Genomic DNA, 72,089 nt, shown 5'->3' with positions numbered 1-72,089 from the left:
TGCATGCAACACATGTGCGCTACCTCCAAACTATGGTCCTTTTTATAAGAATGTTTCTTATAATGTGGCTGTGAGAATAAATGACAGTGCAAAGCACTTCATGTGTTTTAAAGCAGGAGTGAGGTACCTGCAACTCTCCAGATATTGCTAGACTAGAACTATCATCCTTGACCATTGGCCATGCTACATCAAGCAGATGTAATTGGAGTCTAAGAACTCCCGGAGAACCATGAGTTTCTCATAGTTGCTTTACAGACACCCTGTAATGCTTCAAGAGTGCAGCTATGAACACAGTTATGCATGAAAGGTTCCTTTTCATGTTAATTGGATTTGCATACTGGTAAGCGATGGCAGGGTTCCTGCCTCTGGATGAGGTTCAAAGAGCTACTTCTAGGCATGTTCAGAGAGATTTTGGATATTGTTTTCTTAGAAATGCAGACAGCCCAATCATGTCATAATCTGTTTCTGGTCTTGGTTTCAGATTCTGGTTAGTAAGCAGAGATTAAACTCAGTTCCCTGGTTCAGATGTAATGGGAAATTGTGGTTTTAAACAAGCTAGAATCTCAGTGCCAAAACTGGGCACATGAGTAGTAGGCAACAAGAGAATGTTCAGACATTTGGCTCATTCTTGGTTTATCAGTCTGATATTATTATTTTTTATTTATCAAAAAACAAACACCGAATACAAATATATATACACACACAACACAAATGACCCCCCCCCAAAAAAGTATGTTTTATAGCTGAGCAAAGGAGATGTAAGGTTGAATATTGTCCTGGTTCTTATTCTAAAACTTCACAAGCAAAATTCATCTTTCAACAGACGTATTGGTCTGTAGCTCTTTACTCAGTCTTCAATAATAAGTTAACATAGATAATATTCCTTTGTTCCAAATTCTCATTAATCATTCTAAGGTGCCATTTGCACTATACATTTAAAGCAGCATTATACCACTTTAAAAAGTCACTGCTTCCCCCAAAGAATCCTAGGAACTGTAGTTTGTTAAGGGTGGTAAGAGCTGCTGGGAGATCCCTATTCCCATCACAAAACTACAATTCCTAGAGTTCCCTAGGAAGAGGGATTGATTGTTAAGCAACTCTGGGAATTGTAGCTTTGTGAGGGGACCGTGGAAGTTTTAATCCCACATCTGGATGGCTCTACATTTGCTACCCCTGATTTAAACCTATGCATTCGGATGTTTTTATCTGAATATATTTCTGCATATAGAAAGTAAATGTATGATTTATTTATAAGACATCTGTGGATGACTCAATGTTAATATCTTGTCATCAGTGTATAGTAGTATTTTTATATGATAAACCCTAATTATACCCCACAAATATTATGATTTCCCCTTACTGCTATAACCAGAGCTCTATTGATAAATCGAACAAAAGTGTAAGTAGCGGGTAACCTTGCTTGGTACCTCTTGACAATAAAATGGTATCTATATCTATATAGATATAGATATTTGTTGTAAACCACTTTATGAAATTGTGATACACAAGTATATTTATAAATAAGTTAATAAGGATCATTACTATAAATGACCATATACAAGACTTGTGAATTTGTGTGTGTGTATGTATCCATTTCTTAAACTGGCCACTCAAAATGAAATGTTATAAGAGCATCATTAGACTTCTAAAATCTGTTAAATGACTTTTCAGTGTCTAAAAACAACAGCACAATTCTGTTTTGAATACTTTACTATTGTGATTATATGTTTTATATTTATAGATATTTTTCTGTGCTTAATAAGTCCTATCTGATCTGTGCCTATACATTACTTACTTGTGCTTTTTTTCAGGTCTTGATTCCAATGTGAGATTGGCCTATAGGAGCTTGACAGAGATAAATCTTTACCGACTTTTGGTAGAATTATAATATTAGCCTTATTTCAAGAATTGGGGTGTGCTTTTAACTTTATTGATTCATTGACAGTTTACAATAAAGGTGGTTCTATTTCATTAAGAAAGAATTTATAAAATTCTGTGGTAAATCCATCTAGCCTACTTATTAAAAATGTAAATGTACTGCCTTCAAGTTGATTCTGACTTATGGCGACCCTATGACTAGGGTTTTCATGAGGCTGAGAGGCAGTGACTGGCCCAAGGTCACCCAGTGAGCTTCATGGCTATGTGGGGATTCAAACCCTGGTCTCCCAGGTCATAGTCCAACACCTTAACCACTACACCATTATTATTAAACATTTAAATTGTTATTCTTAATTTGTTTATTGTTATTGGAGCATCTAAGTTTTCCAAGTCCATTTCTGTACATTTAGGCATAATTGTTTACGCAGAAATTTCCTGATCAACCAGTTTTCCTGACATATACAAATGTTCATAAAAATATTAAATTAAATATCTATCTTCGGATGTTTTCTCACCAGTACTTTAGAAGATTAATTGCTAAATTTGAATTTCTTTATTTTAAGAACAACTGTGAAGATTCCAATTTGTAGACCTGTTCCAGTTCTAGTCATTTTTTAAATTCTTTCAATTATTCATGGATCTGAGAAGTCCTAGTTTGCATATGTTCTTGCTCCAATTCACTAATTTGATCTAGTAGTTGCTTTTCCTGTTGGTTTTCTCTTAACGTCTGCTATTTTTTTGAAAAATATAAAGATACTTTTAATATATGATTTCTCAACATCAGGCCAAGACATGACAGGTATAGTAGGAAGAGATTATTATATTATATTATAATCTCCACCATCTAGGTTTATATTTATCTACATTTGTCCAAATATCAATGGCTACTAGCCGTGATGGCTGTGCTGTGCCACCCTAGTCAGAGGCAGCATGCTTCTGAAAACCAGTTGCCGGAAGCCTCAGGAGGGGAGAGTGTTCTTGCACTCGGGTCCTGCTTGCGGGCTTCCCCCAGGCACCTGGTTGGCCACTGTGAGAACAGGATGCTGGACTAGATGGGCCACTTGCCTGATCCAGCAGGCTCTTCTTATGTTCTTATGTTCTTAAGTGATAGAGGAACATGGTCTACATAGATCATAGGCTCTATTTTTACCTCTTTTATGTGATGCATTACTGCTGGGACACCAGAAAAAAATTAATTCCTGAATAGGAGTTATGAATTAGAGAATAGAAAGCATAATCTTAATCTGCCCTATTCAAATATCTCCATGCTTCAATCAAATTATATTATCAGTCTTTTTAGTAATGCTTTCGGAGAATTATTCCCAGATTATCTGTTCAGTTGTGGATTTATCAGTCCATAAAAGTCCCCTCCTATTATTAATTTCCCTCAACAGAACTATCCAGCTGTTCAGCCAACATTTTTAAAAAACCCTACCCTTAGAATGTTGGGGTCCATATATACAGACCAATGTGATTTCTCTTTCAGACAAAGCTCCCTTAACAATGATATATCTTTGTGACTCATTTTGTCACACCCTGACATACAAATTAGCTTTTAAAAAAAAGTAATCATGGTGTGATTCCCCTGTACATAAAGCAGCATAATTTTGTCCAATTTAAGATCTAAATAATTTGTCCCTTTTCATCCTCTTTCTCCAAAAGCTTTGAGTATTAATACCTTTTCATAGGAGAATGCAAGCCTTTGACATTTAATGGGAACAACCTTTATTTTCTTATTCTAAACAGAAAGAAAATACACCAGCTACAGGCAAAAATTAATTCAGGTCATAAGAAGAGGAGGAGGAGGAGGGAAAAGAAAAAGAATAGATCCAGTGCTATTACCAGAATCCTAAAGCTACTTGATTCTCACTTTCTTCCTCCTTTCTTTATTCCTCAAAGTTAGCATTTCTTGCTCAGTTCTGTCTTGGTCACTTTAAATTTCTGAGTTCATAATTGCACTCTTTCACCAGCTTCTGTGAATGAGCTGATGACTTAAAGGAAATTCATTCTTTGGACAGCAAATTCTTCTCTACAGAGCCGATTATCTCTTCATGTAAAGAACATGTTTAGCATTTGACGGTTACCATGTTAAAACCAGTTTAATAAAACTGGCAGCAGCCTCACTATTGTATTTTTCTGTGCCATGGGTTTAGTAAATGTTGAGCAAATGTTTCAGATGAACTGAAAAGAGCAAAACTCACCCATTTCAAAATGATGTATTTTAAAAGGTTAAAATCTGCTGCTCCCAATACCTTGCATAACATGGTTCATGCAGGAAAATTTTAAATGGCTAATTCCTCAACCCTCTAATAAAGGTTTTAATGCTGTACATCCAAAAAAAAGGGGGGGGAGAGAAAAAGAAAACAGAAATGTAAATTTATTGTGTATTTTAATAGCTCTCAGAAAGGTCTTTGTTTTGGGTATGTATGCTGAAGAACTGAAGTCAATGAGCCAGGGTAAATACTGAAGTGTGTCTTACTACTCCCAGGCAATGCAGACACAATTCAGAGATGTGTCTCGCTCACAAGCAATTATTCTGCAACACTGTTTCTAAAATCCTTGTCTTGAGTCATCTTGCTGGACATGTCCAGTTGGCTGTTGCAATCCATATCACAGAACTTGTTCATCTGTGAAAGAGCTGTCCACAAAATGGAGGGGTTGGGTATGGAAATCTAGCCATAAAGATAGCTGACTGGGTGGCTGGTTGCCAGCCCTAGGATTGCTTCCCTGATCTTAGCTGGCTTTGCCTCCGTTCTTTTTCCCCTTCCCATTTTCAGCTCAGAATACAAATAGGTTACAGGGATGGGATTGGTCTGCTAGCTGCTGCTGATAGTTCCTTTACAGAAGGGCTAGTCAGTGCAGACAATACTGAGATACATTCCATTGACCAATGGTCTACCTCAGCATAAGGCAGCTTCCTACATTCCTACAGTAACCCTTAACAAAGCATGAGAAAGCCTTTTCCTTTCTGCTGTTCTCAAAGGGGATAGGGCATGGGGGTCATCTGCCAGGTGAAAGATTACAGGTTCCCTAAAAACACACTGCTTTCCCTTCTCAGCTTTCTAGCAGATGCTCACTTGCTCACATTTGTGGGGGGTACCTTCTCTCTGCTGTTTAAGCTACTAGCAGAATCTTGTGGCCAATGCCCATCCCTAATAGCAACCATGTCCATGAATGGTTTCTGTTTCCTCCTGTCAGAAAAACTAAACCACTGTGCTTGGGACACTGTGGTCCTTGATCTGTTTTCAGCAGCAGGCTCAGCAGAGATGAGGCTTCGGTGGTACAATGAACAGCTCCATGCAGGGGTCAGGCTGGAAACTCCAAGAGAGCAGCACTCAGATGTTGTTTCAGCAGTAGTCATCCTCAGAGTAAGCCTTAAACAGCAGCTGCTGCTCTATTTCAGTTGCTAGTTATGCTTTCAGTAAGAGGACCCTCTTCATTTAAAGGAGTCCAACTTGTTTTGGCAGTCATTGATTACAATGGAGTGAGGAAGACTGGGTTCCACTAGGGTTTCTGAGCTGAAGTCCTCAGAGTCAGATCAGGGCAACGTGATCTCCTCAGGTTAGAGAGAGCACTAGCACAACTGTCTCCTCTTGCATAAGTGCTTTTGATTGTACAACTGGGGCAGGCTATGAGGACAACGCCTTTTCCCACTCCAAATCCCCAGCATCATCTCCTGAAGGACAGTCTGATCTCAGGGTCATGAAAGTAGTGAGGCCAAAACCTGCCCTCCCCTCCTTGGAGCCCTTAATAGTTGGACACATAGAGTCACATTGCTTCCCTTTTCTTATTTAGGGGTTAAATTTCATTCTGTTATTTTCAGCCCACTGTTCCAGCCTACCAAGATGCCTTTGAATTTTGTTTCTGTCTCCCAAGGTATTAGCTACTCCTCCCAATTTTGTATCATCTGCAAATTTGATAAGCACTCCCTGTACTTCCTCATCCAAGTCATTAATAAAAATATTGAAGAGCACTGGACCCAGGACCGAGCCCTGCATTACCCTGCTCGTTACCTCCCCCCAGTTTGAGAAGGAACCATTGATAAGCACTCTTTGAGTGCTTATCAATGGCTGCTAGCCATTATGACTATGCTCTTCCTCCACAGTTGGAGGCAGTATATGCTTTTGAATACCAGTCGCTGGAAACCGCAGGAGGGGAGAGTGCTTTTGCTCTCAGGTCCTGCTTGTGGGCTTCCCATAGGCATCTGGTTGGCCACTGTGAGTACAGCATGCTGGACTAGATGGGCCACTGGCCTAATCCAGCAGGTTGCTCTTATATTCTCTTCTCCTTATTCTGCTGAGTGAGGCCCTGGACTTCTGCCCCCAAATCCTACATTGCCTCAGTACACACCACACTCAGTATAAAAACAGACATTTTACTAGTACATCATTCATTCATTCATTCATCATATCCATCCATTTAAAAACAATGTATTCAAAGCAAAAAAAGAGTTTTTAGCATCAGTTGTGAAAGTGCCCATGAGGCTGGCCCATAAACTGACTTTCATCCAAGCACTTCAGCTTGCTGTTTTGTGGGATTTGTTTCTGAACTAAACTGACCCTGAAATTTAAAATAAAGAGCATGGTCATCCATGGTGTTTGATCAGATGCCCTTTGTTTATTTAACTTGAGAATGGTTTTCAACTTCCTTCTAAATCAGTATGCAGGCAACTTGCATAAAATGCACTGATTTATACATTGCTTGTGGTGTACCAATTTATACAATTGCCTCTTTAGAAGAGTTACACACCAGACGTCCAGTACCCGGTTTGTTCCACAGCATTTCGATCCTTTGGCAGATTGGCTCATGTTTCTACTTACTTTCCCCAAACAAATTGCTCTTTAGTAATGCACTGATTGGATGACAAGGTTAGATGGCATGGCATGTTTATCTGCAGAAGATATAAACTTGACATACATTTTTATGCAAATTAAAGGGAACAAATTTGTCTAAGAGGATCAAAAAGCTTGTTTTACAACTCTAATAGCAGGATCAGGGGCATAATGAAAGCCAGATTTTATTTTATTTTTTCTGTTGTTTACTCAGATATCTAGCCCAACATGTCCTGAAGTGCTCAGCGTGACTCACAATGGTTTGAAATAAAAGGTAGATTATTTCATTTGGCATCTGTTAGCACTTTCCTTTAAGCAAGGAGTGAGGAACCTTTGGCCCACTAATGTTGCTGAACTACAGCTCCCGTCAGCCCCAGTAAGCATGACCAATGGCCAGGGATTATGGGAGTTGTAGTTCAGCAGAATTTGGAGGGCCAAATATTCCCCACACCTGTTAAGTGCTCAAAGTACTTCACAATGATGCAATCCTAAGAATATTTACTGAGAAGGAAGTTGCACTGTGTCCCAAAGGGACTTAGTCCCAAGTTAAATATGGTTAAGACTTAATGTCGTCTCTATTCTTGGGGGCCACTATGTTGCTCATCAGCATTACTGTCTATGACCATGGGCTGCTAGTCACCATCACTGATCTGAATGACCCTTAGTTATGACAAGCCTCTAATGTAAACTTGGATTAACAGACAGGAGTCTGGGGCTGGAAAATATTGACTTAGTCTGAACCTAGCTGAAATGTGAACCAGGAGCTGACAGCTCAAACCTATGCTCTTAAATACAAGTTAAACAGCTGTCTAAAATAAAAGAGGTAGGAATGACAAAAAAGGAAATAACTATTTTTTAAAAAAGTTGCTGAAAGACCCATTCTCACTCATGCCAATTCAAAAATGTTCAGCAAGGGCACATGACAAACACCTTAACACCTCAAGGGTTTGTGTGGGAGGAATTATATGTTTCAAGGGGTCTCCAATATCAAACTCCCATTGCAAGTGGAAAGTTAGCACATCATGGAAATGGCTAGCAGGATGGCCTTTATAGACATAAACCCTTTATTTGAATGATTGCCAGAGAACAATTCTCTGTTTGAATGTCTGTCTACTCCAAGTCTGGTTAAAGATAAATAACCCTAAGAAAGGAGAGCAGGGGCCCTGAAGTTGCCTAACAACAGTGGGTACTTGGATAGCAGGCTGAGCAGGTTCAGAGGTGACCTGTTGATAGTGTTACCCACAATGATGAGATATTGTTGTTATGTGCCTTCAAATCAATTACGACTTATGGCAACCGTATGAATCAGCGACCTCCAGTACCATCTGTTGTGAACCACCCTGTTCAGATCTTGTAAGTTCAGGTCTGTGGCTTCCTTTATGGAATCAATCCATCTCTATATTGGCCTTCCTCTATTTCTACTCCACTCTGTTTTCCCCAGCATTATTGTCTTTTCTAGTGAATCAGGTCTTCTCATTATGTGTCCAAAGTATGATAGCCTCAGTCATTTTAGCTTCTAGTGACAGTCCTGGTTTAATTTGTTCTAACACACAATTATTTGTCTTTTTCATGGTCCATGGTCCTCCAACACCACATTTCAAATCAGTTGATTTTTCTCTTATCTGCTTTTTTCACTGTCCAACTTTCACATCCATACATAGAGATTGGGAATACCATGGACTGAATGATCTTGACTTTAGTGTTCAGTGATACATCTTTACATTTGAGGACCTTTTCTAGTTCTCTCATAGATGCCCTTCCCAGTCTTAGCCTTCTTCTGATTTCTTGACTATTGTCTCCATTTTGGTTAATGACTGTGCTGAGGTATTGATAATCCTTGACAAGTTCAATGTCCTCGTTGTCAACTATAAAATTACATAACTCTTCTTTTGTCATTACTTTAATCTTCTTGACATTCAGCTGTAGTCCTGTTTTTATGCTTTCCTCTTTAACTTTCATCAGCATGTGTTTCAAATCTTCTGCTACTAGTATGGTATTGTCTACATGTCTTAAATTATTAATATTTCTCCCTCTAATTTTCACACCTCCTTCATCTTGATGTAATCCCGCTTTCCGTATGGTATGTTCAGCATATAGATTAAACAAGAAGGGTGATAAAATAACCCCTGTCACACCCTTTCCGATGGGGAACCAATCGGTTTCTCTTTTTCTTTTCATTAATTTTTTTATTCAAAGTTTCAAAAAACAAAACAAAACAAAACAAAAACAAATTAATAACTAATACAATAAAATAAAATGTTGACTTCCGATTTGTCGCAGATCAGTTATAGGTCTATAATATATAACAAACCTGTCTCTTAATATATTACAAAATCACTTTCCTCCAGTAGTTATCTTTTAATCATCAAATCTCATTAACATCACTTTATTCTTTCCGCAAAAAGTCAAAGAGAGGTTTCCAGTCCTTGAGAAATATATCCATCGATTTTTCTCCAAATAAACATGTCGATTAATCCATCTCATCAAGTCTGCTAGGTCCAGTAATTTCAATAGCCATTCTTCCATTATCAGTGTTAATTCCATCTTCCATCTTCCATCCTTGCATCCATAATAATCTTGCTGTCATAGTCATAGTCATATAATAAGAGTCTGATGGGAATTTCCTTCCTCACAAATATTTCCTTGACATCAATTCTGAATGTGTTACTGAAATGTTGTTGTAAAGTCATATCTCTGTTCCTCTTTTTTACGAAATGCACTAGCGCATCTCTTGAGAGTTTTTCCATTGTCACATATCTGTAATTAATTCTATAAATTTTCTCTATTTCAAGCTCCATCACATCATTCCAGTCCAGAAATTTTTTCAAAACATTGATAGCTTTATCTCTGATATCTTCATCAATTTCTTCAGGGACAACGCTGAATTCCAAACAGTAATTTTTATCTCTAAGGTCCATAAACTCCAAATCTTTTTCCAGTTCCACATTTGATATATCTGTTCCAATCTCCAGGACTTGCACCTTCCCTTTAATTTTTCTTTCTTCTTCTATTGCTTGTCTAGTTATATGTTTGATCTCATCAACCTCCTCTCTCATAAAATCCCCTATTTCTTTCAGCTCCTGCTTCATTTTGCCAAATTCAATTTTCATCTCTTGTTTGCCATGTCTTTCTTGTTTCATTATCTCAATCTCATCCATTATTTTCTGAAACATATTTACTTCCAGAGTCTCAGCCACTTTCTTAATTGTCATTTTTAAAACCAAGAAGAAAAAAAACCCCTTCAATTTCCAATATAGCACTATTCCCAAGCAAAGAGCAATTTATTTCTTTTTCCAGCAACAAAGGAGTTAATATTCCAAACCTGATGACATCATAATGTAGACAGCACAAACTGCCTTATCTCTTATGTGTCCAAGAATGCAAAACAAATTTAGTTCACAGCATCCAAATAGTTAGTTGCATAAAGAACAAGCAGATTCGTCAAAATGAAGTAGACCAGAAAAAATTGTCCCAGACATATAATACTCAAAAGTTCATATAAATCAAAACTTTTCTCCTCAGATTAGATATCTCTCATCCGTTTGTATCTTTATAATTCTCAATTCCAGGCCAGCTTTTTGCAATAAAAACAAAGATAAGCTATTTCGATTTCCTTCCGCCTTAATTCCGTGTATAAAAGAGAAAAGTTATAACTCACCCAGGGATTCTTTACTGCTGATTCTTTTAACAAATCTCTTTTACTGCAACAATTTAAGCCAAATGATAAGGATAGAAAGAAGAATGCTTGCCTGTTAAAATCTGTTTTTCTTTGAAGAAAAGAAAAACGTCTCGCTTAATCAGTTTGAGCTTGCTTGAAATTCCTTGGCTCCGTCCGACATTGCTGGCTGGTCCTTCGTTCATAGGCAATCCTAATGAATTCAAGTCCCACAACAAACACAACGAAGCTTGTGGATGATCTCTTCGTTTCTCCCTTGCCTGGGAGAAAGATTTTACCAGTCAAAAAAAACCCTTTTGACTGGTTTTAAAACTGAAAAATCTTCCTCTGAGACGAGAGCTCGTCTCAGAGGCAGGCACAAGCGAAGCAATCCTTCCCGGAAGTCCTCACCAATCGGTTTCTCCATATTCTGTCCTTACAGTAGCTTCTTGTGCAGAGTATAGGTTGCTCATGAGGACAATCAGATGCTGTGGCACCCCCATTTCTTTTAAAGCATTCCATACTTTTCATGATCTACACAAAGGCTTTGCTGTAATCTATAAGGCACAGGGTGATTTCCTTCTGAAATTCCTTGGTCCGTTCCATTATCCAACATATGTTTGTGATATGATCGCTGGTACGTCTTCCCTTTCTAAATCCAGCTTGGAACGTCTGGCATTTCTCACTCCATATGTAGTAAGAGCCTTTGTTGTAGAATCTTGAGCATTACTTTATTTGCATGGGATATTAAGGCAATAGTTCGATAACTACTGCATTTCCTGGGATCCCCTTTCTTTGGAATTGGGATGTATATTGAACGCTTCCAGTCTGTGGGCCATTGTTTTCTTTTCCATATTTCTTGACAAATGTTTGTCAAAATTTGGACAGATTCAGTCTCAGTAGCTTGTAGCAACTCTCTTGGTATGCCATCTGTTCCTGGTGATTTGTTTCTTGCAAGTATTTGAAGAGCAGTTTTCACCTCACATTCTAAATTTTCTGGTTCTTCATTATATGGTTCCTCCATGAATGAATCTGTCATCTTTGCATCTCTTTTATAGAGTTCTCCAGTGTATTGCTTCCATCTTCCTTTTATTTCATCTTGGTCAGTCAGTGTGTTCCCCTGTTGATTATTCAACATCCCTACCCTTGGTTTAAATTGATGATGAGATATACTGCATTTCTATTTACACGATAATAATTATTTCCAAATTTACATTATATATATATATAAATTAGCATATGCAAATTTTAGGCCAAACTTTGTCCTCTTGTGATATGATACATTTTATCTTTTTTGACAATAAATAGCCACTTTGTCTAGGCTGTAAACCTTCTCCATGACACTCTAGTTTTGTACATTCAAGAAGATCTAGATGTGTCAGAGTATTCAAACATATTAACTTCCTCTCACACACATACCCCTGCATGCATGCACGCACGCGCACACACACAGAGTGATATTGTTCCATGAACTTACTACAGACACTGATGAATATTTTAATTAACCTTTAGCACCCACCCGAGATGAAAGTCAAGTTATGGTGACTCTCTAAGGAAATGACTTACACAACAGCAAGTGGCCACCAAAGATGCCTCTCTGCAAAAGTCACAGTGTTGGAATTTGTGAGAAGATATTTTTGCATGTCATGATAGGACAGAAAGAAGGAACCTTCTCATAGGCCAACAAAGCTAAATGGTTAACTCAAATGAAGAGGATGTTACTTGTGTCACACTAAGGCATGCACAGTCTCCTAGCTGTGCATGGTGATCCACCAGGGCTTCCGTAAATCTCCTGGTTTCGCCTAGGACTACAAAAACAGGGGACTTGTCAACCAACTTGTCCACAGATATCAATGTATGGCTGACAGGCTGTACACACATTTTCAAGATCAAAGCTGTACAGTGAGTAGCCAGAGCAGATGCAAGTATGATATGCTCCCAGTGACCTTCTAGCTCACCTGATGTCACATAAGTCTAAGTGCACTCCTGATTCAAGCTGAGGCTGCTAAGGAAGAATCTTTGTGGTGCAGGGAGCTCCAGTAGGGATCTCCTGCATGGAGCCAAAATTAGCAAGGCTTGCACTCAGAGCTGAATGCAAATTCACCACCAACTGCAAGTCTTACTTTCAGCTGGGATTCATTCTACTTGGGAGTTCAAATAGGAAAGTTTCAAGTGGAACTGTCCCAGTGGGGCTTGCATTTGGCACCAAATTTAAAAGAGCTGAATGCAAGCCCCACTTGCTGTGGAAACAAGGGCTCACATTAAGGACCCCAATTGTTCCTTTGCAGCTGTGGCTCTACCTGTCCACTGTCGATGTCATATCACATTGGCTGAGGGGCAGGTGGGTGTGGCTTGGGTAAAATGGCCTCATGGACCTTATCTGGCCCACAGTCTGGAGGTTTCCAGTGGCTGTCCTATCTCATCTTATCCCACAAGAAGATTGACCATGGTATTCTGAGTGGAGCCACATTCTTGGATTTATTTTTTACTAATTGGGGGATCAGTGTAGACTGAGCCACAGTAGTCTAGGCTCAAAGTTACAAATGAGAATTGAATCAAATTTGCTCATTAAAACTTTTTCACAACGTGCTTTGTGAATTTACATGTTGAACATTTAATTAATACCCTCTGAATGTTCAAATACTATCTTGGTAAATGTATTCGATATCCAGTGTTTGATATCTTGCAGTATTTAATAGTCATTGCAATGGCATATATTTATTACTTGGAAAAGGTACTGATTAGGGCTGGGCACCAGATTCAGCAAAAGCCCAAACTGAATCAGGCCAGTTGGGGGTGGGGATTTGGCTTTTCACAAGTCAGATAGAGGGAGCCCCGGATCACTGTGGGTCAGGTTGGGTTGCCCTGAATTATCCAGGGCTGTCAGGGGGAAAGGACATTGGGCAGGAAGGAGAGGCAGGTATTGAGTGTGAAGAAGGAGAAGCACACAAAAGAAAAGTCCTAGGAGAAGAAGAGAGACCAAATGGGCCGGTTGCATCTTCCCAAGAGAAGACAGGGGTGGGGGTGCCTTTTGATGTAGGGTGCAGAGTGCTCCTTTGCAAATGGCTTTCCCTGGAGTTAGCTTCCACAATGTCTGGTATGTCCAAAAAGTATTTAATGGTTAACATGCATTATTATTTAACGTTAAATATGATTTGATCATCAACATGTAAGGGTGTGCTTTCTCCTACAGTATTTGATAGACAACATGCAAGGGTTTTGACGGCAGCTTATTTCATTTTTGAAGTTGTCCAAAAATCAGTGTAATCAAATGATTCCACCCTTTCCTGAGGGCCACATGCCCTCTTGAGCAAGATTCCAGGGGTCACTTTCCTGAGGGCCACATGCCCACTTGAGCAAGATTCCAGGGGCCACTTACCAGGGGTGGGTGGGATCAGAGATGAAAGTGTGTCAGACAATGATGAACTAGTGACCAGTGCTATCTTCTCACCCAGTCAGAAGGCTTAATGACCACCATTTTTTCTAGCTTGTCTGCTCTAATGGTTGAGCAAGGCATCTACCAGGGCTACCAAAGAACAGTTCCAAAGTAGTAGGGAGAAAGAGTAGTTGCAAGTGGGAAGGGTTGCTTAACCCTTTCCCTCCTTCTTCCATTGCAAGCCCTTCCCCTTCAGATTCTTACATCTCAGCCAAGTTTTTGAATGCACATTGTAGGAGGAAATGGTTGGGGAGGAGGTATAGAAGCTTCCAGCTCTTAGTCCTGTATAGCTGAATAGATTTGTCCCAGGGCTACCACAAGTTGCTTTGGTGCCCTAGATGCATCAAGATAATGTGTGGAATGTAGTACTGCCAGCCTAGGGCCAATTGATGAAAGGCCTGCAGTAACATAACTGGCTGACAGTTCTTGAAACTTGAGTTTTCTGCATAGTTTAGGGATGCCACTGTGGGAGAACAGGGCTCTTGTTCCTTTAACCACTGCGCAAGGGGCAAACATTCAACAGGTTAAGATTTTTCTAGCATGGGAATACAATTATGGGGAAAGCTTCCTCAGTTGACATTTTATTTATTTACTTATTTATTATTTGATTTATATCCCTCCCTTCCTCCCAGCAGGAGCCCAGGCTGGCAAACAGAAGCACTAAAAACACATCAAAACATCATAAAAACAGGCCCTAAATTGCACCAAAACAAAAATTTAAAAAGATTCTATCTGTCAAATGTATTTACTCATGTGAGGGCCTAGATTGACATCCCCCCCTCCGTGGGTCAAATTATAGGGAGGGAAATGGTTTCCCACCCTTTCTTTATACTTACCATAGCAAAAATCTCCAGACAGGGCTAAGAGGTGACAGTAATGCCACTCCACAGTTGGCAGCAAGCAGGAGGTCAATGGAGACCAACAGGGTTGAGTACCTCTGCCCAATCTACCCAACCCCAGCCCAGTAGAATGGGGACTTGGAATTCTTTGCTACAATGCATTCCTATACACATTTCTCTTCGTAGCAACACCGTGGAGCTTAATGGGACTTGCTTCTGAGTAGACATGTTTAGGATTACACTGAAAATTCACTAACAAAAATCGAACATACTGAAAACAGTATGAGAGAATGGACCTACAACAGCTGTCATGCCAAATCTGTATTGACCTAGCTTATGTGATCAGATCAGTCTCTAATTCACACATGTAGGTCAGTGAATGCCATGAAATTTGTACAATAGCATCAACTTTTTTGCAAAAATGGGTAGTCCTGTTTGGGCTTCAGTATGAAACATTTCAAATAAATGTTTGGTTTCCAAATAGGGGTTTATTTTTAAAGCATCATCTTAATTATAAACTGTGCCCTGTATTTACAGTGTCCTTAACTGATGGGCTGCAGACAAGGATGGGGGGTGGGGGGAAGTTGCATAAACGTTTCAGGTTGATTCCCACCATATCTTACTCTTTATCATGCCCAGTGACCCGTCTCACATTATCTGTATGAGCCTGCTAAGTTTAACACTTTTCAAACAACACCTAGTATTTGTGACAAATCAAAATAAACAGCAAGTTTTACCCATGAGAAAAAGGAGAGAGAAAAACTGGGGCTGGAGGAACTTTTAAAGAAACTTTCTTTGGGAAAAAGAAAAAAAAAACAGAAAGAAACAAGACTATATTTACATCATCTCCTTAAATATCCACACAACTTCAAAGGTGATGGAAGGTATTTGAGAAGTATTTCATTTTACATTAACTGTATACAGGAAAGCTCTGAACTGGAACTTGAGTGGATATAAAATATTTCATATCTTAAAAGAAAAGAAAATGGAAACATCAGGAATTCACAAGTCATGGCATAACAAAACCAGGATCTAACACTACACCAGATTCATGATTTCATATTAGTGAGAATAAATGCTTTAAATTGGTTGGGAACACTGAAGAGTCACACTGGGACTGAACTCTTGAAGGTTTAAACCCTAGTTTTGTTATGTAGCTAAATATTTTGGAAGGGAGAAGTTCACACAAAAAAATGAGTTGGGACAATTCATCCGAATTAAAGACTTTTCAGCTTTTGTTGATTTCAAAGGGAAATATATTTTATGTATTTAGTTTGAAGCTGTATTTTTTACAGAAATACATCAAGGCAAACTATATACATGGTTAACTCTCCCATTGAAACTGAGATTTTAAGAGCACAATTCTATATATGTCTACTTGAAGTCAATCCCATTAAGTTCAACAGGGCTTACTCTGAGGTAAGTAGGCTGAGGATTTCAACCTAAAAGTGCATAATTCAGGTTGGACTGTGCTCTCTGGATTTTTGCATGTGCAAAATATTTCATAAGGAAATTTTCTTCCTCTCCACTTCAATATATTCTTCTCAACACTGAATTGATATTTTTCCCCTTTTTCCTTTCTTTTTTTTAAAAGCAAAAATATCTAATAAATAGTTGTTCAGATCATGTAAGTAATAGTCCCTTTCTGGTATTTCAAAATGAGATTAATTTCTAAAATAAGACATACTAGAGGCAAGAACACAATCTACCCCTGTGTGGTGTGCAACACTCTTTCACTTCAATTGGGAGATTAATATGCAGGAGAATTTTCTACCGGGTTGTGTTTCCTCTCTGCCTAGATTCAGAAGCATAGAATTTTAGAGTTGAAAAGGCCTTTACAGCATATTTCTAACCGTATCTACCCAGCAGTAAATCCTATTGAATTCAGTGGGGCTTACTCCCAGTTATGTGGGATTAAGATTGCATCCCTAAAGGTCATCTAGTCCAACCCTGCTGCTCAATGCAGAACTAAAATGTAAGATACAACAACAGCAAGGGTGGTGAACCTCCAGGCCAGGGAATATGGCCCTCCAGGACTCTCTAGCCAGCCCTCAGACTCTCCCTAGGCCATGCCCCCTTCCTTGGTCATGCAGCCTTTCTCTCCAGGCCACACCCCTCACTGACCCCATTCTGTGCTCCCCTCAAGTGCTTTTGCCTGGCTGGAATTTAACTTATGAATCAATTAGTTATTTAAATACCTTTGCATGTTACATAAAACCTATTTTATGGGGAAAAACTGAAGTATGAATCATCTTCCAATCTAAATAACAAAAGGTACTGGTTAGAGAGAAATAACATCTTCAGTATTCTTTTCCTTAAGATTTCCTGTCATCATAACACACCAAAAACAAAATAGCTGGCAAGTAAACAGGTGTGCCTTCATTCTCAGACCTGCCAATTAAAATCAGGCCCCAACTAAAGATATTTTGATCTGCATATTAAAACAATTAGAAATTGAAGCCCTAGATTTAACTCATATGAACAGACAAGATTCTGGATGAAATAGTCATTTTTACCCAGCTCCTAGTTCAATTCAAGGTTGTGCTCCTTCTAAAGTGCTTGTGTGACTAGTCATCATTGCTCTTGCTGCCATTTGCTACTAGCATTTCAGTACAACCCACCCAGGATCTGTGCTGATTGTGTCTAGTTCAAATGAAGTAGCAGGTGGGTGGCACAGCAAACACGGTCAACATCTACTGTCCATCAGACATTTAAAGATTATTTAGATCCATTCTAATCTGGGTTCAGGCCTGGCCATGGGACTGAGTCAGCTTTAATTGCCCTGATGGATTACCTTTACAGAGAGCTGGACAGGAGGAGTGCAACCTTGCTCCTGCCTCTCAGTCTCTTTGCGGCTTTGACATGGTATCCTGTTACACCTGCTTTGTGGAATAAGAACTGGGGACACTGTGTTATGGTGGTTCCAGACCTACTGACAGGACCGAGTCCAAAGACTAGTGCTGGGTTATTGTTTTTGGCCCCCTGCTGTGGCGTTCCACAGGGTACAATCTCATTCCCAATGCTATTTAGTATCTACACTATATGAAACTGTTGGGAATGGTTATTAGGGCAGGGTGTCATCAGGATGCTGATGACACCCAGCTCTACTTCTCCATAACATCCAAAACAGGAGAGGCTGTGTGGGCCCTGGACCAGTGCTTGGACACAGTGGTGGGATGGATGAAGGAAAATAAGCTGACCTTGAATCCTGGCAAGATGGTGACACTGTGAGTGCGTGGTTCCCACATCCTAGAAAGTGGTCAATTGCCTGCTCCGGATGGAGTTGCAGTCCCCCTGGGGTGTCTCTGGATCCAGCTCTGTCACTGGTGGCTGAGGTAGTCTCAGTGGCTAGAAGTGTCTTTTATCATCTGCAATTGGTAAGACAACTACGACAATTCCTGGACCAGGAGAGGTTAGCCACAATAGTTCAGGCACTGATGACTTCAAGACTGGATTACTACAAAGCACTCTATGTGGCATTGCACTTGTCCCAGAAATTGCAATTAGAGTAGAATGCTGCAGCAAGACTGCTGATGGGAGTGAGACCTTATCAGTATATACTGTAACAAGTCTGCTCAGAGATCTGAACTGGTTGCAGATTTGTTACCAGTCCAAGTTCAAGATGTTACTACTGGGATATAAAGACCTTAACATCTTGGGACAGTAGAATCATAGAGTTGTAAGGGGCTTATAAGACTACTGAGTCCAACATTTTATTTGCAGGACTGCCTTACACCATATATGCCTACCTGAGCACTTCACTCTGCAGAACAGACACTGTTACAGTGCCACATAACACTTGTTCTGCATGTGCAAGAAATCATTGTTTTAGTGTGGCAGCACCTATTCTTTGGAACTCTCTGCCTGTTGACATCAGGTAGGCGCCTTCATTGAATTCCTTTTGGTGCCTGCTGAAATCTTTTTTTCTTTAGGCAAGCTAGTCCAGACACACAGATGTTACATAAGAACATAAGAAGAGCCTGCTGGATCAGGCCAGTGGCCCATCTAGTCTAGCATCCTGTTCTCACAGTGGCCAACCAGGTGCCTGGGGGAAGCCCACAAGCAGGACCCGAGTGCAAAAACACTCTCCCCTCCTGAGACTTCCGGCAACTGGTTTTCAGAAGCATGCTGCCTCTGACTAGGGTGGCAGAGCACAGCCATCATGGCTAGTAGCCATTGATAGCCCTGTCCTCCATGAATTTGTCTAATCTTCTTTTAAAGCCATCCAAGCTGGTGGCCATTACTGCATCTTGTGGGAGCAAATTCCATAGTTTAACTATGCGCTGAGTAAAGAAGTACTTCCTTTTGTCTGTCCTGAATCTTCCAACATTCAGCTTCTTTGAATGTCCACGAGTTCTAGTAATATGAGAGAGGGAGAAGAACTTTTCTCTATCCACTTTCTCAATGCCGTGCATAATTTTATACACTTCTATCATGTCTCCTCTGACCCGCCTTTTCTCTAAACTAAAAAGCCCCAAATGCTGCAACCTTTCCTCGTAAGGGAGTCGCTCCATCCCCTTGATCATTCTGGTTGCCCTCTTCTGAACCTTTTCCAACTCTATAATATCCTTTCTGAGATGAGGCGACCAGAACTGTACACAGTATTCCAAATGGGGCCGCACCATAGATTTATACAATGGCATTATGATATCGGCTGTTTTATTTTCAATACCTTTCCTAATTATTGCTAGCATGGAATTTGCCTTTTTCACAGCTGCCGCACACTGGGTCGACATTTTCATCGTGCTGTCCACCACAACCCCGAGGTCTCTCTCCTGGTCGGTCACCGCCAGTTCAGACCCCATGAGCGTATATGTGAAATTAAGATTTTTTGCTCCAATATGCATAATTTTACACTTGTTTATATTGAATTGCATTTGCCATTTTTCCGCCCATTCACTCAGTTTGGAGAGATCTTTTTGGAGCTCTTCGCAATCCCTTTTTGTTTTAACAACCCTGAACAATTTAGTGTCGTCAGCAAACTTGGCCACTTCACTGCTCACTCCTAATTCTAGGTCATTAATGAACAAGTTGAAAAGTACAGGTCCCAATACCGATCCTTGAGGGACTCCACTTTCTACAGCCCTCCATTGGGAGAACTGTCCGTTTATTCCTACTCTCTGCTTTCTGCTTCTTAACCAATTCCTTATCCACAAGAGGACCTCTCCTCTTATTCCATGACTGCTAAGCTTCCTCAGAAGTCTTTGGTGAGGTACCTTGTCAAATGCTTTTTGAAAGTCTAAGTACACTATATCCGCTGGATCACCTCTATCTATATGCTTGTTGACACTCTCAAAGAATTCTAATAGGTTACTGAGACAGGACTTTCCCTTGCAGAAGCCATGCTGGCTCTGCTTCAGCAAGGCTTATTCTTCTATGTGCTTAGTTAATCTAGCTTTAATAATACTTTCTACCAGTTTTCCAGGGACAGAAGTTAAGCTAACTGGCCTGTAATTTCCGGGATCCCCTCTGGATCCCTTTTTGAAGATTGGCGTTACATTTGCCACTTTCCAGTCCTCAGGCACGGAGGACGACCCGAGGGACAAGTTACATATTTTAGTTAGCAGATCAGCAATTTCACCTTTGAGTTCTTTGAGAACTCTCGGGTGGATGCCATCCGGGCCCGGTGATTTGTCAGTTTTTATATTGTCCATTAAGCTTAGAACTTCCTCTCTCATTACCACTATTTGTCTTAGTTCCTCAGAATCCCTTCCTGCAAATGTTAGTTCAGGTTCAGGGATCTGCCCTATATCTTCCACTGTGAAGACAGATGCAAAGAATTCATTTAGCTTCTCTGCAATCTCCTTATCGTTCTTTAGGACACCTTTGACTCCCTTATCATCCAAGGGTCCAATTGTCTGCCTAGATGGTCTCCTGCTTTGAATGTATTTATAGAATTTTTTGTTGTTGGTTTTTATGTTCTTAGCAATGTGCTCCTCAAATTCTTTTTTAGCATCCCTTATTGTCTTCTTGCATTTCTTTTGCCAGAGTGTGTGTTCTTTTTTATTTTCTTCATTTGGACAAGACTTCCATTTTCTGAAGGAAGACTTTTTGCCTCTAAGAGCTTCCTTGACTTTGCTCGTTAACCATGCTGGCATGGTTTCCTTTTGCTCTCTGCTATCTTTTTGGTGCCTTTTGAAGACTTGTTACCAAAGGCACATGTTACCAAATTCTTCCAAGCTACACAGCAAGTGGATTGGACTGTGAAAGACCAACCCAAATGGTGTTTGCATTCTGACAAATTTGTAGGGCAGTCCAATATCTCAGAGAGGAGTTCAGGTCGCCTTCTCCCCTGGTGCATACAGAACATTCATGTTGATGTGTTTTAATCTTTGTAGTTAATTGCTTTTTTTTAATGTTTTTAATTACTTGTTTTTAATTGTTTTATTGATAATCTTAATGTTTTTTATAAACCACTTAGAGGTTTTCTACAATCAAGTGATTATACAGCCATGAGAGTAGCTGTATACTATAGTCAGTGTGGATTTTTCACATTCCGCAATGTTAAATTGAAAATACCCCCATGCCATTCTGATGCTTCCCATAAGCTCATTTCAAAACAAAACCTTAAAAAATTTATAGTCCTGAACTCAGAAATGCTTGCTTAACAACCCTGTCAATTTTCATGGTGATACACAAAACATTCAGAGAGAATCGAGAGTTCAAAGTCTAAAAAGAGAGAAAAAAACCTCAGAGCCCTTTTGGACTTTTTTCTCTAAGAGTTCTCATGAAATTCATTAAAAATCAGCCATGTTCACAGAGTACCTGTAATCCTAATACTGACCTTGCCCCATACTCTGACCTTCATCATCTGCAGTTTAAAAGTTTAAAAAATGCCTGGCTGATTTTTAATTAATTTAAGAAAGTTTGGCTGGAAGCCTATGATAATGCGGGGCATGCTCAATAAGAACCAACTGTCAGTGTTCTAAAAGCCTCACAGCTGCTGGGCTTGTCTAATCAGGGGGCCACACCCACACCAGACTTTGATTTCACTTGAGACAGTCATAGCTTCCCTCAGAGAATCCTGGGAAATGTAGTTTGTGAAGGGTGCTGAGAGGAAACTGCTATTCCAGTTACAGAGCTTCAGTGGCCAGACTAGTTTAACAGTCAGACACTCTGATTGAAAGTCTGTGAGGGGAACAAGGCATCTCCTAGCAACTCTCAGCACCCTTCACTAACTACACTTCCCAGGATTCTTTGAGAAAAGCCATGACTGTCCAAAGTGAAATAAAGGCCTGGTATAGATGTGGCCAGGGACAGCTTTGGTTTAAATTTCAGTGGGAGGCTACATGTGCCTGCTGTAGAATAAAAAGGTGGGGGAAACGCTGAAAAGCAATGATACTGTTCACAATGTTTTCCTTTTGCTCTCTGCTATCTTTTTGGCGCCTTTTGAAGACTTGTTACCAAAGGCACATGTTACCAAATTCTTCCAAGCTACACAGCAAGTGGATTGGACTGTGAAAGACCAACCCAAATGGTGTTTGCATTCTGACAAATTTGTAGGGCAGTCCAATATCTCAGAGAGGAGGTCAGGTCGCCTTCTCCCCTGGTGCATTCAGTATAGCTGCCCAATTTCCCTGCTTTTTAAAGTTTGATAGAAATAGCTGTGGGCTATAGGTACATTCTTAAACCGCAAGGTTTTTTGCCTATTAGTGAATATATATATATATATATATATTTAAAAGCACTCTTATACCACTCTTATACCCTCCCTCCCAAGGAATCCTGGGAACCATAGTTTGTTAAGAGTACTGAGAGTTGTTAAGAGGCTCTTAACTACCGTTCCCAGGATTCTTTGGGAAGGAGCCCCAGAGTGAGTGAGTGAGTGAGTGAGTATGAGAGTGAGTGTGAGAGTGAGAGTGTGTGTGTGTTGAGAAATGCTCCAGAAGACATTTTGCCTAGCATTTCTGTAGCAAGAGACATATATCCTTGTAATCTCATAACCATAACTTCAGGTGATAGGTGGCCAACCTGCGACCCAGGAACCCCATACAGCCCCGGCCTCATTTTATATGGCCCTTAGTGCCTTTTAAAGCTGTTCCATTCTTCTGTCCCATCAGAATTCCTTTCTTCTTGTCTCCTCCTCATTTTTCCTGGCTTTTACAAAGAATACCTCCTCTTTTTATGTAGTTTTAGAATAAACTGAATAGTCAGTATTATATTTTAGAAAAATTAATTGATTTTGTTTGTTTCACTTTATTCCTAATTATATGGCTTTGTGAAAACAAGTTTTTGCCTCAGCTATATGAGAACAGATTGGTAGACTTTTGCCATACATGTGTGTGTGTTTGTGCATGTGCACACAATCACATGTAGCACACTAAAATAAAATAAAAAAGAATTACTTCCACTACCTTTCCAGAACAGTAGCACTATTGGGCAGCTGTATTTAAAATAAAATTTAAAAAGTGTGACTACTTATTTGGGAATAACTCCATCAAACGTAGTGAGCTTCACTTTGTTCTTTATTGATAATATGATTTTGTTGCTGAAGTTTTTGCTGCTGTTTTATTGGGTCTATGTTATGGGCTATTGTATGGCATTTATTGTAATGATTTTTTTCCCTTTTACATTTTGCTTTATGCTCTTAAAATTTTGTAAGTCGCTTGAAGAATACTTTTATGGCAACCAACTAATAAATAAATAAACATCATAATCATAATACTGAAGAGACCTGCATAGGAGATTGGGAATTCTAATTTGAGGTCACCATGGTGAAAAATTGGAGCAAAGCAGTCCTTATTCTGTATTAATTAATCCTGAGCATTTTTGTCTCAGGCTCCACCCATCATCAGCTCTGACTGACAGCACAACACAGAACCAGCATAGAGCATGCAACAGTTTAGCTCTGAGGGAATGCAGCCCTCAATACAAAAAATAATCAAATACCCTGCCCAATTTTAGGTGCATGTGGAGCCACCCTTGGGCAACATTCTGCTGCAGGGCTGATCTTCTCCCCTCCTCTACAGCCTCATCGGTTTTCCAGCAAACACATGCAAGGGGTGCCTGTTGGGTTCCATGGAAGGAGATAATCCAAAGGCGATAATTCAACAAACATATGTACAGCTGGGCTCCTTTTGTTGAAATGAGGCACTTGTATAAGCCCTTCCCCCTACCTAGTGCCTGTGCATCTTCCAGAAGATATGCAAGAGTTACCAGTAGCTCAATGACAAAAGAGGGGTCATAAGGCCAGGCTAAAATGGGATAAAGATGTAGGCCACAGATTATACCTCCAGAAAACTAGTCACTGGTGTTAAATACAACAGATTAGTCTGGAAGAACCATTGGAACACCCTGCTGTAGGAATCTGGCCAGGTGGCAAGATATATATTGGGGCCTAAGCTGGAAAAGCTTGACTCTCCATAATAAAAAGGAGAGAATTTGGTCCACACTGCATCAATTACAGTTAAGACCCATTGAACTCAATGAGATTTAAAATTAGCAGTTACTAACTTGTCCCATTGCTTTCCATGTGACTATAGCATCACCAATGAAGGCTGCAGTCCTAACCCCCACTTTTACCTGGGAATTCAATAGGACTTGCTTCTGAGTAGATGTGGTTAGAATTACACTTAGTCTAGATCCCACCCACTATAAACCTCTGCTTCTGAATATCAGTTGCTGGAACCCACAGAAGGGGAGAGTGCTCTTGTGCTCGGGTCCAAAGGCATATGGTTGGCCATTGTGAGAACAGGATGCTGGACTAGATGGACCACTGGCCTGATCCAGCAGGACTCTTTTTGTGTTCTTATAAATGGCAGGGCGCATTTGCCAGCCTTCAACGACACTCACAATCTGGCACAGTAGCACTGTCAGGTGACAGCAAAACTTGGCCCTACCTAAAAAGACAGAGAGGCAGATCTTAGAGCTTTATGTCACTCAACAATCCAAACAGTCCCAAAATCTCTTTTTTATTATTATTTTGGTCAAAGGCTGTACTGCTACAGCAGTATGGGAAAAAGAAGTGACAAACCAAATATATGATTATTGATCTCATCTGCTTCCAGCCCACTTAGCAGCCTGCAATATCCTCATCCTCAGGATGAAAGAGGTTCATCCAGAGACACGCAATTTTCCACTTCCCAGAGAAGATCTCTCTCTCTCTCTCTCTCTCTCTCTCGTGTCTCTAACCGGACGTCCTGTCTCCCTTAATTGAATTGTTTCGATCGCCACTTAAATGATGTAAAAGGAGGAGCTGACGTTTCCCTCAGCAAAACTTGAAGCAAATAGCAAACCGAGATAGGAAGAAATCAAAAGAAAATATCCTGATTCTGTGTTTGAAGGCACAGGCAGGGGTGGGCTCTTTCTCCAGATCTTGGGGGGGGGGGGGAGAGAATTAGAAAGAGGGGCGGGGGAAGCCGAACGTGAAACCATAAATCTCTTCCGCCAGTCTGTTTGTCCTTCAGTCAGCAGTTCCTCGCAGCAATAAATCGGCCCCACAGCCCGATCCATACATTTAGGGAAGAAACACGAGCCCTTGAACACCCCAGCGCAAACCTATATCTGTCAACCCAGAAGTCACCTTTATTGAGGTCAGTTATTGTTACTCCCAGGTAAGTTGCGTATTGGCAAGGATGTGGGACCCTGCGGGCCCCCAGATTTGCCGGGCCCCCAACTCCCATCAGCCCCAGCCAGCATGGCCAGTGGTTACGGACCAGGGGCGTTGTAGCCCCACAACCTCTGGAGGGCCAAAGGGGAGTCTCCATTCGTAGTCTGCAGGATTTCATAGCGCCACGTCTTCAGTTCGCTCACCCCCGTGAACCTCTGCTTAACAGAGAGCAAAGCCAACAGAAGCGAAAGCCACTTGACCAAGCACTTTGTGAATGCATTGGGAACAGGAGTAGATGCTCTACCACCTGAGTCAGGCCATTGGTCCATCTAGCTCAGTACTGCCTACACTAACTGGCAGCGGCTCTCCAGGGTTGGAGACTGAACGTGGGACCTTCTGCAAGCAAGGCAAGCAAGGCAGATGCTCTTCCACTGAGCTACGGCCATTCCCCATAATTGTTTGGGGGAGAAACTCCCTCGTCAGTTGAAAGCGGGCTTCCCGCCCTTCCCCCTTCTTCTTCTTTTTAATGCCCTCCGATTCGAATCTGTCTAATAGCCTTCCCTCCTTTCGGGTCTGATTTTGCACCGAATTAACAGCCCTTCAACGAGGAATCTCACTGCCGCCGCCACCACCCCGCGCCTCTCTTTCGGGCTTTCGCTTAGGGACGAGACCAGTCAAAGGGCGAGGAAAGAGAAGCAAGCAGGCAGGCGGGTGACCTGTTTAGAAACATGCGCCCCCCCCCTTTTAAAACAATAAAGCTGGCCCTTAAAGCCTCCAGGTGGTGCGTTTGTTGTCCTGCTGTCTACGAGGTGTGGCGGCTGTACCCCCCCCCCAGATCTGCTGGGGACTTGGGAAGAAAGGCTCCCCGAGAGCCGATCCCGAGGAGAGATAAGTAGCCGCCGGAGTCCCCGGCTCTGTCTAGACTTCGGACCTCACACGAGCCCAACCGGGGCTGTTTGGATTAGCCTTGCCGCGGAAATCTACCAACCTGAACAAGCCCCCTCGATTGCTCGCTTCCTATTGCCTCGCAAGGCCTGTGTGGGCCCTGGAGGGAAACGGGGGAGATGATCGCACCGTGTCTGGGAGATCTGAGTTCTCTCTCTGTGTCTCCCCTCCCCCGTTTCCTTCCTGCTGCTGCTGCTTCGCCCTAGGCCAGCTGCAAGGCACCTCTGCCGTGAAATTGACTAACGCTAAAGCCAGATCAGCAAGGCAAATTCCGCCGCCTTGCAGGAGCCCGGGGTTCCTGCCAAACTAGCGACGGTGCCGTCAGAGCAGGACTTTGGGGCAGATGTCCAGAGTCCCATTCAGCCGACTGGGCAGGAGGGTCCCCAAACGCAGCAGGGCTGCGGCCTTGCCGACCTTATGAAGGCAGCGAAGGAACGCACATTGCCTTCTAAAAGGTGTCCGTAAGGCAGGGGCGGGGCTCTCAAAGCCGGCAGAGCTGCCTTGCCACATTTTCGAAGAAAGTGAAATTATACACATTATCTGCCAAAAAGCTCTTCCCCCGCCCCTCCGCAAGGCCACGATCTAAAATCACCGAACTGCACATGTTGAGGAACCGGGGCGAAATGTCACCTATAGACCTCTCCAGTTTTAAATCCCCATTTAGCATTAAATTTAAGGTGACACACAAATCCCGGCCGCTAGTAAACCAAGATATTGAAGGTCACCGGTGGTGAAATCGACCGAGCTGAAAACCGCGCCTGGGTGAGGATAGCTCAGGCATGTAAGATCGCTAGCAGGGAGCGGATCTCTTCCTGATCCCATTCTCCTCTTTCCCATATATTTCCTACTTTCTCGACCCCAACTCCTCCTGTAAACCCCCTTATATCTCCACCACCCCTCCAGTGCCCGGGAGGTGAAGAAATATCCTCTTCCATCAGCGGCTGGGACATTGTTCAGAGCTAGGTTGATGTTTGTGGCGCCTGAACTCAAACACCCATTCAGTGGCTTACTTTGTTATCTAGAAAACAACAAGAAAGAAAACACAAATCGACCAAACCGGATCTCTTCCAAAGCACCCTTCAATCATTGCTGGGAGTTCAACCTAACATAACACACGCACAGGCGAGGGACTTCACGTTTACACTCCAGAGTGCTACCAAGGTTGTGGCACAATCCTATACACACTTTCATGTAAGTAAGCTCATTAAATTCAATGGGGCTTACATCGAAGGCGACATACACAGGATTACATTGCCATAGTACATGATCTGATTCCCCCAAGGATCTATATACAGCGTGATCCTAATGTCTACTCTGAAGTAAATCTCACTGAGTTCTATGCAGCTTACTCCCATGTCTTAGGGTCAGATTTACATTTTGATCGGCTGACGGTTGAACTTATTACCAGGTTTGTTGTTGTTATATGCCTTCCAGTCGATTACGACTTATGGCGACGCTAAGAATATTTTTTGGATATATTCATAGGGTTTTCATGGTAAGAGGTATTTAGCGGTGGGTTACCATTGCCTTCCTCTAAGCCTACGGCACCTGGTATTCCCAGGAGGTCTTTCATCCAAATACTAACCAGGCCTGACCCTGCTTCGCTTCCGAGATCAGAGAAGTAGTATCCAGGTAAACAGTTCATGGCATGGAACTAAGGACTGCCTTCCCGAGGCATGTTTTCCGTGCTTGGAGAGTCTAGTTAAGGTTGAAAATAGCATTATTTTAGACGCATCCTGGTTTATTTTATTTCATTAACCGAAGCTCACAAAAATGTATCATATCAAATACTTCTTTTGAGGCACTGAACTGATCTTAACATTGCAACCGGCACCTTCAACAGCATCTGGGGTTCTTGCATCTGGGTTGTTGTTTGCAATGAGGAAGGGGTCTGAGTGTATGAAACAGCATGTATGTGGACAAAGTCACGGATCACAATACAGAACAGCCAATCCAACCAAAGTCCCATTAATTTCAATGGGAGTCTCGAACATTTACTTAAATCTCACTCCCTGGAACCAAAGGAACTGAAAAAGACTTCACTCTGACTGGATTATTCCTTAGGGTTTCTGGAAGAGTTGGATTTTTGAAAAAACTGGGAAGTCCAAACTAGCCCAAAACACAAACAGGTATGAGAAGCAAACTTGAACCAAAAATCAAGTCATTTCTAAGCAGAGTTCTTGTAAAGCAGATGTTTAACCCTTCTGGCCTTGAGATCTCAAATACCCCCACATGCATCACTGGATTCACCTATAAGTAAACTGGCTGAGCATTGGGGTGGGACAGACCCACTGAAGTCTGATGGAAACATCATGTGGTACATCTATACCCTTTCAAATTAAATCAAACACTAGGCCTAACAGGATGACAGGTCCTTTGGAAACTCAACTGTGTCATATTCTAGCTCCACCATGAGAAAGAAAGGCAAACTTCTAATCCAAACCTCACTGGCAGCAGCTTTCCTGAATCACAGAAAGAAGAAATTTCCCAGTTCTGTGCCTGAGATCCTTTAACTGATAAATCAGATATTTCTTTGAACTGAAAAGACCTTTTGCATGCAAAACTGCAACTCTACCACTGAACTGCAAGCTCTGTAACTAGCTTGAAATTGGAACATGATTTGCAAATACAAATGCCACTTTTCCCACTTCTTTGCAGATATAAAGTCCGGAATGCTAATCCTGTTGCTTGGGGGTAGGGGGTGGAGAGATAATCTCAAGAAGCTGGGTCAATAGTTACAGAGTTGAGAGACTCACGTTATCTCAGTGGGATTATTTATTTGGCCACGTTTACCCTGATAGGAGAAGGTTACATCCAGATGTTACAGAATTTATTACACGGCAAGACTGGTTGTTGCTTTTCAGGGATTTGATTCATTTTACCCAGAGTTTGGAAACAAATCCCTTCTGTTTCAATTATATTTACTTCCAAATAAGGCTGTAATTCTGGGTTTGGAAGTAAATCCAATTGAATACAGTGTAACTTACTTCTGAGTAAACATGCACAGGGTGAGATTGGTACCCTTTGAGTTTCATTCATCTGCGAAAATTAAGGTAGCTCATGCCATACAAACCATACTTTTTATAAGCACCAGCCTTGAATAATAGGTGCTAAAGCATGATCCAGTGAATGTAATCCATGGGGGAGGGAGATGCATGGAAGACTGGAAAGGAATGGGGGCACTGTATATAAACTAGCCCAATTTAATTCAGGTCTACTAATCCAGAATAATTATAATTGCCAAAATCTAAATTCTAAAGAGAGGGCCTTTTCAGTGGTGGGCCCATCTTTGGAATTATTTTAGAAGATAAGCTCCCAGGTGAAAACCAGATGTATTTTACTTGAACTATTTTTATGCTGCTTTTATAGATCTGATTTTTTAAAAAACATTTTAATATATTAAGCAGCAGTCTTGTGTACATTTATCTGGGAAAGTTACATAGGGCTGTTATTTTATGTTTTTTTAAAATAGTGATATATGGTTGTAAGATCTCCTAATACTGAATTTTTTAAAAAGGTGATTAGACACACACACCCATACACACACACAAAACCATAAATGAGTCTCCAAAGAGTTATGCGTTAGGGGAAAAACGTTTGGTCACTCTTGAACAATTGTGATTCTGTATATAAGTGAGTGCTTAAAGGACAACACTACAACCCAATATGTGTTTACTTAGAAGCAAGTCCCACTACATTAAACGGAACTTGCTCCAGCATAAGTGGATTCACCATTGAAACCTTAGTCTGCGATTCTAAAAGCACTGCCTTGCTAATAACATCCCAATAACGGGGAGTGGAGTTTACTTCCACTTCAGCAGGCAGAGGATCAAGCTACAAAGAACCCAAACTATGACGCCTGTTAGATTTCCTGGTTTCTCGAAATTCAACCATTTAGCTGCTGTAGGAAGAGGAGGAGCAATAATGCATCCCTAAGAGAATGAAGATGAAGTAAATAGACTGAAAAGAGATAATCCCTTTTCAATTTTTTTCCAGCTCAATTTTCTCAGTTGAATCATTCTAAATTTTTGGGCTAAATAATATATGTGAAGCACTCCAACCTAGCATAATGATCTCAGTTTTATGTATTGTTATTACTATTATCATTGTTATTATCTGGGTGATCCTTGTTAAAAAAAAGCATAGGCATTTTATCAACTGCCAAAAAAAGGAAGCGAAAATGGAAGCTCCCACGCAGGAGGTCAGCAACGCGTTTGCAGACGGAAAAGGAAAGGTGACAAACTTCCTAGGCCGCTCAATCCAATCAAGCCAAGATGCTCTTCCCTTTATCAATGAGACTCCGCCACCACACCCAAAAGAACCATCGCGTTATCTGAAGATGCATTCATGTATTCTCTTTACTTAATTTCAGCACCCGCTGAGATCATTGTAGAGATCATTTCAACCTCCCAAGACAAAAGCTGTTAACAAAGGAAATCTCTCGCAAACAAAAAAAAATATGTTTATTTAAATTGACTCAGTTTTACTCAGCGGACAGGGACTCAAATGGTCTCCAAACAATATCGCCATAGTGCTGGCGAAAATATACGTAGAGATAAGGCAACGCTGTAAACTAGTTGGAAAACCGGTCTGTTTCAAAACAGAGTAATGACAAACTATTAAGAAACCCTGACGGGCTGCAGTGTCGGAACAGGCTGTTGAGAGTGCCCTGTTGGAGAGATCCCCCACAGCGCGAACCTAAGCAGGCTCGCTCAAAAGTAAGGATGCAATCCTACCTAACCCCACTTATCCGGGAGTAAGCCCCGTTGAATTCAATGGGACTTACGTCTGAGTTGACAAGGTTATGTGGCGCTGTCATTTCATAAATAAGGTTTAGGTTTTCAGCCTTAAGTCTAATCGCTTTTATGGTTTATTTAGAAGTGTCACTGTGCTCAATTGTATGGCGTCACAGAACTGCCGTTCCTTGAAAACGATGAGGCTACTAGTCCCTGGATTTCAAGGAGAGATGGGGTAAGGCTGGAATTTGGGGAAGGTGGAAGGTGGAAGGTTTCCGTCCAAATGTTAAGGCTTCACTGGTTCGAGGATTGCATTGTGCAGGGTGCAAATCCCGAGCGACTGATTAAATACTGACATGCAAAAGGACTACGCGAAATTATAAGGGATCTCACACCGGAGTAGTTCCCCACGCTTCAAAAGGAAACCGCTCAAGCTACTCCAGCTTAAAAGGAAACAGAGACAGAGAACACAACCAGTTCAGTGCGTCAGTTCTCTCTCTGCCTTCTTGGTTGCTGCGGTTGCGCCTGAAGAGCAAACTAAGTTTGAAGGTCTACTGTTCAATGGTACCGTAGACTTCGGATTATCTTTTTTGTAACAACCAACTTCCCCGCAAGTAGCAAATATGTCACGATTGAGGTTAACGCGTCGCATAAAAGGCCTTATATCTTATTCAACATACTCAAGCCCTTTGTGTTCAAGCCGGCACATGACTGCCAATCAGGTTTTCCTAGGACTACTTAGAGCGCAGTCTTAACCATGTCTATCCAGGAGTAAGTTCTATTGAAATAAATGGGGCTTACTCCCAGGGAAGTGGGGGTAGGATTATAGCCTCAAGTCTTATTCTCGAAGCAAGCTCAAACGGTTGCCTACAGAACTTATTTCCAAGAAAGCTCGCTCAGGATGGCAGCTGTGAGCGACAACTAGGCACGATCCAGGAAACATGCAATCCTGTGCGTAGTCCTCAAGAATAAGCCCCCACAGCAGAGTTGGACTTATTTACTTCCGAGTAAACACGCACAGGATCCGACTGTTAAAGAGAGGTTTCCGCGCGTGCTTGGTTCTCCCACTGGAACCGGTGGGACGTGCAGCCAAAGCCTTGCCATCTTTACTCGGAAGTAAGCCCTATTATTTTCAATAATAGCAGTTATTCCCAAATAAGTGAGGACAGGTGTGCAGCCTTCAAAAGGAACTTGACTTTTTTGCTGGATCGTGTCCATGGTTACTTTCCTCTCGGAAGTTACAGAATACGTTTTTGCAGGAGACAGAAGCCGCAAATGAAACCATCGTCTTTGACTTGTGTGCTAAAAGTAGTTCGTCTGTTGGGGGGGAGGGAATTATAGGAACAGGCATCCCCCTATACACATCTCTTCCTAAGCCATGCCAGCAGCCAGGAAGCGGCATCAGTATATAAATATAAGCATGAGGCTTGTGACACCTATTCTTTTAAATGTAGACATTCATATTTATTTAAATAATCAAGGAGACTTTTGCGTTTGTTTTTTAAATGGCTGGGAGTGGGGAGGTAACTAATCGACGGCTTTTAGAGGCAGCGAGATTTGTATAACCTTGCTAGCAGCACAATCCTATTCACAGTTACTCGGAAGTTAATATGAATTGTGTGCAATGGGGCTTATTTCCGAGTTAGTGGACATAGGATAACACCCGTATTCATTTTTCGTTCAAACCCCAATTGTCTGCATTTTTACTCCAAAGCATATATTTAAAGCCCCTTCTCCCCCAGCCCAAGAATCCTGGGAACTATAGTTTACCCTTCACAGAGTTGTAATTCCTATCTCAGTTACAGCTCCCAGGGTTCTAAGGGGGGATGCTTTAAATGTATGGCGTGTAGGCAACCTCCCAGGTAAGTTGTACCTGAGGACTCAATCTTCAATCCCAGTTGAGTTTTCTGGGTCTAACATGCTCAGGAGTAATAGCGAAGAGAGGGGAGCTAATGCAACAGCCGGGGATGCATCACAAATTCTTACATCAACCTTTCTCTAATGGGATGATGATGATGATGATGATGATATTATTATTATTATTATTATTGATAGGTAGGTTTTAGTTACTCTTCAACAGTAATAATAGAAAATGTGTCTATTAATAATAAAAATAGAAAACGTGCCTATTAATAATCACGTTTTCTATTATTATTATTATTATTGGAGAGTAACATAAAACGTGCCTATTATTACTATTAATAGGCACGTTTTCTGTTACTCCGTAATAATAATAATAATAATAGGCATGTTTTACGTTCCTCTCCTACCCTCAGGAGTGAGCCTTTTCAGGTGATCCACAAGCCACTTAGGATGGGTCATCCGCACTTCATGCGTTTAGGATTTTATCATGTATGCTTTTGGGATTTGCAGGGCCTCTTCCTTCTCCGGTAGGCTACTGGCCAGTTAACACCTATGCCCATTTTTAAAACGCCCATCTGAGATAAACAAACAAAGCCTAAGACAGTCTGAAAAAGTCTATGGCCATGCTTCAGAATCGTCACTGGCCAAAACAACAACAGCCAACACTACCAACCAAATAATAACAATACACGCACGGCCCGTCCCCGAAAAGGAGGGCCTTACGAGTTTCCCAGAAAAAGAAAGCAAGTAACCACTGACGGCCCCGATCCCCTGTAGGTGGGAGATGACTCTGTCTGGACCAACCCCACCTTTGCTTTTCTTATTTTTTTAATAGCTCGTATATCCTATTGTTCCTTTTTAAAAAAATGAAAATGTAACCACACATACAAAAAAGATGGCCATGAATGAAGCTTGGACCTAAGCAAATATTTTCTTCCTACACGTTTCTCTATTCTTGCTTCTTTCTCCTGCATTTTTTTAAAAAAAATCTGGGATTGTAAACTCTTCGGAGCCAGGGACTTCGCTTTCTTGGAAGTATGCAGGAGTTCAGTGCAATTGGAGGCATTGTCTACTCAAAACTAACTCCCGTTGACTTACTCTCAGGTAGCCTTGCAGCCTCTGTGCACTAGAACAAGCACCTCCTACATTTGAAACTGCTATACGTTGTTATGATTAGCAATTTTTTTTAAAAAACCGTTATGTTTGTTAATGCAGTATTTAATGCAGAGCTTGTAAGGGACTCTACCAAAATCCGAAGGCACGATTTAAGCCCAGCGGAAAAGTAGCGACCCGAAGGCAACTGATCATCAGCGCATCAGCAGGATGACATGGGGAGTTGCGGCTTAATAGCCTGTAGGACGCCAGTGCCATGGCCAAGCCCCATTTACTTGACATCATTCTCGAGAGAACTTGCTTTTTTAAAATGCCAATCTGCCCATGATTGCTGATCACATTTATTTTAGCTACTTCCCATTAACCCAGTCCTGGATCGGGACGAAATCGAGAACGGCGGCTTAACAAAAGATTGATTCGGATTCGCTTGCAGAGTTGGAAAGCGGAACTCACAGGACTCTCTCACGCAGCCCGATCCTATGTAGGTGATCACTGGAAAGAACAAGTTCCAAGCGAATGCGCACTGAGCGCAGCCTGGGAAACGGGAGGCGACTTTACCCTGCTGAGGAGGATTCTGTCTTAAAAGGCATGTGGATCGCACCTTTGTTCTGATGAGACGACCCTTTTCCTCTCCCCTTCGCTTCCCTCCCCCGCCCCAGCTTTCAACACTGCAAGGCATTCCCACTCCTCCCAAAGCCTAAAGGAAAAACGGAAGTCGCCAAGAAAAACAACAAACACGGATCGCCACGTCCCCTCCAGCCGGAGTCTCCCCTGCAGCATTTTCCAACGCTCTTGACAGCAGACCCTGATGAATAACAGCCATCCTTCACTTGCTAAGCAAAAGGCAAGCCCCCTTATCTTCCTCTCTCCCTCCCCCCGGTAAAACAAAACAGATCGCTTAATCATAAAGAGGAGACGTTGGCGCATAATATAGAGAGAGCCACATGCGTGCGCGAGTCTGTGTGCTCGCTGTAGGTTCTTGTTACCTGGGGGTGGGGGGGACGGAGCAGCCTGACTGGGGTCCCCCACATTTCTCCCCTCGGGGGGGAAAGGAAAGAGCCATCCGCTTATGACGGGGGCAGGAATCGCGGTCTTGACACCGAGCGTGCACAACCACGCGCGCTTCACCTTTAGGAGAAGCGCTCTGGGAGCGCTTGGCCCTGAAAGGCGGCCGGCAGATAGCGGAAGGAGTGCCTCGCTGCAGTCCTCACGCCCTTACCCCGGCAAGAAGCTCCACTGACCCCCGTGAGTCTTACTTCTTGAGTAGACACGGCGAGGACGCTTTCACTCCCCGCGCTCCTTCAAGCGATACTTTCCGAAGCGGCCCGGAGAGTTAAGCCTGGCTCGACCAGCTACTGGAAAAGTTTCGGCGCATCGGCTCAGAAGAAAGCAGCTGGCTTTGTTGTTTTGTCCCCTTGTTTCAGATCTTACAGGAGGAGGAGAAAAGTGTATTTATTGGATTATCACTGCAAAGCTCAGAAACTGAAATTTATACGCTGGTGGTTAATACGTGCAATAAAATATCACATCCCACCTCGTCGCACGGCTCTACCTGCTAGCCGCGTAATATTTTACAGTATTTCAGGTATTTAGCAGCTAATTTGTAAATACGTCCGGTATATATATTTCTGTTATTATGTGTTATATATCTAAAAGAGGGCACTTTGATCAGTCTTAATTATTTTATTGTTTCTCTATACCAAACCTTTATGTAGTGAAATAGTCCTGAAGAAAGATATAATCATTCTACATACGGCTTTTTTATTTCACATAATACTTAAGGAGAGAAAATTAAAAAGATCAAAAGGGGGAGGGGGAGTCCCATAAAGAATTTGACATGAATTTCAAAGACCACGCTAAAAAAAAAAAAAAAGAACAAGCAAACAAAAAACCCTTCCCCACCCTTCATTCTTTCTTTGGGATCAATGCACCGCTACATTCTCCTGGACAAGAACTATCTACCCCCCAACCATCCATCCATCCATCCAGTGGGGGCTTGCAGGGTAGAACTGCCCCGCGTGGATCGCGCCCCATAAAACCTGCAAGCGAAAGAAAGCAAAACAGGCCAACCAACCCCCCATCCACACACACACACCGCAAACCAGGACATGAAAAAGTGGCAAGTCTTCGGATAATAAATAATAAATTACTTTTATAATTTTTGCAATGCGAGAGCAAAACAAACAAAAAAGTATTTCCCCCTCTTTATTTCCAGCAAAAGAGAGAACGTGAGAGAGAAACCCAGTCCATTAAAAAAAAAAAAAACATTCTTAAAAAAACTTTTTTTTTTTAGCCAAGAACTATACACATCTTTGGGGAAAGGAAGGGGAATGTTACTGAACGGATGCCAGTCAAAAACACAGCCCCAAGAGACGGTTTCCATGTGTGGCCGAAGAGAGGTATACCTTGTTGCGAATGAAGATTTAAATTGGGATGTTATTTTTTAAAAATAAAAATAAAAAACCCACTCCCTCCTTTAAATTAATAATTAAAATAAGTCTCTGGAGAGAAGATGGATTTCCACAGAACCCCCACCCCACCCCTGAAAAGAAAGAAAGGGGAGAAGAGAGGGGAAAGCTACAGTACATGCTATTGGGGAGAGAGAGAGACCCAGACGTTCCCACAACCTCCTTGTTGCAAAAAGTCAACTGGGAAAAAACATCAACAACAGAGAAATTCCAAACCGCTTGCTGCTCCACCTTCTGAATGGCTCGTTCTTCTGTCGTGAAGGGGGGTGGGAGGGAGAGAGGAGCGATTGTCCTTTGTTGATCTTGGGAAACACAACCTATCAGAGTTCCTTTTTAAAGATATATAGATAGATATTATTTTGTTGGGGGGGGGGTTGGCAAGGGAGAAGGCCAGTATAGGAAGAGCACCATTCGAGTTGGGGCGGTCACACTAGGCGTTTTCTGGGTGATGTGCAGTCACTGAACGATGCCATTTGGGAAAGGATAGAGATCCTAAGGTCCAAGTCCTCTACGTTTCACAAACGTCTTTTTTTAAAAAAATCCTTCTTGATCTTCCTACGATCTTTTTGGGGGGTTAGAGTATTATTATTTTTAAAAAGAAAGCATTTTCATTTGCTTTTAATGAGTATTATTCTAGTAAGATCCCATGATTGTCTTCACAGTGTTGCTACCTTATCATTGCAAAACAAAACAAAACAAAACAAAAAACAAAACGAACAAACGAGACTCCCCAGACAGTGCATGGAGTTTTTCTTTGCTTTAGGTTCATGAACACAGTTGTATTTAAATACTTTTCTTCTTTTCTTTACTTTTCTATTTTTTTTCTCAAGTACCCCAACGTGACAGCTTTCCCACTCTCTCCAGCAGGGGGCGAAAAGATTCAAGGACCACACCATCGTAAGGACTGTTCCTCATGCCTCAATAGGACTGGCTACCATGCTGTTAGGTGTATCCGGGAGTTGAGAGGACATGGATGCTACCTCACTTCCGGTTGAATTGGAACCTGGGCCTCCTTCTGAAAAATTAACCTGCCAAACATTTTTTTGGAAGGAGAGAAAAAAGAAAAAGTTTACAAAAACAAAAAAAGGAAATGGAAATATGTTTCTCTGGCTTTCAAACTATTATTGCACTCATTGTAAATTGCTCAGGGTAGAGACTTTATAGAGAGAACTATGTACTTTGCGATATTATTATATATATATAAATGCTATGATAGTAATTCATGTAGTATCACTATTTCATATTCTGCCTATTTTAATACGAGTTTACAATTTCTATTTTTGTAGCCACAGAGGGAGAATGGAAATACAAAGCTTATCTGCAGAAATTCATATGAAGCTTTGCATTCAGTATATATCTTCCATCCCAGTGTTACCAGGATAGTTCATTACTATCTCAGAGTAGATTTGTGAACATTTCAAATGGTATATTTATCATTTGGAAAATAACACATTGCTAACCAATTAGTTCTGAAATTGAAAAATGGATGGAATATTGAAAGTTGGACAAATACCACACTTATAAAATCAAGGAATTTAAGATTATGCTAAGGTAGGTCAATATGATTATTCCCATACTTCAGACAGAGACTGAGGCAGAGAGAACTGTGGATTGAAATAGGTGAACCTTCACCAACCTTCTGGTGTCCTCCAGATGTTGTTGGACTCCAACTCCCATCAGACCCAGTCATCATGGTCAGGGATGATGGGAGATGTAGTTCAACATCAGGAGGGCACCAGGTTAGGGAAGGCTGCCTTAGGATATGTACAGTGCTATACATGCTTACTGAGAAGTAAGCCACACTTGGTTCAGTGAGATTTTCTCCCAGGTGTTAGTATGTAAGGTCGCAGAACTAATAAGTTCAGACCTGAGGTGAAATTTAAAGCAGGATTTTTTATTTCATTTTTATTTAATGCCCATAACCACCACTCTTATAGAATCATAGAGTTGGAAGGGGCCTATAAGGCCATCCAGTCCAACCTCCTGCTCAATGCAGGAATCCAAATTAAAGCATATTAATCATTATACTACATAAAACCTCACTATATTATATTACAGCTGATAGTACTGATCACATATTCGGAACAGTGAACAAGCAGCCTGAAGCTAGTTGAACAGATTACAATATTTATGTAATCTTTGGTAAATGTAGTCCTCCCCCCCCCCTGTAATTTTCTGCTTACACTTTTATCGGCTCTGTTTGAAATACTGGCCTCTCAACTTAGATCAGAATTAAGAAAATACTCATTTAAGAGGAAATCAATTGAAGGCATTTGCTCCAATCAAAGCAAAAATAATATGTATGTATGGAAGCAGATTTCTCCATGAAGATGAACGCCAGTAAAGTGTATTCATGGTTAAAAGCCACACACTCTAGCAAAATGTTCATGCTCCAAATCAAGCAGAGGAAGGAACAAGATCCCATAAGTCTCCATATTAGCTAGCAGGGCTGACAACAAAGAGCTTTTTTCTGGTATCTTAGACAGCCACTGCATGTCAGAGGAGACAACCCAGGGCTAGCTGCTACACTAACCAGGAGTTTTGACTCATTGTAAGGCAGTTTCCTATCCATATGCTCAGTGCTGTGAAGGGGGTTTCTATATGAAGGCAGTAGCACAGTGTTGATCAACTGTTTAGTCAAAAGAGCTGGGGGTGCTTTTAATCCACTCCTCTGATGCAAATCCATTACACCTGACACAGGAATGTTGCTACATCCCAAAAAGACTAGGAAACAGGCCCATGACACAGATTTGCTAAGATTTGCATACATTCATACACACACACACACACACACACACACACGTGTGCAAATTTAAGCTAAATTTCAGAGGAAAATCTGCCTTGCAAGTGCTGTATGTGTGTGGATTCTTGGCCACCCCCTAACAAACCAACAGGTGATCAGTATTGTGATGACTCAGCTCAAAAGTGAGCTCCCAGGTTAGGGATATGCTAAATATATGCTCTTTTCTTCTTTATCTCTATAGCTAAGAGCTGAGGGAGATTTTTATTCTCTGAACCATGAAACAGGAAGTCTTCTGTGACTCACAGTTATCTAGATCAGGCCAGGGCCAATGAAAACTACTCCAAAAATGCAGTCATACATGTGCTTACCTGAGAGTAAGTCCCTTTGACATCAAAAGGGCTTACTTCTGAGTAAACACAATTTGGATTTCACAAGAAAAAAGGTTAATCTATAATGCATCACTTGGAGATATAAATATGGAAAAAGGCAGCATTAAATAATTCTAAAGAAGTCAAAGTGTGCCTTTTCTAAATTGCATTTCCTGAACCTCATAAAGGAAAGGAAGAATACAAACATAATGTATATACACCAACTAACTAACTAGTGGGATAAGTCAGTGCGGTGTAGTGGTCAGAGAGTCAGACTAGGACCTGAGAGACCAGGGTTCAAATACTGACTCATTCATTAAGCTCACTGGGGTGACCTTGGGCCAGTCACTGTCTCTCACAGTGTTGCTGTGAGGATAAAATGGGAAGAGGAAAATCATGTATGCCACCTTGAGCTCCTTGGAGGAAAGGTGGGACATATAATAAAAATAATTTATTTATAAAAAATGTTTGTATTCTGCTGTTCATAAAAATATCAAAGCAGTTAAATAATAATAGCTAAGAGTGACATCATCTGTTGCAATTTTGCTGCACAGAATGTGCTTTTGTGCATGAACATATGAATATCATATGTGAATCTACACATATGAGTGTCATATGTGTATGTTTCTGTGTACATCCAGTGTACAACCTCTGGTAAAGGAAGCTGTAACCAAGTCATATCTTTCCAGCATTCAGCAAATAAATATCACATATTCAAGATTGTCCAATATTACAATACAAGACTTGTAATTACACAAAGGAGAGTGATGTCAAGTAATGGCTATGGCTGTAATCCTACCTGAAAGTAGGCATCACTGGAAACAGTGGGATTTACTTCTGAGTAAACGTGCATAGCATTGCACTATAAGAGACTTGAGTTGTAAACCAGACATCCCCAGTTCCAATAAGACCTCTGCCACCAATTCTCTAAGGGCAATGAGTCATCAGCCACTCTTTCTCAGCTTGAGGACCACATCAATAAAAGGGGATGATACTGACCAACCTTGCAGAGTTGTCGTAAGGATTACTGAGAAATGCTGTGATAACACATAGGAGTCACATATAAATGCTAAGTACTATTACAGGCTTCACATATTTTTCTAAAGACAAGTGGTTTTTGTGCAAGAAAATGGTAGCATATTAAGTGGCCCACCAGGCAGCTTGTTATGAAATGTACTGTGCTTGGTTACAAGTACCCAAGAGCAAAACACCAGCTCTGATGGGCACAGATCTATATTATTCAAATACATAGAAGTAGCAACCAGGGGAGGTCTGGACACTTTGTTCTATGTTTTTAAAGAGACAAGCCAGAAATTATACATGGATGCATCTCTCACAACTGATGCAGACACTTCTAAGTGCATGTGATGTATATGTCTGCACTGTAGGCAAACAAATGATTGGTGAGAAACCAATATAGTAAAGATAGATTGGAAATGCCATTAAAATTAATGGACTGGAGCCTAACTTTTTGCGTCTTCATCTTCCATGAGCACAACTCTCTTTCCATGAACAGAAGCTTCTTCTGTTCATGAAGCAAAAATGTTAGGATCCCAGCCAGTATATTTGCTTCTAGGTCAGCATCAGTCTGGACAACTCTCTGTTTTCAAATAAAAATTATTTCAACTTAATCCCTTGATTCAAAGTGAAATTTGAAATTGAATCCCACTGATGCTAGTAGAATGCAGGGCTAAGAAATACAGCAAAAAAGGAAGCTGCCTTATGCTGAGTCAGACCATTCATCCATCTAGCTCAATATTATCCACAATGGTTCTCCAGCCCTATCTGGACTGTCTGTGTGCAAAGCAGATGCTTTGCCATTGAGCTACCATCTTATATGCTTTAGTATTATAGACCAATGCTGGGACCGCAATCCTTTTTTCAAAGGAATAAGCCCTATTAGATTCTATGGGGCTTCTTTCCAAGAAAACCAGCATACCAGTTTAAATCCAAGTAACCCTTTGGGTTAAACTCAGCAATTGATTGTGGCCTGGTTGAGTTGCTACTGAGAAATTGGCTAATCTTCTTTTGGTCATGGCTTTCCACATATTAAAGGGAATCCAGAATAATTAAATTTAATATGGACTTTCTTCCTGGGTGCTTGCTCACAGTGTGGTGAGCACTTGCTCATTATTTTGGGTGTGTTGCAATGGATTGAGACTTTGCACTCCAATGGAAAGCACATTGCTTAGATGTAAACCCTATTAAACTTAATAGAATGCTCTGGCCCAGAGTCCTGTTTGCCCACTCACACAGGGCTCCTTTAAGAATGGGATTACCTATATATTCAAATCGAGTAGGAGGCTCTATGCATGCATATCCTTTGTGCATGTATAGGCATCCCCTCTGCTCAATGAAAGCAGGTGGAACCATCCCTCTGCCCATGAGGAATCACTAAATCTGAGAAAATGGATAAATAAGAAACATGTTTTTTCCCATTTCCCCCACTGGTTTAAACTACAAAATCCTGCTGATAAGAATTACAGATTCAAACTGCCCTCTATTCTCTTAAAAACAGGCTGCAATCTACCTCCTATTAAACTTCAGCAAGCCAATAGCCCCCAATGGGAATTGAAGTTAAATGACTGTATCACTGGAGCGTGAGGATCGGGGTTAGTCTAACACATTTCCATTCTCTAAGCAGCTGTGCTATGCAATCCAAAAGGAATGTTCCACAATCCCTTGGAACACTGCAGCTGCTCACATTCTGAGAATCGTGTCCCAGAATCCTCTGCAACATTGCAAGGGATTCTGGGGTTTACTTTACTGAACACACACTCCTTGCTGGGCACCCCTGATAATGTTCCTACCCCCAAAGCAACTGTTTGTGCAATGCATGGCTCTTGATAAGGCTCACTATAAGTAAGAATAAGATGTTAGACTTTATATTAAGGCACTGCATGTGGGTACAATATGCCTCCTGACTTCAGTTCCTTTAGCAGATTCCTGTCAAAAATAATTTCAAATGTAATTTTCTTCCCACCCTTGGCTTTTACTCATATTTGTCATGCTGACATAATTTTTTCACACTGTATCATGTCCTAGAATCTTCCATTGTGTCTCCCTAGACTCATTTTCTCCGACAAAATCTCCTATATTGTTAAAAGCTGCATTGAATGGTCTGAAGCATGATAATTCTGCCCACACCCAGAATAAAGCAGCAAAACTAAATAGCCCCTACCCTGAAAGAGGATGAAGTAGCCTATCCTAAATGGCAGATTAATTGAAAGCACATTAATGATTACTGAGCTTATAATATTTTTACCACCATTTGTATTTTCTGCTTCCAGTACAACAAAATCTGGGGATGTCTAAATGTATTTACTCAGAAGTAAGTTCCCCTGAATTCAATAATGCTGAGGCTGCAATCCTATGCACACCAAATGAAGTTCTGACATAAATTTTGACACAATAATTCTTAATGGAATTGTTTTTGGCATTTTTCTCCTAGAAGAATTAAAGCTTTCATTTTTTTTAAAAAAAGGAGGAGTTTGCAACATGCATCTTCCAAAACAAAACTTTATCCTGTTATATTTTTGGGAGACATTTTTTGCACCCAGTCATTAGATGTTCTACCATTGCTACTATGAAGATTAATCACTGAAAAACCATTCATAACATACCTTATTATTTTTAAGATCTGGTTTTAACACACTTAGGCCAGGAAATTGAGTTAAGGTTGAACTTCTGTCCTTAAATCACCTGGTTGGGCTTAAGTATTGCAGATGATATGGTCCCATATGAGCTGCCAAATGATGTAGGCATAAGGAAGTGAGTTAAGAACAGAATTGATTGGTAAATTCCTGTTGGCTTTTTGGAGAAAGCCAGCCCATTTATACTATGCAACTGTTGCATGAAATTATATAACCACATTTTTACACCATGAAGATAAAATAAAAGCATTTATTGATCAATGGATGTTTAGAAGTATATTCTTCTTATGGCACAAAAAAATTGCAGATAATTGGACTAAAGAATACATTTGAACAAACTGTGCTAAAGGCTAACAATACAATATACAGTACAAAAGTAATCCATGTAAATATGAAACGTGTATATAGGAGGAAACGAGGGGCTAATATTTATAGTATTTAATAAAAGTGTACATGTTTAGAAGGATGTGTTTGTTTAAAACACTGTTGCCCTCTGGACAATATTGCCAATAACTTTTTAGATTTATTAGACTCTCACCACCCTATTTAAACCACATGCCCACTACTAGTATCAATTTAGTCTCACATTTAGGATCAAAACTAACTTGGTGACAACTTGGAAAGACTGATTTAAAATATTCTTAAGCAGTTTAGGGATGCAAGGCATAAGCTTGGATTATAACATTGTGGTTAGATTGTTGGATTTGGTTATGGGAAACCTGTCTTTAAATTCCTGCTTGGTCATAAAGGTCAAACCAGGGGTGGACAGGAAGTGTTTTCATGCATTATTACAACTCAACCTAACCAAAACATTAGATTAAGAAAGCACTGCGTGTATTGTGAGAAAGAAGTTGCAGCCCACCACACAGATAGATTGCTTGAATCCCACATACATCAGTGGAATTCAGGTGTCCTAATTGTGTGCACGATGGCAGCTAAGCCTTATAAAGCAGTCTGGAAAGTCTACAAATAAGGTTAGGAATCATTAGGACCAATTCACCCTATAGTTTTTAATTAAATCAATCTGCACAATTGTGTCTAAGAATAAAATAGCAATTTTGGAAGGGAAAACCATTCTTTTATTATTATTATTATTATTGTTGTTGTTGTTGTTGTTATTGTTATTATGCTAATGCATGCATCTATCACAGTACAGGCCATCTTAAAAGAGATATTCCGTCTTCTGCGCATGTGAGAGAAGATGAAATGCCTCTTCAATGGTGAGGCCTGCTGTCTGCATTAAAATGAATTAATGTTTAGTGGCCTCTCTCCCAATGGCTAGGAATACCTTCTAGTATGTACAATGTATTCCATGTTTGTTGATTAACTGTTCATTTTTCTGTATATCTTGAAAAATAAAATAAAAGATAATTATTTCTTAAAAAGACAAAAAAAGGTGGGTTTGGGAGGAGATTTCTAATGGCCCAGTCTAGCCAGCTAATAAATAATAACAGCCACAACAATTGCACGTTTCTAATTTTGAAATGATCCAAGCCTAGTAAGTATGTAGATCCCCAGTATGTATGTATACTGCTTAGCCACTTTTTACATAGCAAGCAGCTCTGTGCTTTCGGATTATTGTAAAACTGTTATGCAGACTGGCAATTGAGACAATCCTAGACAGTTGCCATCCATTGCTTGTGCATAGCTTTCCTTCCAATGAGCATGGTGCCATGCTGTGCATGTGAAGGCTCTCCACAATGCATAGGGACAATCTATGGATACTTCTACCCCCGCCAATCCTAAAACTGTAATCCTAACCTCACTTACCTGAGAGTAAGCCCCAATCCAATGGGATTTACTTCTGAGCAGACATGGTTAGGATTGCCGCCTACCACAAAGGTGGAAAAGTATGGGGAGACGTGAATTGATCTCCAGGTATTTTAAGGTCTGGATACCAGAGAAGGAGGGGAGGTTAAGCAGAGATGCATAACGTTTGAGGCAGTAATAAGGAGGAGCATCGCGCTGGGCTTTGTACACACAGTGGGGCCATTCATTGCAGCCGGGAAGTGGCACTTACGAGTTGCTGAAAAGCCGGTTGATCTATGTCACTCTGCAAGGCGAAGTCGCTCAGGACTTTCCAGGGCGGTTGGTAACTCTGCACCTCCACTGGGTTGGCCTGCAAGCCCCCGTCGTGTCTCTCCGGACTAGCCGCCACCATGGGAGTGCCCGTCATCCCTTGGATGTTCTGTAAACAAGGCGGGGAGAGGCTGTGAATGGCCGCGCTTCAGAAACCGCGATTGTCTAGCAGCACCCAGAGTCAATAAACTCCTTCCCTGGCTTATCAAACGCTCGACTTTATTGACTTTGTTAATCTGCCTTTCGCGGAATTTTGTGTTATTTTTCTTTAAAAAAACAACAACCTCTCTTTGCCGAGTCGATCGGGGCGGGAAGGAGATTAGGATCCACTTCCAGTCCTGATCAACGATATATATATAAATATATATAAATACATATACACATATACATACATACATATACATATACATATACATATACACATACACATATATGCATGTCTACTCAGACGTAAGCCCCTGTTATTTCAATGGAGGTTTCTCCCAGGAAAGTGCGTATGGGACTACAGACTGACATTATAGGCTGCTTCTCTTACTTGGGAGTAAATGCCAGGGAACTTAGATAGAGTGTAGGACGATCTCCTGCTTTTATGGTCAGGATCTTTTTCTTGTCCTATACCCAAACAATCCGGCAAAGAAGCCCGCTGACCCTAAACGCCTTTTACTTCGACCTTGACAACGCCTTTTACTTCAGCCCGATCCTAACTCACATCCCACTTTCTCCGCCAGGAAGGCTGTAGTCTCTGCACAACCCTCTTTGAAAAGATTTATCCAGAAGGAAGTGCCAGAGGATCGGGGCCTTGGCATCATTCAGTGAGGTGGCTCCAGGATAGATAGATAGATAGATAGATAGATAGATAGATAGATAGATAGATAGATAGATAGATAGATAGATAGATAGATAGATAGATAGATAGATAGATAGATAGATAGATAGATAGATAGATAGATAGATATTGAAAGGAGAGGTTACTGGTAAAGTAACCAACAACCCCCTCCCCTCTGGCGCCGGCAAAGTTTCCACTGAGTTAAGTGGCTCTTGTGTACTGGGAACTTTAAAGGTAATTATAGTGTAAAACATAGTGACTCAAACGTAAATCAGCAGCTTGATGGACTTCAAGGATCACAACGTAGGTGGGATTCTGCCCCCCCCCACACACACACTTCTGCTCACATTTACCCAGGATTACGTTCCACTGATTGAAAGGAGAGTTACTTTCAAGTACGGGCGCCTACTAGGATCGCGGCCTTAAATCCTCAGCGCCCTTAACTCGGATGAATAGGCCATTCACAAGGGAAAGGTTGCAGTCAAATTAGGGGGCAGCACAAGCCTAACCATGTCTACTCAGAAGCAAGCACAGTTGAGTTCAATGGGGCCTACTCTCAGGTACATGGGGTTAAGGATCCCAGCCTTTCTGTGCATAGTTCGGAGTGGGGAGACACACTCCGGCTTTTTTCTCCCCGTGGCAAGCTCTAAGAAAGCAACCAGAGAAGGTTAGCCCAGTCGCTTGACAACGATGCTGAACTGGACCTTGCTTCGGAATAAGCCCCAAGGGCCTTGAGAGGCATTTACTTCTAAGTTAACATGCCTAGGCTCGGTCTGTAGGCACCATTGATCCCCTGAGTTGAGGTACCCGCGTGAACGGCCCGCAATCATGCTCCGGGATTCCTAGGCCAGTTGAACCGCATTCGGACTGAAGCCACTTTCGTTCCACTGACTTCCGTAGGACACAACGGGATTCGGTCCTCTTACTTCCAATTAACTCGATTGTAGCTTATATAGAATCTCCAGTGGACTCGACCCATATTTCCCTAGCATCAACGGGACGCTAAACTGGTCTCAAATAAATTGTCCAAGAAAATGTGATCCCGAGCCAAAGAATCCCTATAATGAATGTTTGCTCACTGTTTCTTGGCTAACCACCACTATTATTTGTGACGGGGGAGGGGAGGAAATAAACCCTGCAGGTATTTTAAAGGGTTTCTGTCCAATATAACTTCCTAAGTCTGAGCAACTTCATGTATTTCTAATTGGGGTTTAATACATTCCACCGCGGTAAAACACAACTCTTTCCATTTCCACTTCACTAACTAGGCAGCCTTTTTTTAAAAAAAAGTCTACAAGGGAATGGATGGGCCAAATGGCTCATTTGTTATACTCATCTTCCATACAGCTCTGTGGTATCCTATTAGGAAGATTTCTGGCTGCTATAAAAGCTCTAGCTCACAAGATTTGAAAACCCGATCCTAAGTTTGTTTACTCACGGGTAACTCCCATTCTGCCTAGTGAGACTTGCTCCTCAGCTACGCTGCAACCCTAGCCCCACTGAATGTAATAGGACTTGCTTCTGAGTAGGATTGTGTTGTAGATCTGCATAAGATTCCAGCCTTAGATGAGTATTTGGCTGAAATCTGGTCTTAGGGACAGATTCATCAAGGCAGCCTACGTGGAAATAAAGCCAAATGAACCAGTAGTTATTACTCATTTCTTATGAGTAAACAGGTATAGGATCAGGCTGCACAACTTTCACATCTAGAAGCAAAAGGTGCCATAAGTAAACAGGCCAATCCTATTTGGCCTTATGGCTGCAATCCTAACCTACCTGAGAATAAGCCACATTCAGTTCAACAGGGTCTACTTCTAAGTAGATAGGAACATGGAATGTAAGCAGCATGAACCAGGGAAAGTTAGAAATTGTCAAGCAAGAAATGGAATGTATCAATATTATAACACCATAAGTCCTAATCGACTTGAAGGCACATAACAAGAAGATATGGTTAGGATTGCGCTGCAAGTCTGGGCGAGTTCCAATGGGGAACACTCCCAAGTATGCTTTCACAGCCTTCAATGCATATGAGGCCTGGTGAACTTTAAGTGGGATTTACTTTCAAGTGAGTATCTATAGGATTCTACAGTTAAGTTCTATTGATGCCAAAAGGTCTTGCAACTCTTTTTAAAATGTGCTTGCCAGCTCTCAATATTAGCTAGAACTAGCATCCCTTCCATCTATGATTTCAGTATTCTTATTAGAATCGGTTTACATCCAGCTAGTCAGTCACTCTTAATTCTGGAAAGAAAATCAAAAGCCTTTTTAAAAAAAGGATCCACTCCACCCCAATTACAGTTATATATCTTGAAAAAAATAGGAATTGTAACCCACTGACTAATTACAGTTTTGCGGAATTGTTCTAGAGTATGTGTGGAGTGCAGCATCAATGTGCTTTTTTGTTAAAAAAAAAAAGTTCAGGCTGCTGTAGAGTGTTGTGGGATTTCTCCCAGATAATCAAGATCATTTATTTTCCAACAAATAAATAAATGTACACAACCAAGAGTTTACAGACCACTCCCATAAACCCTGCAAACTATAACACACATACACACCCAAAAAAACCCACACACTTCCCTCTAGGAGTAGCCACGCCCACACTGGACTGCTCGGCTTTTAATAGCTACTTCATAGGCCAGGATCCATAGAATCATAGCATAGTAGAGTTGGAAGGGGCCTGTAAGGTCATCAAGTCCAATCCCCTGCTCAATGCAGGAATCCAAATCAAAGCATTCCTGACAGATGGCTTTCCAGCTGCCTCTTGAATGCCTCCAGTGTCAGAGAACCCACTACACCTCTCTAGGTAATTGGTTCCATTGTTGTATGGCTCTAACAGTTAGGAAGTTTTTCCTGATGTCCAGTCAAAATCTGGCTTCCTGCAACTTGAGCCCATTATTCCGTGTCCTGCACTCTGGGATGATTGAGAAGAGATCCGGGCCCTCCTCTATGTGACAACCTTTCATGTACTTGAAGGGTGCTATCATATCTCCCATATCTCTTCACCCAACAGGTAAAGCATTCCATTACCACCGTTTCCTTGCCATACCAGCTGTGGAAGGCACAGGAAGGCAAAAACATTCTATTTGTCTTTCCACTGGGTTTAGAGAGCACAGTTAACTGGTGTCCTTGGCATTGTTTATAAAGCACACACAAAGCAAACAACGAAAAACAAAACAAAACATAAAGGCACCAGAACCCCCGAGCCAGACCGACTAACGAAGAGATCTACTCATTCAAAGAAAAGCCTCACCCGACGAACCGCTTGTTCAGGAACGGGCGCCCCCTAAGGGCCGGGAGGAAGCATCGGCCGCCACTTACCGTCTTGTCGTTGGGCTGCTGCTGCTGGAGCTGTTTCATCATGATGCTCCTCTTTTTGTCCTTGCAGCGCTTGTTTTGAAACCAGACCCGGATGACCCTGGGGCTGAGTCCCGTCATTTCCACCAGTTGCTCTTTCATGAGGGCATCGGGCCTGGGGTTGGCAGCGTAGCAGGTCCTCAAGGTGTGGAGCTGTTTCTCGTTGAGGACGGTTCGGACGCGGGTGGTCTTCTCTGGCTGTTTATGGACGTGCGGCCTGAGAGCGGGCTGCCTGGCAGATATAGGTTCTGCTGTGGGAGCGGGGAGGAGAAAGGAACAGGAACCCTGTAAGTGGCGGGGGGGGGACGAGGAGACACGCCCTCCCACACACCCTTACAACTTCTTCGCCCCCCCCATAGCGATCACCAGGACCTCGGTGCCTGTCCACCTTTCTTTACGAATCAACGGGGAATGCCATTCAGGAGCACCACGGGTGAAAAATTGTTGGAGCCGGGGGCACAGAAGGAGCAAAGTATATTTCCAGATGGCGACATATACTAAGTGGGGGGGCAAGCTCCTTGGCTGGGAGGGCGCTTGCCCCCCTTGCCACCACCCTTGATGCCATGTAGTCTCCTCAGCATCCGCGATGGACGCTCCTCTCCTGCAAACCCCTCCTCAAAGCCCACCTTTTGTCGGCCGCCTTAATCCTCCACGTGCCCAGCTGTAACTCACACCCCCTGTCTCTCTGTGTCCCCCAGTTATCTATTGTGGAAGGGAAGCTCCTCGCGGGCAGAGACCTGCCGATGGATTGATTGCTGTCCAAGGTGCCGATCCATGGCGCTTCAAGAGTTGGCGACCTTTAGGACCCGCAAGACTTCGGCGCTCGGTGGGCAAATCCCCCCGTTCGGGTTGAGGTCAGTGGGGAAAAAAAACACTTGCCCTGAAGTTTCGGTGGGACTGGATTGCTGAAATCCTAAACGTGCTCGGAGGAAGGAAATTCAGGAGCTGATTTTCCACGGCGATGTGTTGAGGATGGGGGGAGGGCAGGAAGGAAGTACTCATAGAATTTGGGGGCGCCATTTCACGTTTCATGATGAATGATCACAAGGGCTTTGGAGCACGGGAATGGGGGGGGAGATGGAGGCTCTTATCAATCCCTCCCTCCCTCGAACTAGAATCCTAAGCTCAAAGGGATCAAATGGCCATCTAGATCACCACCTGCCCTGAGCCATCTGCCCAGTCCGGGTTAATATATACAATAATGCAGGTCAAAGTATGCCACAGTAAACAATCGAATCGCCTCAGTCGAAATCTCTCCCCCACTCCTGTTTATCTATTGCTGTTAGCACTTTATGATTCTCCTCCAGTCGCTGCCACCATTACACTCCACATCTCCCCGCTTTTCACAACATTCCCCAGTGTAGCTGCATAAAAGCCTGCTTCAGCTGCCTGATCCTATGCATGTTTACCTGGAAATAAGCCTCGCTCTAGTCGACAGAGCTAACTCGCTTCGAAATGGACACAGAATTGCAGCCTAAAATGTGGGACAATTGATTTTTACATTGAATTTTAAACTTAGAAACAGGTGTGTGGGTGTGTGGGTGTGTGTGTGTGCGTGCGTGCGTGCGTGCGTGCGTGCGTGGATGGATGGATGGATGGATAAGGAAAGAAGTGGGCTAGCTTATCCGTTTATAGTTTGAAAATGGGTTCGTAGTGCTATAAAAATTAGAGCAAAAATAAATGAAAATGTTTTAACCACTTCTCCTTTAAAAAAAGAGAGCAAAAGAAGCTGCCTTATACTGAATCAGACTATTAGTCTATCTAGCTCAGTACTGCCTACACTGACAGGCAGTGGCTCTTCAGGATTTCACAAAAGAGGCTCCCAAGCTTACCTGGAGATGCCTGATATTGAATCTGGGACCTTCACATGCAAGGCAGATGGTCTACTAGTGAGCTACAGCCCTTCCCTTAATACAAATGACATGCTTAAGGCTGCAATGTTATGAACACATGGTGAGCATCACTGAAGACAGTAAAACATGCTTCCAAGGAAACATGCAAAGGGATTTCTCTGTAAAACTCTTTTCGGAAGGAAGGGTGTAATCCTGGTTACTCAGCAGTAAGTAAGTCCCTCATTGGTCAATGGAACTTACTCCCAAGTAAGTGCATAATAGATTGCAACCTGAACTACTTCTGTGGAAGAAAAGTTCAGCAGGGGACTGCTTGCCAAGTAAATGTGTCAAGGAAAATGTAATACAGCAATCTTTAAGTGTGCTTTTTTTTAAGTAAGTGCCACTGAAATTAGTAGAACCTGCTTCTGAACATTCCTATACTATAAAATAATTTCTACCCCTTCTATTTGCCTCATTATCAGGCACTCAAGGCATTGGCAACAGATTATTGTTAATAATAGCAAGAATAATACAAGGTACAAAAACAGCAACCACATATCAAACAAAATACCTGAGATAATATTTTTAGAAGGTGGGAACAGGGGTTTGTATTCTTACATATTAACCAGATTTGGGATGGGGGGGGGATGATCTGATACCCTCTCTGTGTTCCAAATACTCCTCCCCATCCACTCATTTCCTCCTTCAATCTGCTATATCTAGTATAGAAAGGGGGGGATCTAGAAGTAGAATTTCAGATTTGGAGACTCAAGAGGTATAAATACACTATAGTCCTATTGGTTATCCCTACAAAGCACTTAGAATGAAATCCCTTTGAAATCAATGGGACTTGCTTCCAAGTAAAACACATTTAGAATTAAGGGTCCAACTGTGATGCTTCAACCTCTTATTAAAAACCAAGTAAAGACTACCCTGGGTTAAGAGAATTGTGAATGGCACTGTGAACAGTGTTCTTGCTGCCCCCACTTCATTGGTAGGGGAGGAAAAGGAGAAACAGAAAGAATAGCCGAAAAGGCTTAAAAGTTACAAGCCCTTGATGAGGAATTCTCTGTTTTGTTTACTTGAAGCCTAGACAGGGCGCGGAGTGGGACTGAAACAGCTCAAGTAAAAAAGAATAGTAATAAAAGAGTCAACTAAGGCCAGCTCATGGGCTGACTCTCAAGTTTTCAGCTTGAAATTCTCACCCAAATCACAGAAAGCTTCAGGAGGAGAAGGCCAAATCCCTTTGAAGGCCAATTACTGAAGATTAGCTTGTTGGCAGTTTTAAATTACAGCTTGAAATGCTTGCCTATAGTTATTAGCCTCTCTCTCTTTTTTGGAAACAGATTCTCCCTCCACACTGACATCCCCCCCCCCATTTTGTTCAAAATGCGCCTGGTAGGGAAGCATCTAATGTAAATGGATGGCAGAAAGGTGATGCCTCATCTGGATAGGGGAACATTCTGCTGCCTCTCTGCTCTCCCTCCCCCTTTTCCTTTCCTGCTTTCCACATGGGCCCACGCCAGCCCACCCCACCCCATTTAGAAATGTCCTGAGAAAATATCCTATGTGGAACAGGATCCTAGGCATCTTTCCTCTAAAGAAACTCTCTCTGTCTAACACCTAAGCATACAAAGGGCTGCCTCCTTAAAAGCCCTTAACATCTGAATCAATTGTGCCCCCTGCATAGGTTCCTAGTAATGCAAGGTACACAGCCATGGTCAACATGTGCTTCTGTCTTCTCATTCCTCCCCCTTCGGAAATATTGATATGACTACTATACAGGGGTACAGTTGTCTGGGGTCATGGAGGGTTGCAGACAGATAAGAAGACACACAAAACATGTGTGAATGTTTCTGCTTATATATTATGCCATCAGGTATATTTTAAATATATTACTTCTCTGGCAATTCAGTCAACAGTGAATGCATACTATTCTACATGCCTTCTGGACTATAGCAGACTTCTGATCAATTTCAAGCAAAGCAAAGGAAGATTGGACCCCACATATCTCCCATAAAACTCTGTTTCTGGATCCTAAGCACACTAACAACACAGTCCTTCTTACTCAGAAATAAATCCCACTGATTTCAATAAGGCCCACTCTCATATACATGGTTATTGGACCACTGCTTAACAATATGATCCCAAGCATGTTTACTCAGTTCATTGGGACTAAGGATGCAATCCTATACACAGTTATCTGGTAGCAAGCCCCATTGGGACTTATTCCTAAGTAAGTACATAGTAGTGCCGCCTTATGGTGCCATCCTACACATGTCTACTCAGAAACAATTCCCATGGGATTCAGTGGGACTTAGTTTAGAATATACATGTAGAGGATTGTGCTATTACTGTCAAAGAAGGGGTTTAGGGCTACAGCCTTAAGCCAATTCACCCATCAGCTTTTGTTCATATGCCTTAACAACACTGAATCTATTACCTTGGACCTAAAGACATGTGCTCCATTGATTTCAGCAGAACATATTTCTAAGATTGCTATCCTATGCATATTTACTTGGAAGTGTGTTGCATTAAAATCAGCAGAACCCTTTGGGGTAAACATTGATAAACCTGAACTGCACATCAGGGTTTAGGGATCAGGGTGTTAGCTTGTTTGACCAATGGATGTTTAGAAGAGTAGACATTTTGTGTATTTTGGCAGAGATCCTAGGCACAAGGAGAAAGTATGTTTCATTGAAATCCACTGAGTTTCCCTGAAATCCTTTGAACCAACTTAGAATCATAGAATAGTAGAGTTGGAAGGGCCTATAAGGCATCAGGTCCAACCCCCAGGTGAGTGTTGATGTGAATTGATGGCTTTGATCCAAAGGAAGTTAAGGACTTGAATGCTGCAATCCTCAATGTACTTACAAAAGAGAAAAATCCCACTGGACTCAGAGGCACTTAAATCCTAAGGAAATTATGCCACAAGACTCCCATTTACTTGAGAGGAAGTCCCATTGCACTGTGTGGAATTTAGTTTCCAGTAAACATTCTCAGGATTGGCTGTACATCCTATTCATTTCAATGGAAAGAATTCAAGAAGAATATCAAGCAACTCATCTCTGCCAAAGCTACCTACCTGGTTTGGGCTGCTTCCCCAAGCAAAGGGTGTGATCCAGAGAAAGTTAAGCAAACTTCCATCTGGATTTCAGTGAAGTGCTCTTAACTCTGCTGCTGAAATGTGCTGTGCTTACACTAGTGCAATCCTATACATGTCTACTCAGAAGTAAGTTTCCCTAAATTCAGCAGGGTGTATTCCTAGGTAAGTGGGTGCAGGATTATAGCCATACACCCCTAAAGATTTGCAGCAGCAGCATCTCATGTGATTACTCGGAAGTAAGTTTTACTCCCGAGTAAGTGTTTACAGGACAGCAGGCTTTGATCATCTGCTCTGTGTGTGTTTATATGTTTCCTTGATATTTTGCCATCGTAACCACAGGGATCTCGTCTTTCTTTCTCCATTTTCTCCCAGCCTTTCTGATCTCTGCAGTAAATCAACCTCTGCAAAGGGATAAAGCTGGTATCAAACTGAACCTAAGGCCGGGCATATCTAGGGGGCATTATTAGCCACTGATGGCCAAGCAACAGCAGAAGCGCTTGCAAAAGGAGAGAAAATAGATACATAGAACAAAGGCCCAGAGGGACCTCCCCCCCCTCTCCGCGAGTCTCTCCCTATGGGCCCAGGAAGTACCTGCCATCTGCAGCGGCCTGGCGGGGTGCAGGGGGCTGAGGGGGTCCCCCGCGCCGAGGCTGGCCCTTTCCACCACGTCGTGGTCCGCTCGGCAGAAGAGGCCGTCCTCCCGGAGCGCGAACTCGTCCCCAGGGATGAGCTGGCGGCTGCAGGCCACGCAGCGAAAGCACTCGATGTGGTATACTTTGGAGCGGGCCCGCATCACGAAGTCGTTCTTGCTGAAGCCGATGTTGCACTTGGCGCACTTGATGCCGTATAACCTGAGCCCAGGCCCCGCCGAGAAGGGGGAGAGGAGGAAAAAGAACGGGGGAGGGGGGGAGAGGAGGAAAAAGAACGGGGGAGGGGGGAACCGTTGGGGAGAGGGAGAGAGAGAAAGAGAGAAGAAAAGATTTCACTCCGGGCGCCCCTTCGAATCAACCCATTCAGACGTCCGTTCCTTCCTGCCTGCCTTCGCTCGGCTCCGCGTTCTAGCCTCCCGGAAGCCCCTCAGTCCAACATGCCTTCGGTTTAACCGGCCTGTCTGGCATATTTGCTACGACCCTTTGGAAAACCAGAAGCTCGGAAAGCTCGGACCAGACTAAATTCGGTTACTGACCACGCTCGAATCGAGTTGTTTTAGAAATCGGACCGTGGGCACATTCAGACCGTACATCAGCGAGGAAGGGAGGTTTTTTAAAAATAGAAATAAATCCATAAATAGCTTGCCGACATACATTTGGCTTTTTGGGGGGAGGGTCTCTTATTTCTGTTATTTTTCGGGGTCTCTCTTGGATCGGAGTGGGGGGAGAGAAAATCTGCCCTATACACTGGATTATGGAAACAGCGGTGACAGAAACTCCATTGCTGCCCTTTCCGAACAAGTTTAGCAAAGCGAACGGCTGGACGGAATAGCGAGGAATGTCAGCCCACTGCAAGCTGCAATTCAACCCACCTTTCTGCCAGGGAGTTCACCCCGTTGAGTTCAGCGGAGCTTACTTCAGGGTAAACATCTCTAGGATTGCAATAAAAGGAGTATTTCTTGACTTTTTTTTTTTTTAAAGAAATTAAAAGAAGCAACATCCCGATCCGAGGCACTGGCTTTAAAGCAAATCCCACCAAGTTCAACTCAACTCCCTCCCTTTTAAAGCAGGCTTTCAAAGACTCCAGGCTTTTAGATAAGACAGCTACTGTGTCCGGTCACACTAGGCGCTCGCAAAGCGAGAATCCATATCCCCAAGGAGAAATGGGCAACTTTCCCTTATATATATAGTGAAAATATATAGAGTGAAATATATTAAGTGAAATATGTAGTGTTTTGGGAAGGGGGGCATCCTGACACTGGGGGAATCTTTTTCTGGAGGGGGCCTGTTTTAGCGGGAAACGATTGTGGACTAAAACCCCAATCCAAGAACCAAACCCCCGTGCCTCTAAAGACCGCTCATCACGGAAGAGAAGGTGTCTGAACGTCACACTTTAGAAAAAAAACAAACACCCAAAGAAACTCAGGACTGACCGCTTAGAAATCCTAAGGTGAGTAAGTGAGCTGTGAATCGTGGCCACAACTATTCTAGGCCCGCTGGTCTCGCAGTGATCTGAGGCAAAAAGTTTGGCCTGCCTTGGGAGTCCTCACTGCCCAGGGCACCCCTCCGTCTGTTTCCTTGGGTGTAAGTCAAGTTCAAGGGGACGCTCTCCCAAATCGGTCGGAATGCATAGAAGTTTCCCAGCTTTCGGCAGAGATGAAACTTTCGGTCGACACAGATGCATGTCAGCGCATAAAACCGCCGTCCTAAAGGTTTTATCCGGATGGCCCCAGCAGCTGTTTTATCACGCCTTCCCCGTTTTCTGATAAACAATTTTAGCTGCAATTCCCGATGGGGAGTAGTCTTATTGAAATCACACGTGTGTGTGTGTGTGTGTGTGTGTGTGTGTGTGTGTGTGTGTGTGTGTGTGTGTGTGTGTGTGTGTGTGTGTGTTCAGAACACACAGAAATGATGCATGTACATTTTCCTTAGAAAGCAACAGGGCTACAGCAGGAATGGAACGGAGCAAGCCTATGCATGTCTACTCAGAAGTAAGCCCCATTGAGTTCGATGGGACTTACTTCCAGGGAAACGTGTGCAGGATTGCAGGCGATGGGAGCGCGCCTTCTGCTCTAGAATCATCCACGACAAATCTGCAGGGAGATATCAGGAGCGCTAAAGCTCAGGCAGACCAAGAATGGTCTCCTGGTTGTAAAATTCATGGATTCTAGACATGCCGCTCTCAGTATGATGCTGCGGTTTTGCCTAGGCTTCATCCTGGACCCAGATGGACACATACAATCATATACATATATTGTCGATGGGCACCCCGCCCCTTCGTAAAAATGGATACAGAGACGGGACATAAACGTCTAGTTTTAAAAGCCCGCCTGTAAGCGCTTCTTTGTTAGTATCTTAGGCCAAATAACCACGCTCCCCTTGAACTCGCTCTTTTCTCAGGTAAGAACAGGAGGGTAAATTAACTAGCGCACACGCCAAAAGGAACAGCGTTTCTTTGGGGCCAATGCAAATAAGTCCTATCTGAAATACACAGAACCAGCAAGGCCGAGATCCCGGAGCCCATTGACTTACACCAGAACAAGCTCTGTTGCAAACCGAGAGGGTTTGCCTCCAAGTCAATGCAATCCTCAACGCCAAGTCAGTGGCGCTGATATCCGAGTAAAGCAATGGTGACAAATAGGGGGTTGCAAGGATCAGCGCCTCAACAAAAAGATGAGTCGAGGAGCGCCAGCGTTCGTTTGAAAATGGGATATTTTGACACAAATGGGATCACGGTGATCTTTCACAATGTTTTCTCTTCCTAGCACTTGATTCTATGGGGAGTGGGGGAAGGGAATCAGCTTTGCTAAGGCAGAAGGGATTCCTCCTCTAAACCGAACGCTGGAAACACTCCGATCTGTTGGACAAAGGCCGGCTCAAAGCAAGGAGGAACTCCTTCTCCACCGGTTGCCAGACTTTCCGAGGGGGAAGAGGGTTTTCATTCCTTTTCTTTCCCTTCCAAGAACCCTCTTCCCGTCGGAGGAATTAACACTGCCACCCCTGTTTCCTCAACAAGCAAGTCCGGTGGATTTCAGCAGGGTTGACCTCCAAGTAGTAATCTGTGCGCTGGGAACCTCGGATATTCAACAGGATCCTCCGAGTTAAGTAAAACGTTTCTGCCCAAAAAGTGAGGGGTGGGAGGAGTCTGAACACAAGCTAGTGGAAAGTTATCTCGCCGCTGCATTGCCAAGGGCCCTTGCGCAGGAGAATTTCCAGATGGATTCTCTCCCCCACCTCCTCACACGAGCTTAGGGTTACCCAACCTTTGCCTCGTCTGCAAAGATCAAAAATACAGGAAAGGGAGACAGTAGCCCAGCGCCATCTAAGTCATCCCCCACCCCCAAAAAGCTGCTGAATAATAACAACAAATGAGCCCCTTTCCCTCCCCCCTCCCCCCTTGTAAGGTTTCCTTATAATGTCAGCAGTAGCCAACTATGTCAATTTCTTTTTTAACAGCTCCCAGGTTTTCAGTCTAGGAAGGAAGCCGCTCCATTATCTAAATGTACCGATTGCTCGCCAACAGATGAGGGGCAATTTGATCTCTTCTGTCCAATTCATCAAGGCAGATAAGATAAGAAAGGAGAGGCAGCTCGAGCGCGCCGAAAGGGTTAATATTTAAAAGATTAAATGTCGTGTTTGGGGGGTGGAGTGTTTTTGTTTTCCAAAGCCCCATATTTGAAGAAACCTCCCTTCATCCAGAAAACAGGACGATTAATTATTATCACTGCTAATTATCACCATCGCGACCACATTTGTTTACCATCCTTCCTCGGGGTTGGCGGGGAGGGGGGCAACCCATTTCTCCCGATCTCTTACTGATTTCTAAAGAGGTGGGAGAGGACCTGTTTTAACTGAGCCAGTGTTATTTTCCAGTTATTAATGTGTGTGTGTATGTATATATATTATATATCGTACACACAGCCATGCAGCTGTGGAGCAACCAGGCCCAAAAGCCATCAGTTAATTTCAATTAGGGTGATAGATATTAGTTAGAGTTAAACGGAGGAGGGAGTGGCGGGGGGCACTTCGATTGAAAAAAGACGATTTGGTCCAGCTAAACGGCAACTCACTGTAGCCGACACTCCCCTCCCCAAAACTATGTGCCACATTTCCACGAGTTTAAATAGGACACTCACACCTTGATGTCAAACACATCTGCTCGAAACTAAGTACCACTAATTTTAACAGTCCGGGGGGGGGGCACCCAGCTTCTAAGAAGTTTACCTGGAGGCAAGATCAGTGGATTGCTGAGCAATTTCCTTGCAGGTCTCTTGAAAGAATACATCTGAATAGGACCCTGATCCTGTATACCTTTCCTTGAAAGAAAGTCTAGCCGACGATGGAACCCATTTTTCAATCCACTGCAGATCCGCACCCTAGGATACTATTATTAATACATTTGCTCAGAACTGTCAGCCCAGATCTGCTTAGATAAAAAGCTGAAATTCTATTTATTTATTTATTGCGGGGGGGGGAGAGATTTACCTCCCTACTATTATGTATGTATTGTGCAATTACCATTTATTTCAATTGAGCTTTCATGCCATCCTATTTAGCTCTCCACTGAACTCAGTAGGGCTTAACACTAAAGGATCTCTTCCTCTCACTCACTCACTCAGAGTGTGTGTGTGTGTGTGTGTGTGTGTGTGTGTGTGTGTGTGTGTGTGTGTGTGTGTGTGTGTGTGTGTGTGTGTGTGTGTGTGTGTGTGTGTGTACACATCTCTAAATAATCTAAATCCTGAACGCATTTTCTTGGCACTAACGGAACAGAAACTTACCTCCAGGTAAACGTGTTTAGGAGATTGCGGTTTCATTTCTTTTAGGAAAAAAAAAGTTTTTTTTAAAAAAAATGACTCTCCCAAACCTATACAGATAAAAAATAAACAAAACAAGCCTTAACTAGAACAGTCTCGCCTTCTTTTAGTGTAACTACGACGCGATGGAACGGGCGAAGAAGAGAAAAAAGGTTTGCTTCGTACCTGATATAGTCTCTCTTACAGTAGGTTTTCCCATCCCTAACAAAGCACGTACAAGTCTCGTCCAAATACTGATTACATTCCGCGCACTTCAAACAGGCCGCGTGCCATTCCAAATCCGGCGAAACTCTCAGAATATACTGATCGTGGATTTGATTGCCGCAACCGACGCATAGGGAAATCAGCCGTTTTTCTGAAAGGCAAATAATAAAAGACATGATTGACTAACCGTTTGCTCTCCTACAGCGATAAACACACTTTATTAGTGTCGATCACCCGCGTAGGGCTGCTACTCTTTGGGAGCGAGTTGTTGCTGCTGCTGCTGTTGGTGGTGTTGCTTTATATGGGGGGGGGAGGGATCGCAGAGAGTGTGCGAGAGACAGAGTAGCATTTTAGGATGGTAACTGGAATGTGTGCCATCAGAGGCTTCCCTCATTTAGAAAGGAGGCGGAACGCAAATTCAAATGCAGACTGGCATAACCTAGAACGTGCACATTTTACACACCTTCCACGCAATCAAAACACCCCCGTTTGACAATTGGTTCGGGGGGGGGCCGAAATGCATGTATGCGTGTGCGATGTCATTAATTTTGTATCTCAAGATTCTTAACAGGGAAAAAGAGCTGGGAAACAGCACGCGCCTGTGACTGTTTGCCTTTTACGAGCTAGATAGAACTGGCAAGGTTTGCTTTGTAAATTTCATTTATTTTGCCAGTTTCATTCTCTCTTTTGCCAAAACCCGATACACCTCTGTAGCGTAGGAGTTCTGGTAAATACCGACCTAGAGCGGTGGAGAGCAGCTGGCGCCTCAATCCGAAGCGCTATTTACTTAGGAGGGAATCCCACTGAGCTCAAGATCCCATTGATTTCAAAATCAGCGCCCTTCTTTCATAGGCAAAGGGTAGCAACCCACACTTCTCAGGTTAAGTGACTGCCGCGACTGCTATGGGAGCATGAACGGATTCATTTACAACTCCCGCCGTCCCAACATTGCGATGCCCTAATACGTTTACGGGAAATTCAACCCCATTCGGTCCCCCCCCCGCAAATATTTTCAGGATTTTAGCACAGGAGCGGTCGCCCTGAACGAGAGATCTATCCCCGTCACTGACGCCCGATCCCCGTCTCTGTCATCCACCCCCCAACTCCTTCTTCACATTCTCGCTTGTTCCTCTTCTACTTTTAAGCAAGAAGCTCTTCAGAGCAACCAAGAACGCTACGACGGCTCCGGCTTCGCTCAAGCCGAGCCGGCAGCACGCAATGGCTGCCTCCTCCGTCGCTCTCGCCTACCACCGCTTGAAGCGCGTGTTGCCATTCGCGCTACTTAATAAGAACGAAGAACATCTTCCTTACTTTTCGGTGGGTCTCCCATATCTCCCATATCTGTAAGAGGGTATAATGTCCACAGTGAAATGGTGCACGGTTGCGACGGAGCTTCGCCAAGGTAAAAAAAAGCTGTTGCTTCTTTTAAGTGGGAGATGCTGTCAAAAGGAGGGGAGACTGGCAGCTTGATCTGTAGCTCTGAGGATCAGTCCAAGAAGCTGGGATTAGTTTGTTCCTTTATTACTATGACGACGACGACGACGACGATTCTTTCAAAAGAAAAACGTGAGGGGGAAAAGTAACACCCCCCACACCGGCATAGGCAAAGTCAGTATCAGGAAGCAAGCGGCAGAGGCTCTGCACTATGCGGGACTCAGGGCGCAGCGGCCACCAGCCTCTTCCTTATCTCTTACTCAAACTTCTCTGCTCCAACTCAGCTCGATCGCCATTGGTCGACGTAGGCCGCGGGGACGTCAAACCTGCTCGCCTCTGATTGGCCGGAGGGAACACAGAAGCAGCTGTTCTGATTATCATATTTCAGTGGCTGGAGCCTTTTATACGGCGGGAGGGAGGGGGTGTTTGGAGACAACCAGAGGAGGGAAAGAATCAGAGGCAACTTTTTCACTCCTCATTTTATTTCCTTCTTCCCACTCTTCATTTTTCTCTCTCGCCCCCCCCCCGCTCTTTGCCTCAACACTCCTCCCCTTTGAATTCTAAGGCAGGCAGGCAGGCAGGCAGGCAGGCAGCTGTCTTTTGCTGTTTTTTCTCTCTCTCGCTCTCTTAGTGATTTTTCTTTTTGTTTTGTTTTTTGTTTGTGTGTAGAAAGAGGAAGAACTAAGACGTTGATTTCCCTTAACTATCCCCTTCCCCCGAAATCTCCCTCCCCACGGAGAAGAGAAATTGATCAAGCGAGTGATCAAATATTGGGGGAAGAGAGGTGGATTAAAAGCAATGCAGTCTGTATTACGCCATGAAAAGGGGGCAATAAAGGCTTAGCTGCTTATATATTTTACAAGCTGTTCTTTTTAAAATATTATTTCAGATGGAGAATAAAAGAGCTAGCGAGGCTCCTACTGATGGAAGCGTTGACCTCGGATTGTTTCTATAAAGCTTCGACTTCCCCCATTCTTCCCAAAATAATTGTCTGTGTGCCCCCCTTCTCTCCCCCCCGTTTATGGCATAAATGGTCAGAGAACTATGAACCGTAAGCGCTTCCGGGAGTTTAGCAATTAATTATGACCACCTCTCCGATCCTAAGGCTGCAATCGTAGGCTCAATTAAATGTAAATGTACTGCCTTCAAGTCGATTCGCTTCATGGCTGTGTGGGGATTCGAACCCTGGTCTCCCAAGTTGTAGTCCACCACCTTAACCACTACACCACACAGGCACTCTACCTGGGAGTAAGTCCCACAGGATTCTGTGGGATGTAGTTCTGAGGAGACCAGTTTACGGGCACGTCAAGCGTTTTACTCAAAAGTTAAACCTCACTGGGATTACCATGTGATTTACACCATAGTAAACAGGGTTTTTTAAGATTGCTAGTAATCCGGGAAAGTTTTCCTTTGTGGTGTATGAACAATAAAATTAATAGATTAAAACAGTTTCTTCTACTACTGTTACTACACATGTTGCCATGAATTTCTTGGAGAAGGAAAATATCGCCATCACCTCTACTAGGCATGCTGCTTTGAGATTGCTAATATAATAACCATCCGTACCACTACCATCACTACTAGTAATTAGATTTTCACCCCGACTACTGTTACGATTACTACAAACTGAAAAGCACTTTCAGAGTGCCAGTCTCTGTGGGAATTTCCACGGATCTCTCCTTTGGGCATCGTGGAAGGCATTTCACAAGGCCTCGGGATATCTATAACTTCTGGGAGCCCAGAGTTCTTGGCTCTTCGCTCATTTATGCTAACACGACTGACGCCTCACCCGAACTAGTACCTTCACTTGGGAATAAGCTTCATCGATTGAAAGGACGCCGGCCGCGATTTCTTCCGAGGTAACATAGATAGAAGAATCCTAATCTCAACCAGCAGCCAATTTGGTATAACCCATTTGCTGATCCGTAGATTGTAAGAAAGCTAGTCCAGTATTCGTCTGACTGTCGATTGCTTGGAAGTTTGTGTTGTTTCCTAGGAGTGAAAGTAATGACAGTTTACTCTCCCAGACAAAACTGTCCGTCTGCTAAAATTTCAAGGGTTCTTACTGAATTGACTTACTAGTCCATTTGACTTCCACGGGACCACATCAGTTTGCTTAGGACTTTACTGATGGCGCATACTGTGTCATTGCAGAACTAGCTACGACGTATTTGCACGATCAAGCTGCCAGCAGTTTATAGGCAAGAAGGTTGTGGGTTGCTATTAGACAAGCTTGCTCAAAAGATTGTTGGGTTGGGGGGGAGGGAGGGTTGTGCCTTTAGATAGGAAACTGGCGTTTCCTTCCTCAAGCAATGTTCCGGGATCCTAGACTGATTGATGGGAGGTGGGACTCTTCTGTTTTATTCCCAACATTTGTAAATAAAGAGCTCCAACCTGTATTTAGAAGACCCTCCCCACTCATTCAAAGCCCTTCAATGGAGTTAATGTGAACACGGTAAATAATCAGCGCTAATGGCTTTGAAATTCAGCGGTTTTGTCACCGACGCCCCTGAATTAAGAGAGAAATATACAGCACACAGATTTCCAAACACACACGCACACTCTGAAAAAACAAGCCGGGGACGGAAAGAGGCCAGGGATATATATAACAACAGCCGATTTTTTTTCTTATTTTAAAAAAATAATAATAATCGGGATCTACAAGAAACAGAAGCAAATATCTCTTTCAGTTTAAGTAAATAAATACTTTTTTTAACGTTTCCGGGGAGATCACTCAGTTGACTATCTCGAATACGATCCCCAGATAAGGTCAGAAGGCAAACCTGAGGCTGCAAACAAACATGGCTGATGTACTCCACGTTTCAGTATAGCGCAGACTGGAGGAGATGGAGCGAGGGAATCGTTTGGAATTTCGTGCGATCCGAGAAAGAAGCCCCCCACCCCCCACTCCGCCTACAGTGTTCAGCTCTGTACACCAATAAACAGTTGCCAAGAATAATTGCTGCGGAGAGCAGTGCCAAATGGAGCAGGCCGGCATGCCACCGGGAAAGAAGGAAGGCTTCCCTTTCCCGACTGGGCTAAAACAGACCCAACGACAGGTCTCAGTCAAAGCAGACGGAGAAGACAGCCGCGATTTCTCCTCGCCTCTGACCCGGCGAAGGTAGAAGGCGAAATTCCATAAGCACAGATCGCTGGAGCTGTACGTGTCGGTGGAAGCTGGACAGAGATTCCTAGTCTTGCAGAATAGAAATGGGAAAGGGTTCCTCTCGTCCTCCCCTCGCTCCCCCGCCCTGCCATCCTATTTACAAGATGTAATCGGGGCAAGGCACCGTTGATTGAAATCTTGCATGGTTTCCCAGACGAAAATGTTGCCATTTCCTTAACTGTCTGCATACGAATATCAATTGTGTGACTGACTAAACCTCCTCCCTTTTTTAAAAAAAAAAGTAAGTCTGTCCATCCAGCAAGTACTCGCTTCTCGAAATGTGATCGACTCTTTCTTTCCCTTCCCCTCCATGTAATAATGTAGCCATAAAAATATAACTCTTTTGGTGTGCATGAATTAGTTCCATGAACCTTTTATACATTAGTTCCGCGAACCTTTCCAGTCCATATGCAACTGAAATCAGTTGCAAATGGCTCTGGACTGTTACTTTTCTATTGCTAGAAATGTTTCCTGTTCTAGGCATCTGCAGTGTAGGTATATCAGAAATACATGTATCCTTTCGGAGGACATCCGAGGCATGCATCAGTGCTTTGAACAGATACGTCCAACGACTGATGAAGAGAGTGGAGGGACTGAGGGGTGGCTGGTTGCCTCGACGCCCTCGCAACAGCGACCCCTTGTGTCCGGAAGCGGAACGCCTCTCGTGGTGTCATGTCAGAGCACCCCAGCCTAATTCTGGTGACCTTTTGTTTTCCGTTTCTCTAAACACAGTTAAGCGCTCTAGACTAATGAGGTTCCCTCCTGGACCACACAAATGAAAGGCTTTTATGGGTAGCAAAGAAAGGGGGAAACTCGCACAACTTTTATAAGACGCCCACTGTAATATAAAAATCGTTGGGGGTTAAAAGATTTGAATAGACGGGCTATTCCCCTGCAAGTCCCTTGTGATCTTCTCCCCCCCCCCCGCCCCGATGTCTGCATTCTTTCTGGCTTAACTAAGCTCGATGGAAATTATGCAACTGGGAGATTTTTCCAGCCTACCCCCGTTGTTAGAAAATTACCCTGTCTGGTTTAATTTTCCTCTCCCCCCCCCACTTTATTTCGCCATGCTTAAATACTTCTGGGAGAGGGGAATAACACTGAAGCCTCCTCTGAAATGATGCGCAAGCACCTCTCTCCTCCCCACCAAAGGGGAAGGAAAAAAAGAAGTTTTGGGGCACCTTTGGGATTTTCCGCACCCCCTTCCTTTGCTACTGATTTGTCTGCTTGCCAAAAGATATATATATAAGGAACTGGCGGGAAAACAATGCAGCTGTCATTTAATAAGTTTTTTTTACAAAAAAATTCAGAGCAAGTGAAAAGATTTCTTGTTGACCAGAGACGACTCTGGAGAAAATAACGTGATGGGGATTCGGTTGAAAATTCATCTTTCTTTCTCTCTGGAGGGGGAAAACACTCGGAGCCAGGAGCCAGAAGTCAGTTACTCAAAAGTAGCCGCACCGGGCTCTACTCTCCTATTTCGAGGTAAAGAGAAGATTGAAGTTCTGGACCTATTTATGGGGGGGGAGGGACAATCGATGAGCGTTCCTCCTCTCGCTCTCTTTTTAAATCGGTCTGTGCATCTCTGTGTGGCGAGAGTGCCAATGCTGTGCTTGGTGGGATTCTCCGCATTGGGGGTGGGGGTGGGAGGAAGCCGGGGGTTAACCCTTTCTCTTCCACAGAGCCTCTCTTTCTCTCTGCTTTGAGAGGTCTGCAACTTGTGGACGAGCCTCTGATGACGCCGGAAGGAGCGAGGCGCTAGAAAAGCGAACGAGTCTATCCTGGACGTGAGGAAGAGTCAACAGCGTGTCTGGGGCAGGAACCAGAAAGAAACGGAAACAGTCTTTTAAAGGGACACGCAGGCAACAGCGGTTTAGAGATCGATTTTGACTCCTGATTCATACTTCTTTAAAAATATTCTTCAAAAGGGGGATAAAATGTTTTATTTCAAAAGCTTAGATTTCTATTCACCGCGGACCAGATGATGCTTAAACGCTATATCCGAAGTTGAGTTTCCTTAAATCAAGGTGGGCATCTTAAACCACTTGAACTGCAATCATATGCACAGTAGGTCTTTCTAATTCAGTAGGGCTTACTCCCAGGTAAGTGTGTATAAGGTTGCAGCCTTAGCTGGACTTCCTTTCAAGCAATGTGTTTCGGATCGGGGTGAAAAATTGGTAGGGCAAGGATTATTATTGTGGTGGGGTGATCATCATTATTATGTTTTTATTATTGTTAGATGTGTCTGCATAAAACTATTAGGCGTACTGTGTGCTTAATTTACTTGTCATACCTTATAGATCAAATTCCCTGCTAGACACAGAAATCTTCCCCGCCCAAGATCCCCTTAACGTCTAAATTTAGACAATGTATAGTATATACTGCACAATATCGGACCGGGTCCGACATTTTTAATGCTTTGGGACTTGCCAGCTGCCGCAGAACGATTCTGGCGAGAGTTTCCCAACTTCTCCCTAGAAGGTTCGAAATTATTATCAAATCTGTTTCCATCGTGGATTTAGGCATGCCGACCAGGCTGTAGCTGAGAACAAACAAGCAAACCAAGAAAAATGCAGAGAAGGAAAAGAGGGGTCTTGGCATGAGAGCGAGCAACAAACAGAAGTTCACTCAAGCTTGCTCTACATCCTTATAAGGATTCCGTTAATCACCTAATATATATATTTAATATGAAAGCTATTTATAATAGATCATTTCAAGGTAGCAATCAATTAGGACATTCATTAGGTCCTTGGAGCGGCGGGCTTGGCTCCCCTGGAGAGGTGTGATCTCTCCAATCGCCGCCCTCTGGGGATGGCAGAATGTTTAGAAGTGAGCTAGATCGGCACCAGACCTCTGGACCGCTGCCGAGGTTCTCCGCGTGCGGGACACAGCCCCGCTGCTTGAGTCGCTTTGCCACTGCAGAAGCTGATCCATAAAGTCCGCGTGGACGGCACTGGCGCCTGCTCTTGCCCAGCACAAGAACGAACCTTGGTTTCTTTGGCAAATGAAATAGCCCAGCGGGGAAAGGAGAGTTGCCCAGTTTTTCCACATCTTGACTGGCCAATCGCCCATCTCCTGGAGCGCTTCCTTAAGGCCAGTAGAGGCTGGCCCATTTGGGCAAGTGAGGCACTGCCCCACCTGTCCTCAGTCAGCCCCACCAGTCCAGAGGGTGGCATTGGCTGTCAGCTTCCTCCTTAGGCTCAAGAGTTGAACTCAGCAGGGAGGAGAATGGGAATAAAACTAGAATGAGTTGGCTCTGCCTGTCCTTGGCACTCGCTGCAGCGGTCATTGGCTCTGGCTCCCCCTGGTATTGGCCTCCCTGCCTTACCCCCTACCACTTCTAATGGACATCAGCCACCATTGCCTGTTGTGTCTTATCTATGGGACTATCCCCAGGATGTGTTCGGATCCTTGCTCTCTTCCTCTACTCAGACCTTCTCTCCTTCTGTGCTCCCATTTCTTATGGATTGGTCAGTCTAACCCCACTCCACCCCAAATGTTGCTACAAAACCAGATGCCTGTGTGCCCGCGTGTTCTGTTACTCTGAACAACTACAAACAAGGCTGTCTCTAGGTTTCATGAGGGCCCCTAGCAAACAGCCTTCTGGTGGCCCATATCTAAATTGGTGCACTCCCTTTTGTTGCTGTGTGTGTTGCTAAATTTAGTTTAAGCAGCACAGCAGAGAGTAACAGCGGTCTGAAATGCGAGTGTGCCAGCGTGTGTGCGCGTTTACCTAAGAAAGTAGGCTTTCACCCTGCATCAGGATCACTGAGACTGGAGACTTAGTAAAATAAGAAAAGCTACTTTATTTATAGAAATACATAGTACATAGAAAGGCATACTTAGTTCTAACTAACTAGCTAAGTTGGAGGTGCAACGCCCAGGTGTGGGAGTTGACCTCATGGCTAGGAGAGAGAGAGCAGAGACAAGAGGTGTCTCCTCTCTCCTGGACAGTTGGAGAAGAAAGGAATGGAAAGGGCAGAAGGAGGAGGGGCAGGTAAGCTTCCCTAAAAACGTTAACAGTCTAATGGCCAGAAGAAAGTCAGTCAGAGCATCACAGGTAAAGGTTAACCAGCCTATCCATCTGGAGGACCCTAACTCTATCTCCCTTCTGGAACATAAACAAAAGAACAAAACAGGAGTTGCTCTTGCCCCACTTCCAACACCTTTTACCTACTAGCACTCAGCAGCAGCAGCACTCAGATCTGCACTGCATAGCTGCTTTGGCAGCCATTTACATTTCCTACAATACCTTAGAACAACACTCATCTGTGGTGATTGTGGGTAATTAAAAGGGCAGGAAGCTTGCAGGCACTGCTAGGTGAAGTGTGTGTGTGTGTGTGTGTGTGTGAGTGATAGGGAGATGGAGAGGGAGAGGGAGAGAGAGAGAGTTTATCTACCCTAGGATGCCTGGTGCTAATAACAGACCTGGTTCCAAGGAATGGAGGAGATGGCTTCATGATTGACACAAGAATTAGCCACTCAGCATTGTGCACTGCCCTCTGGCTGCAAATCAGAAGAAGCAATTCAGGGGAGAAGCTTGAACAACTGTTCAAAATGTGGTGAGAGTGTTTTTACAGCTGGCTCTATAGGAGGCTGGGCCCAATGTCCTGTAGGACCCTGCAGAGTTGCGTAGTGGAACAGAGAGTTTTGAGCGAGCTTATGTGTGTGTGTTTGAATCTTTGCTAAGATTCTACCTTCCCTGCAAATTAGTCAGACAGAGGCTTTAAGCTTTAAAATAAGAAAGAACTACTTTATTCTGGAAGTACATACTTGATAGAAAAGAGTTCTACATCTAGCTAACTAGCTATGTTGGAGCAGCCGGCACTGGTCCCAGTGCTAGCCCTCATGCTGGTAAAGAGGAGAGACAAAGGAAAGATGTCTGCTCCCCTCTCGAGAAAGAAGAAGAAACCTGGAAGGATGGAAGGAACTGAGATCAACATTCTTCTGCATATCAGTCTAGCAGGAAGGGATGAGACAGCAGGAGATCAAAGAGATAGGTATAGCCTAGCAACCAAGAGGTCTCCTCTTTAGCTACCTTTTTTAACCCCATGCATCCTCAACCCACAAGTTGGAGTTGAACCTCATACATTCCAACAGGCTCACCACTAAAATTGTGTTTGTCTGGCCACACGCTGTGTTCGCATTACTGCTTGCTCCATGCCACCACTTTATTACACCACTTTATTACAAATCCTGCGGTAGCCAGGGGTGCTTTTGGCCATCTCAAAATGGTCTACCAGCTCCGTCCATTCCTGGAAGCAGATGACTTGGCCACAGTGACACATGCAGTGGTGACATCGAAGCTTGATTACTGTAACACACTCTATGTGGGGCTGCCTTTGAAAACGGTTCAGAAATTACAGTTGGTTCAAAATGCCGCAGCTACAATGTTAACTGGAGCACGACGCAGGGAGCATATCACCCCTGTCCTTTATCAAATCCACTGGCTCTCAATTTGTTTCTGAGCCCAATTCAAAGTGCTGGTTTTGCCCTTTAAAGCCCTAAATGGCCTTGGACCAGTGTACTTAAGGGACTGCTTACGCCCATATTTTCCTAGCCTGGATTTAAGATCATCTACCTCTTGTCTCCTCTACATGCCTGGAATAAAAGAAGTTAGATTGTCAGGCACGCGGGAGAGAGCTTTTTCAATTGTGGCTCCCAGACTTTGGAATTCCCTGCCCCAAGAAGCCTGCTTTGCTCCCTTCCTGATGGTCTTCTGGAAACTTGTAAAAACTATTTTTTTCTGGAGAGCCTTTGGTTGGGACTGACAGGCCAGCCTGACACTGTTTTAAGTTTTTTATCTTTTATTTTTATCTTTTAAGTTCTTTTATTCTCACCTTCTTATGTGTGTATGCCCATATATACATGTTTTATGTTAGTATGTGTATGCATAATGCATTTTATGTATGTATGTGCATAATTCATTTTATGTATTTTAATAGTATTTTATACATTTTAATTTACTGTAATTTTTAATGTTTTATTGTGTATTTTATTGTGTATTTTATTATATATGTGTGCGATTTTATTGTAGCCACCCTGAGTGCCCTATTGTAGGGTAGAAGGGTGGGATTGAAATATTTTAAATAAATAAATAAATAAAATCCATATGTGGCTAGATAAACATGAGTCAGGCTTCAATGAACATCTTCCTTACATAATGTGGATAGCTCAGGGCCCAAACAAGATTTGATGGAGGCTAATAACTTGGATGTGAATTATATTTCTGTCCAGGGGTGTAGTTGTGTGGGGTCTAGGGGGTTCTTAGACCCTTTACTTTTTTGAGAAAAGGGTCCCAGGAGGGTCCCTTTGTCTCCAGCACCATATGAGTCAATCAGCATGAAAAGGGAGTGTGTTAGCCACTGAGAAGAGTCTTCCAACATGGTTCCTTATACTTTCCTGCTGATTGGAACCAATCAGAGTGAAAGGAGGTGAGTCAAACTCTTCTCAGTGCCTACACTCTCCTCTTTCATGCTTATTGGTTCCTAGGCATTAACAAGGATCTCATTCTCAACCCTGCAGCAAACAAGAAGGGGGGAAGGGGGCATGGCTGTGACTAACTTGAAAGGACCCTGCACTTCTGCATTTGCCACTACACTACTGTACTTGTCTAAAGAAAGTGGAAAGAAGGGTTGATTTCTCAGTCTCTCCTAATGCTAGAAGCAGTGCCGGATTTAGGCATAAGCTAAACAAGCTACAGCTTAGGGCCTCACAATCTGCAGGGGCCTCAAAAAAATTCAGAATTTTTTTGGGGGGGCTTTTAAATTTTTATGTGTACTGAATATATATATATATATATATATATCTGGTGTAATTTTTTAACAAAGGGCCTCCAAGCTTTATATAGCTTAGGGCCTCAGCAAGTCTAAATCCGGCACTGGCTAGAAGCCAGGAGCATCCAGTGAAACTGATTGGTAGGAGATGGGCAGACAACAAGAAGCAGATTATGGAACTTGCTTACACATGATGGAGTGAAAATCACTTTCCCTTATGGTTTTAAAGGGTTATTAGACAAATTCATGGATTATAAAGTTATGTTATGTTATTTATAAGATTCCTTATCTGCCCTTCACCATAAGGTCTCAGGGAGGGTTTCAATAATATATTATCCAATTACAGAAGCAGATAAAACTGTTACAATGATAAAACAAGTGAAACCATTCCAAACAGAGCAGAAAAGGATAACCTCAGCCATAGAGATGGGTCCCACAAAATGGCCATTAGCTGTTATGCCTGACCTATTCACGCATAAAGTGGGGGACTGAGTGTGCGGCTTATTTTTACAACAAAAGCTGAATGGGGGGGGGGGATTTCCATCACCATTTTATTCATATGCTGCTGTTCCACAAAAAAATTGTGCTCAAAGCGTCTCACAATGAAGTGAACAGCAATTACAAAAACAATTTCACAATAACAATAATAATAATAAAACAGTAACATAACAGCAAATACCACAGCTAACACAAAACCCTTTTCAAAGCAACAAATATAAATAAATAAATGAGCATTTGTTACACAGTTTGTTGCATGGGATCCTATGTCC

The 72,089-nt window shown here is 42.8% G+C and overlaps 1 protein-coding gene and 1 long non-coding RNA gene across 5 annotated transcripts; one reads left to right on the top strand and one right to left on the bottom strand.

The window, feature by feature from the left end:
* The first annotated feature begins 34,047 nt into the window (after positions 1-34,047).
* On the top strand, positions 34,048-37,489 carry LOC133380422 (uncharacterized). The gene is made up of 3 exons (XR_009761442.1): positions 34,048-35,431; positions 36,140-36,245; positions 37,179-37,489. It is a non-coding gene; the product is annotated as an uncharacterized LOC133380422 (long non-coding RNA).
* Positions 35,588-61,765, bottom strand: ISL1 (ISL LIM homeobox 1). 4 transcript variants are annotated; one of them, XR_009761438.1, is made up of 7 exons: positions 61,255-61,757; positions 59,905-60,094; positions 54,867-55,126; positions 49,302-49,588; positions 45,099-45,266; positions 43,049-43,170; positions 37,255-37,342 (listed from the first exon to the last, which is right to left on the bottom strand). XR_009761438.1 is itself a non-coding variant. In XM_061617621.1 (6 exons), exons 1-6 carry the CDS (start codon positions 61,280-61,282, stop codon positions 37,226-37,228), a joined length of 1,050 nt encoding a protein of 349 aa, XP_061473605.1. In that variant the 5' UTR covers positions 61,283-61,751; the 3' UTR covers positions 35,588-37,225. The 4 variants fall into 4 exon arrangements, 3 of the variants coding, with proteins under 3 accessions (XP_061473605.1, XP_061473615.1, XP_061473628.1); XM_061617621.1 differs by lacking the exon at positions 43,049-43,170 and having other exon boundaries at positions 35,588-37,342; positions 61,255-61,751; XM_061617631.1 differs by lacking the exon at positions 43,049-43,170 and having other exon boundaries at positions 35,588-37,342; positions 49,302-49,585; positions 61,255-61,751.
* Between the last annotated feature and the right edge of the window lie 10,324 nt (positions 61,766-72,089).

This window comes from Rhineura floridana, chromosome 1 (genome assembly GCF_030035675.1).
Source record: "Rhineura floridana isolate rRhiFlo1 chromosome 1, rRhiFlo1.hap2, whole genome shotgun sequence".
Lineage (NCBI taxonomy): Eukaryota > Metazoa > Chordata > Lepidosauria > Squamata > Rhineuridae > Rhineura > Rhineura floridana.
The sequence above is the reverse complement of the archived record's forward strand: the minus strand, read 5'-3'. Positions and strand labels throughout refer to the sequence as shown.

Bases quoted from the DNA above. Each gene is read 5' to 3' on its own strand.
- ISL1 (XM_061617621.1), bottom strand. From the start codon at position 61,282: ATGGGAGATATGGGAGACCCACCGAAAA. The intron at 60,095-61,254 runs GTAAGGAAGATG...TTTGCCTTTCAG, and splicing joins TATGGGAGACCCACCGAAAA to AAAAACGGCTGATTTCCCTA. The intron at 37,343-45,098 runs GTAAGTGCCACT...AATGTTTGGCAG, and splicing joins AACCGGCTTTTCAGCAACTC to GTTAATTTTTCAGAAGGAGG.